The sequence below is a fragment of the Mixophyes fleayi genome, chromosome 6 (genome assembly GCF_038048845.1).
Source record: "Mixophyes fleayi isolate aMixFle1 chromosome 6, aMixFle1.hap1, whole genome shotgun sequence".
Taxonomy (NCBI): domain Eukaryota; kingdom Metazoa; phylum Chordata; class Amphibia; order Anura; family Limnodynastidae; genus Mixophyes; species Mixophyes fleayi.
Window position 1 is genome coordinate 28,729,098 of NC_134407.1, and position 70,211 is coordinate 28,799,308.

At 41.3% G+C, this 70,211-nt stretch overlaps 1 protein-coding gene and 1 long non-coding RNA gene across 2 annotated transcripts; both read right to left on the reverse strand.

The window, feature by feature from the left end:
- Nucleotides 1-21,285: 21,285 nt before the first annotated feature.
- On the reverse strand, nt 21,286-45,599 carry LOC142160220 (uncharacterized). The gene is made up of 3 exons (XR_012693103.1): nt 45,300-45,599; nt 37,359-37,496; nt 21,286-21,650 (listed from the first exon to the last, which is right to left on the reverse strand). It is a non-coding gene; the product is annotated as an uncharacterized LOC142160220 (long non-coding RNA).
- A 4,943-nt stretch (nt 45,600-50,542) lies between these two features.
- Nucleotides 50,543-55,298, reverse strand: CYP26A1 (cytochrome P450 family 26 subfamily A member 1). The gene is made up of 7 exons (XM_075215162.1): nt 55,010-55,298; nt 54,490-54,714; nt 53,547-53,831; nt 52,966-53,112; nt 52,645-52,779; nt 52,187-52,342; nt 50,543-51,207 (listed from the first exon to the last, which is right to left on the reverse strand). The coding sequence occupies exons 1-7, from the start codon at nt 55,196-55,198 to the stop codon at nt 50,866-50,868; spliced, it is 1,479 nt and encodes a 492-aa protein (XP_075071263.1). The 5' UTR covers nt 55,199-55,298; the 3' UTR covers nt 50,543-50,865.
- Between the last annotated feature and the right edge of the window lie 14,913 nt (nt 55,299-70,211).

Here is a 70,211-nt window from a genome sequence, read left to right on the forward strand (position 1 = left end):
ACCCTCCACGTGTCAGAATTCCACCAAACAAGTATCTGGACTGCGTAGTGGGGTGGCCCCGGTACCCAATTTGATACCGGGGCCACAATAAAATAAATACACCCTCCACGTGTCAGAATTCCACCAAACAAGTATCTGGACTGCGTAGTGGGGTGGCCCCGGTACCCAACTTGATACCGGGGCCACAATACCTCCTCCAAACATGCTACAGACAATTCGTCATTGAGATCCCATCAAGTATGTTAAAGACAGACAGGGTCCAAGTGTTATTAGTTGACTTTGTAAAGAAAAAAACTGTCCCTGTTGCACATAGTCGTGCAATGAAGACTTACTTTTTCATTTAAAGGCACGATCTTTCAAGTGTAGTGTTTGTAAGTCTAAGTCATATTATACTTTTGGTAAAATTGTTTTTTTTTGTTCCTCTTTATGGTAATTAATTAGTAATAGAATTAAAGTAGGAAATAGAATTAAATAGAATTAAAGTAGGAAATAGAGTGGTATAGAGTTGTAGTGTGGTATAGATAGAGTGGTCCACACAATATAATAATAAAACCCTCAACTGGTCTGAATTCCACCAAACAAGTATCTTGACTGCGTAGTGTGGTGGCCCCGGTACACAATTTGGTACCGAGGCCACAATATAATTAAAAAACCCTCCACGTGTCGGAATTCCACCAAACAAGTATCTGGACTGCATAGTGGGGTGGCCCCGGTACCCAATTTGATACCGGGGCCACAATACCTCCTCCAAACATGCTCCAGACAATTCGTCATTGACAGACCCCAGACAGACAGGGTCGTAGTGTTATTGTTTGACTTTGTAAACCCAAAAAAATGTCCCTGTTGCACTTGCACATAGTCGTGCAATGAAGACTGACTTTTTCATTTAAAGGCACGATCTTTAAAGTGTCAGAAAGAGAGAGAAGACACAGGAGAGGAGAGTTGTAGCTGGGGACCTGGGGTGGAAGCTCCCAGGCTCCCCCAGCATTGCCTGGAAGTCTGAGCGTGGTGACTGAGCCAGGGCAAGGAATGTGTGCCCTGGATGAGGGGGAGAACTCCATGCCACTATAGTGAACCCAAGAGAGAGGGGGACACTGCACATGGAAGAGGCCCTGGAGTGAGGGCTGCTACAAGAGGCATGGTAGCTGTAGTGTCAGATCCTGAGGCTGAGAGTACACAGAGTGACGTGTCAGAGCACAGGAGACATTATCCCCGCAGAGGAGGGATGAGCTGCAGTTGAGAGGTCTGTTGTTGAAATAGGACATGCACACTTTAACAAACCAATCATTTCAGCGACAGGGCCTACCAAACAACTTTGACTGAAATGATTGGTTTGTTTGGGCCCCCACACCAAAAAAGCTATTCATCTCTCCCTGTACAGACTAAACAGGCTCTACTGAGGCAAGATGTCGTCCTCATCCTCAACCTCTGATTCCTCTCCCCCTACACTGTGTACTTCCTCCTCATCACACATTATCAATTCGTCCCCGCTGGACTCCACAACCACAGGTCCCTCTGTAGTATCTGGAGGGCAGTGCTGTACTTCATTGAGGAATTGATTATTCATTTTTATAAACATCATTTTTTCAACGTTGTGAGGAAGCAACCTCCTTCGCCGCTCACTGACCAGGTTCCCCGCTGCACTAAAAACTCTTTCCGAGTACACACTGGAGGGGGGACAACTCAGGTAAAATAGAGCCAGTTTGTACAGGGGCTTCCAAACTGCCTTTTTTTCCTGCCAGTAACAATATGGACTGTCTGACATGTCTACTTGGATGGTGTCAGCAAAGTAATCATCCACAATTTTTTCTATTGTCACAGCATCCAATGCAGCGAGAGTAGACATGTCTGCAATGGTTGGCAGGTCCTTCAGTCCGGACCAGATGTTATCAGCATCCCCGCCAGTGCCTCTTTTGGGAAAACTGAGCTTTTTCCTCGCAGCCATAGATGTGGAAGAAAATGAGGGTGGAGCTGTTGGCATGTCACGGTCCTCTTCAGAGGACAATCTCCTGACCAGCAGGTCTTTGCACCGCTGTAGATTTGTGTCCGCCGGAAACAGAGACACAACATACGCTTTAAACCGAGGATCGAGCACGGTGGCCAGAATGTATTCCTCTGACTTTAAAAGAGTGACCACCCTCGGATCCTGGCAAAGCGTACGAAGGGCTACATCCACAAGAGCTACATGCTTGCTGTAATCGCAATGGCTTACCAGCTCCTCCCTCACTTTCTCCAGCTGCTTCTGCAACAGCCTGATCAGGGGAATGACCTGACTCAAGCTGGCAGTGTCGGAACTGACTTCTCGTGTGGCAAGTTCAAATGGCTGCAGAACCTTGCACAACACGGAAATCAGTCTCCACTGCGCTTGACTCAGGCGCATCCCCACTCCTTTGCCTATGTCGTAGGTGGCTGTGTAGGCCTGAATGGCCTTTTGCTGCTCCTCCATCCTCTGCAGCATATAGAGGGTGGAGTTCCAGCGCGTCACAACCTCTTGTTTGAGGTGATGGCAGGGCAGGTTCAAGCTTTTTTGATGTGCCTCTAGTCTGCGGTAGGCACTGGCTGAATGCCGAAAGTGTCCAGCAATTTTGCGGGCCACCGCAAGCATCTCCTGCACACCCCTGTCACTCTTGAGGTAATGCTGCACCACCAAATTAATGGTGTGGGCAAAACATGGGACGTGCTGGAAATTGCCCATATTTAATGCCCGCACAATGTTACTGGCATTGTCTGACACCACAAATCCCCATGAGAGTCTAAGTGGGGTAAGCCACTGGGAGATAATTTCCCTCATTTTCTCTAATATGTTGTCAGCGTTGTGCCTCTTATTAAAGCCTGTAATGCACAATGTTGCCTGCCTTTGCATGAGCAGCCATTTTGTAGATGCTGCTACTGATGCAGCTGTTGCTGTTGCTGCGGAAGGGGATGCATCTACCCAGTGGGCTGTCACAGTCATATAGTCCTTCGTTTGCCCAGAACCACTTGTCCACATGTCCGTGGTTAAGTGGACAGTGGGTACAACCGCATTTTTAAGAGCACTGAGGACACTTGATCGTACTTCTCTGTACATTTTTGGTATCGCCTGCCTAGTGAAGTGGAATCTCGAGGGGATTTGGTACCGGGGACACAATACCTCCATCAACCCTCTAAATCCCACTCCACTGATGGCGGACACCGGGCGCACGTCTAACACCAACATTGCAGTTACAGCCGCAGTTATACGCTTTGCAATAGGGTGACTACTATCGTATTTGGTGGTCATGGCAAACGACTGTTGGACGGTCAATTGTTTGGTGAAAGACTTAGCGGTCTTACGACTTCCCCTCTGGGAAGATGACCGACTAACAGCAGCAACAGCAGCAGTGGCAGTAGTAGGCGTACCGCTGCAGGATTCCTCGGATGAATCCCGTATTGAGGAGGACTCAGTCTGGCTGGTGACTTGGGCTGCAGGACTGAATCTGATGGAGATTGTGGAGGAAGTTGACGAGGAGGGTGTTGCTGGTGTGTATCCAACTGGACCACGGGATTTAGGTGTCCCTGTACCGATGAGGGTCCTAGCCCCAGTTCCTGAACTAACCACTGAACTATGAAGGTTATTCAGGTGACGTATAAGGGAGGATGTTCCTAGGTGGGCAAGATCCTTACCCCTACTTATTTGAGCTTTACATAAGCTACATATTGCCATACATTGGTTGTCTGGATTTGGATAAAAATAACTCCAGACCGAAGAGGTGCATTTTTTGGTCTTCTGACCAGGCATGACGATGGGCTTTTTCATCCCATGGACATCAGCTGTTTCCCCCCCTGGTGCCTCATTTACAATAACCACATCACCATCCTCATCATCAAGTTCCTCCACAGCGCCAGCTACATCATCAATAGCCTCCTCCCGAGCCACCTCTTCCCGTACAGTGATGGGAAGGTCAGGCTTGACAACCACCAACACCCTTGGACTCGCCTTGGGGATTTGTGATAATTTCTCTTTAGAAGGCAGAGTTGTTTGCTGTTTTGTTGCTGACAGCATAACTCTCTTCAATTTTTTGTAGGGGGGGGGAGGAGGAGGAGGGCTAAGATCCGTGGGTGAAGCTGAACCACTAGTCATGAACACGGGCCAGGGCCTAAGCCGTTCCTTGCCACTCCGTGTCGTAAATGGCATATTGGCAACTTTACGTTTCTCCTCAGATGATTTTAAGTTTCTCTTTTTGCTACTTTTTCTTAACTTGGGCTTTTTGGATTTTACATGCCCGGTACTACGAGATTGGGCATCGGGCTTGGAAGACGACGTTGATGGCATTTCATCGTCTATGTCATGACTAGTGGCAGCAGCTTCAGCATTAGGAGGAAGTGGGTCTTGATCTTTCCCTACTTTATCCTCCAAATTTTTGGTCTCCATTATATGTAGCACAAGATACTGCAGAATGTGTGAACTTGGTAATATTGCAGTACCAATGGACTTATACTGCTGGATTGGTTTTGCAAATTTGGTTATAATTATTATATATTTTTTATTTTTTTTATTTTTTATTTTTTTTTACTTTTTTTTTATTTTTAAAAAACTTGGGAATAGTGGGGAAATAACTATGCCCTTAGAAGCACAGAGCACAGGACACAGCACCACTGGACTGAACAGGACACGGCACAGGACCCAGCAGCACTACGGAACTCAGCAGGACAGAGCACAGGACACAGCACCACTGGACTGATACTGCAGAATGTGTGAACTTGGTAATATTGCAGTACCAATGGACTTATAATGCTGGATTGGTTTTGCAAATTTGGTTATAATTATTATATATTTTTTTTTTTTTTAATTTTTTATTATTTTTTACTTTTTTTTTATTTTTTAAAAACTTGGGAATAATGGGGAAATAACTATGCCCTTAGAAGCACAGAGCACAGGACACAGCACCACTGGACTGAACAGGACACGGCACAGGACCCAGCAGCACTACGGAACTCAGCAGGACAGAGCACAGGACACAGCACCACTGGACTGATACTGCAGAATGTGTAAACTTTGTAATATTGCAGTACCACTGGACTTTTACTGCTGAATGTGTGAACTTGGTAATATTGCAGTACCAATGGGCTTATACTGCAGGATTGGTTGTGAAAATTTTGTGGTAATTAAAAAATATTAAAGTAGTTTTTGGTATTTTTTAAAAAAACTTTTTTTTATTTTTTTAAACACAGGGGAATATTGGGGAAATAACTATGCCCTTAGAAGCACAGAGCACAGGACACAGCACCACTGGACTGAACAGGACACAGCACAGGACCCAGCAGCACCACTGACCTCAGAAGGACAGAGCACAGCACACAGCACCACTGGACTGATACTGCAGAACACAGCACAGCACAGCACAGCACAGCACAGCACAGCACAGCACTAAACAGCACAGCACAGCACAGAACTAAACAGCACAGAACTAAACAGCACAGAACTAAACAGCACAGAACTAAACAGCACAGAGGACCACCTAACACACCCTCCCTCTACCCTGATCAATGCCCGAGTGAAGATGGCGGCGACTAGCGGGGAATTTATAGGATCCGAGTATCGCGAGATCCGACAACGGGATTATGAGTCAGAGCCTCAGTTTCACTTTTGAATTTGGCGCCAATACCCGGATCTGTCTCGGATCCGACTCGGATCCGCAACGTTCGGGTGGGCTCGGATTTCAGAAATCCGAGCGCGCTCATCCCTACTTACAAAACAGTCTAGGTATGAAAACTTATAGATTGCATCCACTTAAGATATAATTTCCAGGAGCTGCTTAAAACAGCAGAATATTATGTTAGCTCTATAAATTATCCTTAAATGTATCTCACGCTAACATAAGGTATTGGCAGGAACAGCTCAGTCTCAGCTTCCAACATAAGTGATTGCTGGGTAAGGATATTATAATTGCTGAAGTACATTAATGAAATATATCTTAAAGGATTATAACAAACTGTGAATCTATAAAAGCAGTAAGCAGCTGGTACCAATTTGTTTAAGGGGAAGTACTGTTTCCCTCTCTATTTTTATCCATGTCTTTAATACAATTCTCCAGTAGGAGCACATAGCCTGGCACTTTTTCACTTCAACCAACAAAAAGGTAATAACGAGTTTATGGGATGCTCTTTAGGAGGACGGCCATATTGGTAGCTATACTATAAATTTTTCTAGAAGTGATTTAGTGACCATTAAGTCATCGAGGATACCAGAGATGGTCTTTATATGAAGAAAGCCAATAAATGAAGACTTCTTCAAGTAACATGTAACAGTTGTTTTATTTGTAGTAAGCCGAGGGAAGGAACATGCCTAAATTTAAACGTTTGTTTCCCTAAGCCACATTTGGGGTGTCCTTGCCTCTTTCCATATCTGTACTGCTCTATTGCCCCAATCTCCACCACAACCCAGCTACTTAAAATAGATAAATATATTCTACCATTAAATAAGAAAGAACATAAATATGTTGCATTGAAAACTGCTGGGGAAGTTAAGTGTCAGCCTTTCGCCCCTATATTTTGCTGACCTAGGCCTGAGCTAATGTCACTTTTTCACAAATCCGATCCTGGAAGACAACTGCTTGGAGATTTGGTCCATGGCGTAAAAACTCAAGAGTGGGGGTAGGTGATAGCAAAATCCATTTGTAGGTCTAAAGGAGACATCATATTTAAAGAAAACAGGGGCAGCGTGTTGCTAATAGGTATGGAGCCCATGGACTGCTTTAAACATAACATAGAACAAAAAGGAACCAGGAACCAAATGTAGCAGCGTCAAATGTGGACGCTGCTACATTTGACATGATAAGCTCCACGTTCAATGGAAGACCCGACAGCACAGGTTGATGATATCTTGCCATGGTAAAAGATATCATGTCATACTGTGCATGGCTAGAGCATAATAAAGACAAATCATTGAGTAACATGCAGTATACAGGGAAAATTAGCCCTTTGGGCACAAATTAGCTGAGCTGACAGTTATTATTTTTTACTATTATCCTTTATTTATAGGGCGCCACAAGTGGTCCACAGCACCTTACATGGTATTATCCCTGAGGAAGCCCCAAGGTGAAACGCGTTGGATTGAAGCCACATAACCACTCAGCTGTGCAGCTCTCTGCAGTTACTGCTGAGAACAAGCACATTCAACCACCGCTACGAGCGGCGGTATTACAGTCGCATGCGCATGCGCAAGAACATTTACTCTGAGACGGACACTTCCGCCAGGCAACAGGACATGAGTAACATCACCACGGCAACGGGCCCAACACACAAAGGAGCGTTTTCAGGTTAGGACTATCCACAATTCTGTGAATCACAATCTGCATCACTAAGGGTAAGTCCTCTAAACCAGTCTCCATAATTGGGCTCACCCGATGGACCTATCTGGCTTATAATAATACGCATATACCAGGATTTGTTTTTCGGAACTGAACTATCCCTATCTGGGGAACATTCACCGTTTTGCATCACCTTCACTTGTAACATATCCCCGCTCAGGAGGGATGAACTTATGGAAGTTACAATTGGACATTGTTTGTGACTAATATGAGACATTGTTTTGGACTTTAATTCAGTGTTTTTGGACTACAATATAGTGTTGTTGTTCCAACGGTCAGCTCATTTGGCTACCAGCTGTTTTATAACCATCATATATGTATTTGGTCCATTATTGGCCCTCTATAGTTGTTACCTATGGTTGATACAAGGGGCTTACGGTGATATACCACTTAAAAGTCATTTTTACTACTGTTATTTATGTGGTTATGTACAGCATTGTATGAATATATTATCAATGATTTATTAAATTGTTTACAAAAGGTACATTGTCTATGCGCCCAGGGACCAACTACTACTATCAAAACTGTGTACAAGGGTTGAGCTACCCTTTATCCTTTCCCTCCCCCATCCCTTTTTCCCCTCCGGTCCCCGTGTGGCTGCAGTATACACAGATCCTATATATAGGGAGCGCTGAATCAACATCTTTTCTATATGGTATTACAATACAATACAGTAAACAAATAAAACTGCAACTCACAACACAGCTAATGATAGCCTAGATGAGTAATGGGGCTCAAGGGGTATATTGAGCGCAAGCTGAAATCTGTGCCAATAAGCGTAGGCGCAACTAACAGGATCATAGCCATTGAAAGAGGTGTGAACACAAAGGAGGAGACGAGTCAAGTTGCAAAGAGCCCAATCAGGAGGCGCGCAGTGTAAAAGTTACAGGTAATGAGAACAGAAGGGAAGAGGGCCCTGCTCACTAGAGCTTACAATCTAAAGGGAAAGGGGTAGACAAATGCTTGACATCTAGGGATGAGTCAGTGTATGTGGATCTGAGGGCAAGAAGCAAGAGTGGGTGAGATGGAGGATGAAAGAGGTTGAGGTATACTGCATAGTGGGATGATTAAGCGGTGGAATGGTAAGCTTGGTAAGCTTTCATGTACAGGTGGACTTTCAATGACTGTTTAAAGCTTTGCAGGTTAGAGGATAGACTGAGGGAGATTGTTCCAATGGTGGGGGCAGCACAAGAGAATCCTTGGATTCGGGTGTGTACTTAATGTGGCAAAAAGGGCGGCAGGGATTGGAAGATTGTGAAGAGATGAAAGACTTAAAGAAGGTTTGTTTGGCAAGGGAGAGGGTGGAGCTGTAGGAACAGTGGCGTTTAGGCAGTATATGTGTGTGTTTTTGAAGAAACTGGGTAAATTTGGAGTGCCAAGGTTGGGATTTAAAACGGCAAAGGTGAACAGAAGAGGTAAAAGCAACAGTCAAGAGCGGTCGTTAAGTTGTGGTCAGTGGCGGATCCAGGGGGGGGGGCCTAGCAGGGGCTTGCTGCCGGCTGCTGCACACTATGTGCAGGTCCATTCGGCAGTGACAGGCAGGGACAGTGTGCTGCCCGGCTGCTCTCAACACAATCAGAGAGGCACACTCAAAAAGGGGGCGCCCCCCCGTCCCTAAATCCCCCCCCCCGTCCCTAAATCGCCCCGGTAGAACCATTTTCTAGATCCGCCCCTGGTTGTGGTTGTAGAGGGAGTCCCTTTGGTTGGGGCAGGCCAGTGTGGATTCAGTGGAGATGAGAGTTTCAAGGGAGGAGGGAGAGTTGGAGAAGTCAGAATGAGCACATTGATGGGAGAAGTCAGGGTCAGTGGGTGTAGGAAGAGAGACATAGATAGCAACTATATTTACATGAAAGCTTGAGCAAGAAGCAGCCTTGGGTCTCATGGGTTCCAAATTCTTATTTTAGTATTCATTTAATTTAATTCACACATCACCAATTCATTAAATGAATAGGAAGATTGCAGAGTTTACTATAAATATATTTTCTATTGCATTCACTATGGTGTTAGTGCTTAAAGAAGGCTGCTGCACCTTTGTACAACTTCTGAAAATGTCCGTTTACACAGTGTCGCTTTAGGTGCTTACACATGCTGCTGCGATTTTCATGATATTACCTAAAAGTAAACAGCCAAGGTCACTGTGCTTAAAGAGTGCCTGTTGTCTACACAAAGTGTCACAACATATCCAAATCCCACTGTGCACTAGCAATTGGTGGAGTGTAACAAGAACCCTGCCAGAGATCAGTGGACAAGTCTCACTAGGTGGCTGCTGACAGACAGTGACTAGTAGATATAGGCCGAGGTCAAGGCTGGAAGCTTAGGAGCAATGTCAAATACAGTCCAATTTTAAGGATAGAGAGCACAGGTTCAAAAACAGATAAAGCCAAGGGTCAGGGTCACAAGCAAATTAACATTGCTAACAAACAAACTGGGCCAGTGCACAGAATAAAGAAATAGCAGAAGCTCAGACAACAATGGCTATAGAGCCTGTTTCCCTGTCACTAGTTAAAAGGGCAGAGCGGTGTTAACGGAGGCGGTATTGAGGTCATTGGCATGTGTCTGAAAGAATGCACCCACTACCTGCAATACACATTATTGGGTGCAACGATAAAACAAGCACCCATAGCTGTGATCATGACTGAGCAAATGCAATAAGTCAGCTAAGTGCCCAAAGTGGAGCAATCTCATAGAAAAATAAGTGAAAGTTTGAGTCCCTCTTACAGGTAGCCACCTGGGATCCCTTGTTAGACTCATTGGGGTGTTTGAAGTGAAATTAAAAAAAAGGGAATAAACTTCAGATTATTTTACAAAAAAACATTATCTTAGGCCATATCGCTTCCAATCCACTAAATATTGGCCGCAAGAAACTTTGGAGAAAAGAATGTGACTTTAGCAGTTTTGTTGTCTGCCCACCAACAATGATTTTGGTGGATTAATACATACAAATAATTATCAGATGTTTTAGGTTTTAGTAGGAAAACATGGAAGATGTTGAGTATCAGCAAGGATGGAAGTAGGAAATTAATGGGATTGCTTTGCTTATTTCTTTCACAAGGGCCAATGGAGCAAACGTCATAGAGAGTCAATTTTATATTATGCTTTTAGTAGAAACCCAGACATGTTTTACTTTGGGAGCAGGTCTATATGCCATTCTTTTAAGACTAGAGGTAGCTTTGCCTATGGGTCTCCAGACTTCTCGCCAAATGTTGAGAAAATTAGTTATGGTAGAGTCAGCAGCAGTAACTCCAATATGTTTCAGATGAGTACCATAAATAAAAAGTGTAGTCGTGAATGTCAATGGAGTGTAAATTCAGAAATCAAGGCTCTCCAGTCGTACTGATGAACTGAAATATAAGACCTCAAATATTGTTCCAAGATTTGATGACCATGTAATTGAGAGATTTCCTAATTAAGAGGCCTGCCATGAAAATAACTTATAATGCAGTGATGGACCAGTTGATATATTTCAAGGGCCACATGGGCATCTCTACAACCTTCAAAACGGCTGTACTTTACCCTACATTCCACCACAAGCTACTCAGACCACCCAGTTGATCTAAAATTCCCACATGCCCTCAGAACCCCACTTACCATAAATTACTCCCATAAGCACAGCAGATCAACATTATTGCATCAGATGATCAGACAAAACAAGAGTTGTTGCAAGGCCATGAGATGCCAACTCTGCATTGATACATTGAGTAACCCCCTACCAGAAGGCAGCGACCAAAGTCTCATTGTTCCACCCCAATTCCAAGCCTAGCGTTCTAAATTGTACAGCGTACTGAAAACAGTCATGGTGCCCTGCTTAGGAAACTGAAATATGTATGAGGCATCTAACCTGGTCTGTCGAAGACCTTATGGAATGTCAAAATATAAACAGAACTATTGTACAGAATAGAAACCTTATTTTCCCACAAAGGAGAAGCCCAGACTAGGCCCTGACCAGTTAACAATGAAGCAATGAAAGCTACTTTACTAACCCCCAACAGGCCTGTGGATCTCTATTATAGTGATGTGATTGTGGAATAAATAAGTTAGATATAGACTGCGCTAGAATAGGAATCATGGATACAAAAACTGGAATGGCACTATATACTGAAACACCAGTAGAATGGGCCAAAGAACCTGCAGTGCATTCATGCAGCTAGAGAGACCTTGTAGGAAGTGAATAACCTGTTTATTATCCTGCTTCTTCTTGTAGAAACCACTAATGGAACATCAGCAGGGTCTATGGCCTGAGCAAATTGTCACAATATATCCAGATGTAGACCTACTATGCTACTAGCAATTAAAACTAATTAAACCCAGGCCACAGAGCCTAATAAGAACCACACTCTTCACCAGAGATCTCCATTAAAGAGTGATATACTTCAATGTGTATCTGCCTATCCCATGTTTAGAAGACATTTCTTTCTTTCACATCCACAAAGAGCTACAGAAGTTTAGTTTGCCATAGGAAATCACTGTTTCAACTGACTGTTTTCGCTGTTTGTCCTTGGCAAACTGCACAAAGCAAACTTCGACTTTTATGGAAATGTTAGGTATGCAGTTACTAATAAACACAGAACATATAACAACCATTTTTCTCATTAACTTAGAGGGCAAACTTTCTGTTGTACCCAAAGCCTTTAAAACACGTCCTCTTTAAATTACAATTACTTCCTGAGAACATGCTTTCAGTGATAGACCTGAGATTTAGATTTGACTATCAACAGATGATACTCAAATCTGCTTGTCTACACATTAACCTGCATAACCTTGCCACATTTGTTTCTCCTAGAAGGTTATCTCAATGTTAAACTGGGGAGCACAGAGGTCCAATATCCAGTGTTACAATAACAGCTGATGGAAAGGTGAGATGGATGGTATATGGAATCCGTAATAAGACAATGCCTCCCACATACGTGACCAGGTCTTTGGCAAACAACTGTGTAAGATCCTTAAAAACCTCCGCTAGGTCCACTTTTCCTCCAGTGTCTATTACAAGAAACCTTTGAACACTGTATAACTGAAAAAGTTCCTTTCTTATCATTTCAAATATCCTGACTCTCCTGTCTTTTCCGTGCCAATACTGTGCTTATCTATCCATCATGCATGCTTCGGGGATAACCGTTGCTTTCTTCAGGTTCATTTCTTTGCAATATCTGTGGCATTAATTACAATGTTTTATATTTTCACACTTATACATCATATTATTCTTCTTCTTTTTAGTATTCATATGTGCTCTTATGTTTGAAATAGGAGATTTCTTAACAGTGCCATAAAGTCCCTTCTATTTGTGTCTGTGTGACTTGAATGGTCATTTAGATTGTAAGCACTTGATGACAGGCAGCTCTTTGATCATTTGCCATTGAAGTTTTTTTACATTTTATTTGTGCACTCATCTTCTTTTGTGAGATACAGATAAAATAAAATAATTTATATAACTACAAATATTTTCATTTTATATTTTTAATTGGGTTTCAAGTACTTAAATATGGAATAAAAACACACAAGAGAAAAAGTGGTGGGAAGGTATCTGTACAATCTTGAATAGATCTTACATCAAGAATGACATAAAAAGCTAGATGAAATGCAATATGAAAAACAATCGAAAAAGTAAAACACAGAACAAATGCCAAAAGCACCATTGCATTTCAATGAGGTTTTGGGGAAAGCGAGAACGTGGGGATGTTAATATAGGAAAGTATAGGAAGAGAGAGGGAGGGGAATGTGGAAAGGGAACGTGACCGGGTACTGTATCAACACTTAAGTTTAAATAAAGAGAAAATAGTCTTTTATGATTAAGAAGTGGAACCAGGCTCATAGTCCAGAGCCCATACATTCCGAAGGAGGATCTGGCTTCTTCCAATTAAACATCTAGATGCAGTGAGAATATAACCTACAGGTTTCAAGATATGCTTTAGAACATCTTGAATTAGGAATATGAGTAATTAATACAAGAGATTAGGTGAAAGCTGAACCTGTGTAAATGCATTAATTTGGTAACGGACTTCTTGCAACAAGCCCTCTATCCTGGGGCGGTGTCACCAAATGTCGGACAAGGTACCATCCGTTCCGCAATCTCACCGGCAGAGGATTTAATAGGTCGGCTAAACGGCTAGATGGAACCAAGTACCACCAAAATAGGAGTTTATAAGTATTTTCTTTTAACCACGTACAAATCGAGCAACCTCTTTCCTGATTCGGGACCAATTAAGGTATCTCCGCATGTCTTCTTCCCAGTGGACTTCATGTGATTGTTTGGTTGATCACATTTAAGTAAAATGGAATAAAAAGTGGAGATCAAGTCCCTGGAGGAAGACCTGCACAGATGGAGAGCCTCAAGCGTGGATGGCCATAATGGCACTATTCTGTTGGGATGATCTATGTTTATGTACATGCATAAAAGTTCCAGATTGAGTGTAAGAAGTGCAGGGCAGGAGATAGGTGTGTCATCGGTGATCTATTTTACGTCCAACCAGAATTAGGTGAAAGAAGAGAACATGTCCAGGTGGTCTGCTATGACGTTTTCCCAATTATAGTGTGGGTGTTACCATGAGCCGGTACCACTCGGTGTTAACCGAGAAGCCAAATAGTATAATTGTAAGAAAGGGAGGCCAAGGCCTATAAAGTAACTTTCTGTAGAACCCTGGGTCTTCTGCTTGACCGTATATAAAACGAGAGATGCATTTCTGCAAGTCTCTGAGGGTACTGGTTGGGACTGTCAGCTTTTGAATTAGGTAGAGCAACCTTGGCAAAATATTCTTCTTCACCATGTCAACTTTACCTAAAACTACAACTGCAGCAGACAGTGTTGACATCTCAACCCAAAAAAAATCAGGATAATGATTCTATTTTAACCAACAATCAAAAAAAAAATCTTAAACTCAAAACAAGCAAAGCAAATCAACCTACTGACAAAGTAAAACAAGTGTATGTTTTACAACACAGGCGATATGCCTGCAACCTACTACAACTGGATTGTAATTTTCCACACGTAAAACAAAACAAAACAGTGCAACGATGGGATTTGTGCACTTATTGCATTAGCCGCATGAGCATAAAAAAACAGCAGATGTTTGTTTTCATTCCTGCAAATTTGGGGATCAGAACACGCTTGTATAACCTGGCCAAGAGTCTGTATCACAAGATGACAAGCATTCTACCTAAGCAAATACATAAAGTCATGACCCATTTGTTTTCATATTGTGCTTGTTCCAGACAGGGAGAAAAGCCCCTACAGAAACCATAAGGCATACAAGACTTCACAATTTATTAAGAAGATTAGTTTAGTTTAGTTTGCGCACTAATGATTAGTTGCTGAATATGTGTTTGTGTGAACGCCAGAGTCGGGGGAATAGGGAATATTTAGATTAATTCTGTCATTTGGCTGTGCAACCATCAAACCTCACGTTTCAGCTTTCAGCCTGATCTGGTGTTTAGTGACAGGTTTTAGATACATGAAATGCATTAAGAAAAATTGGCAATATTATGCTTCCCCCCCCCCCCCCTTTTTGCTTGCTTTAATCTTATATTTGTTCAGATGCCTGCTGTGAGATGACAAAGTTCATGGTTCAAGTGAACTTTTGAACCCAGGGGAGTATTTGACACAGCAAAACAATCTAAATGGACAGAAGCACAAAGTTTTCATAGTTTAGAGCTAGCTTTTGGGCTTTTGTCTATGCCAATTGGTAGAAAAGTTCTTTATTGATGTTGTAAAACCTACCGGTTTAATAACAGGCTGATGGGAGTGGAGGGGTGAACGGGGCTAAAAACACCTTAGCATTTTTCAAATAGTGTTGATGTGCTAGTTCATTGAACTCTCCCTGACCCCATGATGGAGGCTTCCCCAGGACAAGTTCTTACAGCATCTGTGACAAGACTGAAGCTTCCTATCTCCTTTCAAATGCTCAAGGGCTGGGAGGTCACAGATACAGATTATTTCTTTGCCCCCACACTTGTTGCACACTTGTTAACACAGTTGTCTATCCTTTATATTACCTTTTAATGTTAGAATGTTATTTCATATTGTTATTTAGGATGATCCCATTTTTTTCTGGGTTCATTTTTATCAGAAACTTTTTTTGTATAATTGCAAAACAATGAAGGTAACGTGTACTAATGTTTGTCTGTTTTGTTTTACCCAGTTTGTTTATTAGTTTACTATGTTTGTTCCCAATTGTAAAGCACTACGGAATATGTTGGTGCTATATAAATAGATGATGATGATGATGATGATGATGAATTATGTGTAAGTACAGCAGTTACCGGTAGAAAGTATTTGAGGAGCTGTCCAATGCTTTTGTGGACTTTCTTATTTTCAATATAGTTTAGCTCAGACCTCAGGAAAAAAAAGACGCCCTACAATAAAGACCTACCGGGCTGTTTAGGGGAGACGAAACTGTCTCTTTAGACAGCCATAAACTCTTTTAATATTATAAGTGAGAAACTGTGAAACACTTCTTTGTTATGCAACTTATAAATGTAACATAGATTGTGGAGAAGATATTTGAGGGGTTAAAGAGAAAATTTGTTAATTATTTGCAGTCTTCTTCCAACACTGTTTTTCAGTGGTACGCTGATAAAGATGTGATCAGTTTTTATAATATTATCATTGAACATTGCTTTGGGACCACAAACAACGATGTCAGGGCAATTGGACAACAAGGTTGGCGGTTATGCATTTAGGGACTAAAACTACACATTCAGCTTACATTCTACACTATTAGGCGAATCAAAGATGGAGATAGAGCTACCTGTACTTGTAGGTTATAGACTTGGCAACAGCACACATTGTCAATATGCGGCATGTGGGAACCAGCCGATATTGTCTTAAAAAAGGGTATAGACCCAAGATTGAAAGGTATAATTATGTCCCATTATAAAGCACTGGTGAAGCATCCTCTTAATCATTTGTGAGCATCAAAACACAAAATAAATGTCCTGTAAGTGAATGCACAGAACATAAACTAAATTAATAGGGATATAAGATCTAGTTATGTGAAAATACTGTGCAGGTTGGATTTACTTCTATTAGATAAGAGACCGTTAAGGGGGATATGATCACTGTGTAATAATAAATACATTCATGGGCCACACAGAAAAGGATCTAACACAAGTTCACCCCTTGCATTAGGGTGTGACACATCTTAGCATTGGGGAACTTCCTCATAGTCGAATGCTTAGAGCAGCCATTGCATTTTACAAGCAACATTTTGAGCAATTGATTGAGAATTAAAATTTGATTGCAGTAGATAATAGTTGAAACCTATTCTTTTAGGCTTTTCTGTAATGAAACAATTGGAAATTATAGTGATGTAAATGATTAAATAATTAACTGTTGGAAATTAAGGCAATATAGTAAAATAATTATGTTTCCTTTAAATTCAGCTCTGCTATTTGATACTCCTAAATGTCTATATGTTTGTAAATACTTATACGTTGTTGGTTTGATACAAGTTCTCGAGTGGTTCCGGAGTCTGGATTATGTTCAATGCCTGAGGAAGTAGTCAGAATAGGTACAAGATAAAGGAATTCACTGTAAAAGAAGTAAAATTAATTGAAAATCGTTCTTGTTGTATATGTCTTTCAGGACTTATTCTCATTCTTTACTGTCAGTTCTGAAATAGAATCCCCCCTCCCCCCTCTGGAATTTATAAAGTCAATGCCGCTGTCATAGCTGTAAATGATTTCTCCTTGTGTCATATGTGTATGATATTCGATATGATGAGATACCTTCGCCTTTAAATCATTGGCCCAACAGGCATCATCAATAATAATAATTGAAATGTTAAACACCGACTACGAAACCTAGTTCAAAGTCACATTACATGTCGGAGTGGTATGTTGTACACTTGGGGGTGAAAAGGATCAATTAAAACATTTTCCTCTTATCATCATAATTATCTATGAAGTCTGTGAGAGAAGAAGACATGAGCTAGGCACCATATGTGATAACAGCAGCAGTGGAATGAGCTATGATAGTATGACCAGTCTATATCATGAACCCAAAGGTCGGTTGTTTTGTTACTACATGAAATTGTAAATGTTTCAATTATTACACAAAATGTTTGGCTTCCACTGGTGAGGTTCCTGGGAGCTAATGGTCTTTTGCTTGTCTGTGTTTTCTCAGAGTGAAAAAAACCAAAAACAAACCAAAGCCCAAAGCTGTCACTAAAAACGCCTCCTAAACCGCTGAGTGCCAACAGAGAAAGTCTCGCTCCTGTCTTCTTACTACACCTCTCTATAACATCTAACCAACTTACTTTATGACCCTTATATACACCCAGCCAGGCAACTACAGTCTTCCCTCGCTGCTCATTATTTCACCATCTACTTCAAAGGAAAAATCAACACCATCTATCAAGAAATAATCTCTGAGATCCAGCACCCCAAACCCATCTTCTCCTCCACTCACCTGCCCAACTTCATTTCTTTCTCCTATATGCTGAGGAGTTTTCACACTCATCTCTTCCTCTTTCCCATTAACCTGTCCCCTCACATATTTTCAGCTCCCTCCTACCAATACCTGCCTGTGCCTAGCTCACCTTTCCTTTTCATCTTCTCTCCTATCCTCCAAAACTATCTCTCAGCCATACCACTCTCTCCAACTACAGTCCAATTTCTCTCCTCCTGTTTTGCTGGAGCAGCTATTGTGCAACTACCTAATCCACTCTCTCTACAATCACCCTTCTTGACCCTCTGCAATTGGGCTAATGCCTACACTGCACTCTCTATCATGAGCAACAATCTATCAGTGGCTCTTCTTTTCTTCGATATGTCTTCTATTCATGAACTAATATGTTTGTTCGGCCTCCACTACCACCTCTTTGCAAATGCACCCAAACATACCTCTCCTCCCCTGATCAGAGGTGGAACTAGCGAGTTGTGGCCCCCTGGGTGCAGGGAAGCGGGGAGGACAGAAGCGGAGCCCCGTGCAGCGGACCCCATTATCTCCATGGGCCCCTGCTGCACCAATGGTAGTACCGCCACTGCCCCTGACCTCTCTCCTTTTTTCCAGTGTGCCTAACTGGCTCTCTGCACATTCTTCACTTGGATGTTACCTACCTAAGGCTCAATAGGACCAAAACGGAGATCATCATCTTCCTTCCTCCCGGTGTCACTACCCCCAACGCTCTAGTCTCCATCATAGCTGACAACATCACACTTTCCACAGCTTCCTAGGCATGCTGTCTTGGTGTCATCATAGACACTGCAAACTTTATTGCACACATCCAGTCCCTCACACAGTCATATATACTTCTATTTCAAAACAATGCCAGGATTTGCTTTCTCACTAGTAAGCAAAAATCTTATTCGTTCTCTCATTATCACAATCTTAACTGCAACTTCCTGCTATCAGACCTCACCCCTTGTACATATTTCCCTCTACAAACAGCCCCAAGATCTATGGTATGACTGATCTTCCTCTCTCGATCATCCATATCCGCTGCACCACTCTGCAAATCCCTACACTGGCCCCTCACTACCTCCAGAATTTAATTCAAGCTACTCACGCTCATCTGCAAATTCCTCACCAACTCTTCCCCTTAAAACATTTCTGACCTTCACACAATATACCTTGCCTCTCTGATCCGTCTCTGACCTAATTACCACCTCTCCCTCCTATCTCCAAGACTTCTCCCATGTTGCTCAACATTTCTGGAACATTGCCTGAGCAGACCCCTTCCACACCTCCCAACCTTCAGTCTTCGAATCACTCTCTTAAAACCCACTATAGACTAAAGCAGAAATATTAGTTAAGGTGACTGGTAGACAATAATAGTTGACTTCAATCTTCAACCTTGTTTCTATAACCAAATTTGTCCATAGCTCTTTTCTGAAACAATTCTCTACACTGGTCATAGAAGGTTCCTATTATACCATCTTTATTTCTCTTCATTTCTCCTTTAACAGATCTCACTGCTACACTATTTTGGCACCTACAATGTGTAAATCAGCCTCACACCAATCTCTTCCCAATGGTCACCATAAACCAAAGACCTGTAGCTATTCATGATTAAATTTACGGTCTAATATGTGCTTAAGTCTTTGGTGATGAGTGGAAGAACCTAGAATAGCCAATAAAACTGTGTCTTGTAGATCCTCTAGTCACACCTGCCAACTATTCCCATGTGAGCACCATAAATCTACCCTCCATTATGTCATGCTATGTTATGCACAGTTGCTAAAACATTGGCCGGTATGTCACCACCAGGTCATTGCCGTATTGTTGACATTGCTGGTAATCAAGAAGACCAATTTAAAAGAAACAAGAACTTGCACCAAGCTTCGTCTTTTTAATGTTATGGCTTTTTACCACACAAATACATTGAACACTTGTGTGCAAAATCAAACGATGTATTTTATAAAAATTATATCAGAATTTGGTGAACATTACATAACATAAAACGGAATGCTAAACAAAAAAACAAACAAAACAAGTAAACAAAAGACAAAGGTGAAGGTGTTTCATAGAGACAATTGCCCCAGGGCACCTGTCAGACATGAAATTCAGTGGAGAGTTTCAGCATGTCTTCAGTTTAACCGAGCTAAAGAATGCTGTAAAAACAGGTGTTGTATGACACAAACAATAATTATTTTTCACCTTGATGGATGTTAGTTTAAGCGGCTTCTTACATGGTATCTAAACTAATGCCAAAAGCAGTATGCTAGACACATAGCACGGTGTTTATGTGACATAAATCACTATTTAATTTGTTCTCCTGTTGACTTCTGATATATGAAGTTGCTGAGTGACCTTAGGTCCAGTGAACTCAAAGGTTCCGGTGAAAACTTTAAGCTGCTCCAAGTACTACACATAAAAACACAACTTTTAAATATATTGTAATAACAATGAACAGGACCTCCCACCATTTGTTTGTCTAGCTAAATATTCTAATTGTTTTATATTCTTGAAAACTGGATACAGATATATATAATCCAGAAATTTAGCAAACGCACCGACAGTAAATGAAATGACAAGGTTTTGGCAGCAAAATAAAGGTGAGAAGTAGTTCAGTTGTTTTTAGTCACTTTGATAAAAGAAAAATGTTTGAACAAGGTGTTTCCTCTCCTTCCTCATAGAGGTGATGAGTGTTTTTTTGTAATGGGGAATAGTACTAAACATTAGAATTCAAGTGTCCATTTTATGCTGTAGAACAGTGATGGGCAACCTGACACACTCCGGGGGCCGCCTGGTGTGGCCCTCTAATCTTCAAAAGGGACGCACCTCACTTTTAATCTCAGTAATAAATAAAACAATCCATGTAATCAAAGAAAGAGATGTCTTTTTAAACAAGTGTTACAAGCTATACCTAAGAAATCTGACAATAAAGCAGGAAGGAGCTGGGGGCAGCAGGTGAAGGGGGGGGGCTGCCATCATTTCCTCTTATTCAGAAATCTGCAGCTCACGCCGGTGTATAGAGTACAGGTCGGACACACTATCCTTCACAAGAGAATCTCGCCTGCCCAGACTATATCGCAGCATTATAAAATTTGCGCTGACAGGCAGGTGGATGCTGACCATGTGCTCGCTACTGCGGGTGCTCTGTTCTATTGCAAATGCCTGATTTACAATTGGATGTATTATGTACGTATAAGTGGACATACACAAAAAGAAAACGCCACACTTACCCAGGGCCGGATTAACCTGAGGTCTAACTGGGCTACAGCCCAGGGGCCTCGGGCATCCAGGGGGCCCTTGACAGTGCTCAGCGGCGTTATTGATCAATGCTGCTGAGCCTGTCACTGATGTCCTTCCGCGGCCCTCAGTAATCTCCTTACTGAGGAGATCTCGTGAGTCTCACTCTCACGAGATCTCCTCAGTAAGGAGCTAACAGCGCGCCGCGGAAGGACAACACTGACAGGACAACAGAAAGAGGAAAGTGGCGCGCTTGTGGTGCGGGGAGGCAGGCGGCTCACAGGGGGGGGCGGCTCACTTGGGAATGGAGGCCCCCTTAGACCAGGGGCCTCCATTCCTTTAATCGGCACTGCACTTACCTGTGTATGTTGAGTGGGACGTAGATCTCAAAATAGGTACAACTAAAAGTATTATTTACAAGTAGTATTTGCTCCAGGCACACATCAGCTGTATAAGTGTGTATACTTATGCCCAACGATAGGGGACAGATGTGGACTGGAAGTGTTCATTGTAAATACAAAACTTGCAATGCCATATTTGTACACAATACAATAATATAACAGATGTGTCATATACACAATTGAGAGTAGTGTCTTGAGTTACTAATAAAGATGCATTCACCATATAAAACAAATTTATTACAAACACCTTCACATCCATTGTTTTCACTGGTAAATATCCAAATGGAATCTTCTTTCCTGCAGTAGTTCAAATAGAAAGAACAAATAAGTAATGTGAAAATGAAACAACTTAGTACTTAACGCCAGGGCAATAATATGTTATCAGCTGGTTAGGTAAATAAACAAGCAGCCAGTAAAACGCAGCTAGAAAGTGCTGATGTTGGTCGTCAGCATCATGTATCATCACACCAGCCCTCTGGTAGCCGCGAGAAATACTCCTTCTAAGATGGGCATATGGGAATGGGTCCAGGTCTCTGCATGTCACACTTACATGAACATACCCTTACTGTGCTCAGCTTAGGCTGGATACACACTACAGAAATGTGTTATCTGTATTGATTTTATCAACGACTGATAGATAACAAAAAAAGTTGATTTATGTACACACTATACACGTTTTACAAGATTTACCCTCAGATCTGTGCTCTTCACCTGTCATAACCATCTGCTGACGAGATCATGACCCTGTAAACTCTATGGAGACCCTGATAGTGAGTGCATACACACTGCAGGATTGGAATGACATGTTTCAGCGATGAACGAGAGTTTTAGTCTGGTATAAAAATCTCTTTCAAAGACACTATGTGGTTAGGAACAATAATTGCTCATCGTTGCAGCCCACACACTAATGCGATATTGGGCCAATTGGTCGTTTATCGTCTGATTGCCCTGATAAACGGCTGCAAACACTGTAGTGTGCCCAGACTTACACTTACAAAACACTTACTACTATTGGTGCTCTTTACCAAGTGTGTAACTGGGCTCTCTATTAGGTACATAATTGTACTCACTATTAGGTACATTACTCGGCTCACTATTAGGTACATAACTGGACTCACTATTCAGTAGATAACTGGACTCACTATTTGGCAGATAAATGTGCTCACAATTCGGTACATAACTGCAGTTGTGGAACTACCATTGGTGTAGCAAGTACAGTGCACCAGGCCCATGGAGATAATGGGGCCCACTGCATGGCAGATGCAGAAGGTCAGGGGCCCAGATTCTCTCCTCCCCGCCTCCCTGCACCAGGACCTACAGCTCGCTTGTTCCGCCTCTGTATAACTGTGCTCACAATTTGGTAGATAACTGTACTCAAAAATCTCGATACAGACACATTTTTTGAGCAGTGCAGAAATCTGTTTCTTATGCCACAAATACAGGCATATGCCCAACCACAAATGAGGCCTTAAGTGTTCAAAAAGTGTACTATTGGTGATCTTTGCCAAGTGTGTAACTGGGCTCACTATTAGGTACATAACTGGGCTCACTATTAGGTACATAACTGGGCTCACTATTAGGTACATAATTGGGCTCACTATTAGGTACATAACTGGGCTCACTATAAGGTAGATAAATGTGTTCATTATAATGTAGATAACTGCTCACTATTAGGTAGATAACTGTGCTCACTAATATAGTTCTTAGCTCTTCATGTGTAAACCTCCTCCAGTGGTGCCCTCACCCAAACTGTTTACAATTAAAGGTGAACGCTTCTTAAATGCGTGACAAAAGAGTGATAAATAGATCACTGTAACAATTGCTGTTTCTATATTCTTAGTAACATTCCCCAAGCAGACCGTGATTGCAGAGTCTTGCAGTCATGGCCCATTTGGTGCTAATGATTGTGTACTATATTCACTTTTACTTCTATACATGTATTTTCATGTTTCAACTCAAGTGAAGGGAAACAGTCTGATCTATGCACTCTGCATGAAAAGGTTGTGTGTCATTGCTGTGCTTGGTGGGGGGGGGGGGGGGGGGGATAATAAAAAAGGGAGATTTCTTACCTATACTAGCACACTTTCCAACATAGCTTTCACTTAAAGTAAGTTCAAGCAGTTTAAGTATATATGTGTGTACTTAGTTGCGGTAAATGCCCAGCAGGAATTTGGTAAAATATATTGCTTATATTGTGGGAATACTGATCCCATTTGTTGTCAAGAAGAACCAAGAAAAATAATTGTAATATATAGAGATTCCCCAAAATAATCGATAAGCCCCCGGTTTTATCCACCACTTTAAAATAGCTGCAGAACAGGGGTGTGATTGTCTTATAATTAGACCTTCTGCTCACATCCCCCTCCAAAGCGTCACACAGCCAGGGCTGTCACACAAACCATGGAGCCAGGGGGGAAACATTTGCACGGAGCATCCCTCTGAGGTCTGAAGAGGCGATGGAGCTATAATGCTCTGCGTCATACCTAGGGGGTAATGCAGCTTTAGGTGGGTGTGGGCTGCACATTTTGAAAACATTGTAAATTTAGCTAAAATATGAAAGAAATAAAACGTTTTTCATTCAACCTGTTGTGAATTGCTCTACAGCATACAGCAATTATGTGAGAATAATTTTAAACATCAATCTTTAGATTAAGTAATGCAAATACAACTAGAGATATGACCTGTAAGCTAGCAGCACTATGATGCAATGGTACACACCATTGGTCAGATTAATTAAACTTTCTAAAAAGGAAAAGTGACGTCCCATAGCAACCAATCAGATTCCAGCTATCCTTTTTAAGCACCTGAGAAAATAATAGCTAAAATATGATTGGTTGCTACTGGCAACTCTTCCAATTTTCCATTCTAGAAGGTTTGATAAATCGACCAACTTTATTATACGAAAGTCTACTGGACTCATATGCTGCTTCACCAGTCCAATACAATGGGCCCAAGATTTGCCCCTAGAATTTGCTGTCTCTGAAAATATTCAGACTTTTCAACATTGCAAAGTACAATTCCTCTAATTCTGTACAATAAATGTACTTCTCCTTATTCCTGGGACTCTGCCATCCTTAAATGCACCTGCTTGAGAGCAAAACGTGCCTTTATCCATTCGGATTGTAAGCTTTACCTTCTGCTCTAATACCACTGCGCACAATGTATTTGCCCTGGACGTACAGCACACCATATTACGTTGTTGCTTTCGAAATAAAATATAACAATAATAATATACACAGAGCACATTTATAATGATATACAGCAAAAACTATATACGATACAAAACTGGCCATCGAATGCAAAAGGCACTAACATCCAAGTGTAACCCTCTTCTAAAGCAACATCCACCATAATCCAAACATCAAACTATATTTTCCTTAAGAAGTGTAATTACTGTGATCTTTATTTAGATTAAATGTATCAGCAGGAACACAGCAAAAAACATTGTACACCCACCCAAGATGGAAACTGCTGAGGCACTATGAGTTTTAGGATATGGATGGAAAACTAGACTTCGACGTTTTGGTGGTGGATCAAATAGTTTTAACTTGATCTCTGAATGTTGCCTGAGCCAACGGTTTGTTTGTCTTTCCCCAGTTAAAGCTGAATGATTTTATGAAGGAAATCACACTCTGCCACTGGACTGGTTCCTTTTTTTCCTTGAATGCAAAAAGTTGACTTAAAATCCTTTTCAAAAAAGGTGCAAGGGTCTAACAAAGAAAAACGGGAGTGTGTGAATTCTGTCCCCTCCGCTCTATTCATCTGGGTCATTTTCACATCCTTATATAAGAAAAAAAAAGGAGTATGAACCTGCCCCTTTCAAGGAAATTGCCTCTGATGGCAAGAAGTCAGGGGAGGTTTAATGAGTGTCTGAAGCAGCCAACACTTGTTAATAGGGTTAGTACTGGTCAGGATGGCATCATCTCACTTCATCCTCTGAAGTTGAAGAGTTGACCTTTTCCCCTGATCTTTATGGCAAGGTTATAATTAACCCCTTCAAAACGGAAGCAGTCCCAGATTTCTCAATACAGCCTTGCAAATGTAACTCATCAAGTTTTGGACATAAGACGAGAAACACACTTACTTTATCTCAAATTATCATTTATTTGCACAATAATATCAGATTTGTTTCCTGTGCGATAATTAGTTTGCACAAATAAAGTGACATGAGAAGTTAATTCCATAATCTACCAAGAAAAAGGCACCCCCCAACATATGAAACAGCCAAATACTATAACGTCATTTTATTAGGAAGAAAAGCCTTATAGCTTCTCGTTTAATTATATACGTATCATTGCCAATATTTAAACATAAACATTATTTCTCATAGAAACATGCAAACACAAAAATATTATTCCCTTATTGCCAGCTAGGAAAAATCATGCGTAACAAAAAAATATATAATTCATTGCTTGCATGGAGTCAAACACATCTCAAAATGCCTCTAGTTCATAGACCTTAGCATCATGCCTGGCATAAGTCAGGTGTAACAGGTGTGTGAGCTTTCACCCCACCATAGTGTAGACATGCGGCTTGACAGTGTTAGTAGTAAATGCTAAAGTCGCATTATCCTATTTGTACACAATATAATAATGTAATGAATCGTCATATATACAAGAGAGAAAGGCTTTGAAAGTTATTGATACATGCAAAAGTCCAGTTCAAATATATAATGAAATACAAAATACTTATTAAATTCAAATATACGTTGACTTCCTCTTTACTAATAAGCTGGGAGTCTTCTTTCCTGCAGTTATCCAAATGTAAATATCAATTAAGTGATGTGACTAGACAGCCGAGACTTCATATAATAAAGCCAGGGCACTAATTAAGTACACAATCCGAGGAGGCTATCTAGTGCTGCTCATCATCATTGCGTATAGTTGTATCAACCCTTTAGCACCCTCCATCTGCACATACATCCACATCTAATGATGTTGCATCTACATGGACACACCATTACTGTACTTAGTCTATACTTGCCCACCTCGCTTCTCCAGGTGTATAGAAACGTAAGTCAATACACAAATGTTACACACAGGCCTCCGGTGCGCACAGAGGTTCCTGGACAGAGGAGTTGGTTAATTACAGCCTTATAGAACTCATTGATGGTTTAGCATCCAGTTGTGGTACATTGGCCTATCATGTTCTCGTGTACACAACACTGCATTACAGGAGGATGATAAACCAGACATATGTAATACATGGTGCCCGTAAGATAGTCATGAATGGTGTCATTCAGTTTCTGGTCACCCAATCACGCTGTACAGTATACACACTAAGAATATATGCCCAGGTGGACATATTTTGAATCTGGTAAACACAGGGATGGGGCTAGAAAGGGCCATTTGCATAGGTTGTAAAGTGTAAGTATTCCGCAAGAGCTTTGTGACATGAAAGTACGGAACTCTCCATTGATGACTTTGGAAAAAGTACAGACCAAGTGTATGGGTAGCATGGTGGCACAGTGGTTAGCATTGCTACCGCACAGCATTGGGGTCATGAGTTTGATTCTCACCAGGGCTTTTATTTGTGTGCCTTTCATATGTTCTACCCATGTTTGTATGGGCTTCTTCCCATCCCAAAACTTACTGGCTTCTGACAAAATGGACGCATGTGTGTGTGTAAGGGATTTTAGATTGTAAGCTCATATAAAGCGGTTTAAGATAAACTCTATGATCTTAGCGCTGCGTGACATTCCTGTCATGGAATTAAATTATAACTCTCATTTAAAATAAGTAGAGGTATGGCAAATGGAATAAAATAAAGCATATTGTGCAGCTTTTATCAGCAAAACTTTGCCTCTCCTTGGAGGATTAGCTTTCAAGTGTACAGAGCTCCGTTGGTAGAGTCACCGACTGATCTTCTCTTTTAAAATGTAATTATCTATGTCATCTCTGTTACAATACCACACCACATATCAAGACACAGTGAGGTCCCAGACACCATACTTTATCCAAAGGGGGTCACTTCATAAGTTCACCTTTTCCAAAGATTCCGCTATAAAGACGACCTTTTCTCCCATTGTCTTGTGTCTATTACATGCTCCTTTAAGAAGAAAGCCAATGTTTATGTTTGTACACAGCTTGTGTAGCGGCTAGGTTGGTTTCAAAAGACGAGATCTTCAATCTGGAGGGCACTTGATTTCCTGTCATTGACAGAAATTAGGGGTATACCTATTCCTTAACAGCCATGCAGTATAACACTTGCTGTGAGCAATTGACACTTATTCATCCCTTTGTAGAGCGCAAGTCTGAGGAAACCATTATAAGCCTGTCTGGAAACAGGGTCATTTGCACTGAGTCTCCATTTGACCTTTAGGACACAGCCTGAAAGCCTCTTCTTTAATAAAGATCAAGCTTCCTTCCTCTATAACACAGCCATTTACATAGTACAGGACAGGTACAGGGTGCAAAGCAAGGTGTTAATTCCGAAATACCGACCTCACCAATCACATGGGTAGCTTAGTAATAGATAACAGCAATGGTGGAAAGTTTTATTGACATCAAATGCAAATCTTTGCAAAGCCAATACGACTTTGTTCATTTGTTTAATAGACCATAGGATAAATAACATTTACGAGGCCAGTAATGTACCATTCTATCTAAAGAGCTACTAAACACTAAAGAGTCATTATTTTGCTACACCTATTACTGCCCCTATTCTCAGCCTCCTGGCTCCATCCAGGTCTGTATCAGAAACCCTGCAGGGGGAAAGAGTTCCAAAGGAAAATACCATGCTGCTTCTCAGGCAGGGATCTAGACAAATATCGGTATCGGGTCATGTTTAACGTACATCTGCATAACAAAATTATACTGTGTGAACGAGACTTTAAATATATTAAAAAAAATAAACAACCAAAAGTGTACAGAACCAGGTATGGCTTTGGAGATCCAATAAGAGGGGTAAACAACAGCCTACAAAGTTCAGAGCAGAAAGATCTTTAAAAACAAAATTCAGGGCCAAACAATCTACCAGTTTGCACCACGTGTGACCATCCAAATGTACCCTGTTAGTAACTGAGGAAGATTTTTACAACATTTTTGTTGACCCTTTGTCGTACTATGTGGCATGCTCCTTCATTGTAAGGGTATCGGAGTACAGTATTCCATGGTGTCCCCAAAAAAATCTGTGTTCTGCAACATTTTGGTTTGTATAACAATATATCACAAACACAAACTTATCTTCCAACACAAACTTCTGTCCTAAGAAACCTATGTTTGGTTTAATCCTGTATTCAAGAAATACTGCAAGGAGACATTTGATACAAGGGATACTCTTCCTCCCTGTGTTACCCGGATGGCCAGGCAGTTCTGTGTAATTGTCCCTGTCTTTGTGATTCTTACCTAGGCCAATCCGTGATAGGTTTATAGCCACTGACCGTTTAAAACCAAGGTCATAAGTGAACACAGTATATTAATATACTCCTGTAATTATAAACCTGCATAAGTAATAAGCAATGAGGTCATTAGATTAATATTCATTAAGGACACCTGTGTATTATAAGGAATAACATCATCTACATATCATATCACTGCCCGTCGGCATTTTCTGTCCTATACTCCATCGGCCTCAGCCTTTAGGCTCTGCTTCGTGTCCTGGTGAACCTCACTTGTGGCCCCAGTCCTTACCAATTACAGCTGGGGCCACAGTGAAACTCTGTGGGTCATAAGACTGGACTTAATTTATCCTTTGCCCGGTGCAGCTGGACCTTTGCACTGGACCTTGATGACCTACAGTCCCTGACGTGACAAGTTTATTGAAATTATTTATAATGTCATTTTATTGCATTTTAAATGCTCTACTTCATTTTATATTAACTTATAAAACCCAGTATAGGAATGGCGACTGGCGAGTGGCGTTACATCTAGTATACAGATAAGATACATTCTACTGTGCAGCTATGTCATGGCCAGCATCTATCATGGTTTACTATGGTGGTCAGTATACAGCAGTGAGGTCAGACAGATAATGCAGTATTAGGGTTCAGGAGTAGACAGAGGATTGCATATGCCACTCCCCCCCCCCCTCCCTTAAATATCAAGACTCTACTATGACATAGAATATGGTCTATTTTGTATATTTAACCCCATCTCCCCACAAAAGTCCACAAAGAGTCCATCTATTCAATATACAGGGTGATAAATGTTAAATTAAAAAAAAATGTAAAAATAGAGAATTGTAGAAAAAATAATATTGTTGGTTTATGAAAAAACAAAAGGTAGGAGATGAATGCACCTGAATTACTGGCACAATATGGATAATACATATCACACACTGTCACGGGCACTAGGAGTCTTTACCCAGGGATCACCAGGTGATAGGCTTACCAGAGCAGTATAGGTGGTAATATGGTACTCTGGTAGCAGGGTGATCACGGAACAGGAAATAGCAGATGATGAGATGCTCAGGAAAGTCTATGACTAGCAGCACTGGCAATATGGAGGTAGTAATACACGAGGAACTGTATGGACAAAGGACACGTGAAGGTAGTCAGTGGTCTGCGGTAGCAAGTTGTACCACTGCTATAGTGAGGAGGAATGTCCAACAGAAACGAGGAGGTGATGAGAGTCAGCGGTCTGCGGATAGCAAGTTGTACCGCTGTCTGAGTGAAGGAATGGAATCCAAGTGGAGGTATCCGGGGAGTCAGTGGTCTGCGTTAGCAAGTTGTACCACTGCTATGTGAGAGGATACTGGAACAGGTGAAACTGTAAACAGGAGTCAGTGGTCTGCCACTAGCAAGTTGTACCACTGAATATATATGTGAGGAGGTGCACGGGGAGAGACTGCAACACAATATATACACGGGCACCTTGACTTTGATCCACAGTAATATGCACAATATAAATGTATAAATGACTGAACAACACTGCCAATATAGAAAGTCTCTTGAAGTAATCCGGCATGAGATAACACAGTCAATGATGGCAATAGAGTCAGCAGATAGTACACTCCAGAGGAGAACCAACACAGTCAATGATGGCAATAGACTCAGCGGATAGTACACTCCAGAGGAGAACCAACACAGTCCAGCAAGGTATGCAATACACAGCACAGTCAATGGGAAGTATGCATACCGTGGTTCAGGAGAAGGCAGTCAGACAGGAGTGCAGAGATACCTGAAGGGCAGGAGGCCAGCAGGATACAAAGTCCCTGGATGGTTGAAGCCGTGGTCTAGCAGGTGCAGCGCACAGGTAGGTAGACCAGCAGGGAACACAGGAAGGCGTGGAGAGCGGATCAGCAGTAGATGGATGAGTAGCGCTGAGAAGTAACAGCAGCGGGTCTCTGCGGGAACACGGAGGTAGCCAATAGCAACCAGCAGGTGCAGTAACGATGGGACACCGGAGCAGAGTTGAACTGGAACAGTTGATCACGGAGAGTAGCGGGTAGCAATAGTGGCAGCAGACTCAAGGAAACACGGGAGAGTTGACAAGGGCTGAAGACTGAAGCGCACAGAGGCAGCGGATAGGAATCAGCTAAACAGTCACGATGAAACACAGACGGGTTGCAGGTTGAAGACTGTAGTGCACGGAGGCAGCGGATAGGAATCAGCTAGCAGTCACGATGATGAAACACAGACGAGTTGCAGGTTGAAGCCTGTAGTGCACGGAGGCAGCGGATAGGAATCAGCTGGCAGTCACAATCATGAACAGGTGAGTGGATGTGAATGAAAGACTGTAGTGCACGGAGGCAGCGGATAGGCATCAGCTAACAGTCCCAATGATACATGGTAGAGTTGAAGTGATTAGAAGACTGTAGTGCACGGAGGCAGCGGATAGGAATCAGCTAACAGTCCCAATGATACATGGTAGAGTTGAAGTGATTAGAAGACTGTAGTGCACGGAGGCAGCGGATAGGAATCAGCTCACAGTCACGATGATACAGTAGATGGTAGAAGTGGTATGGGAACCACAGTAGTAGAAGTGGTTTGGAAACCACAGAGGTAGAAGTGGTTTGGAAACCACAGGAATCAGCTGGGCTGAATAAACGAGGAAACACAGGAACACCTTCAGAGACTCATGAGGAATGAGACTCCAAGATCAGGCAACGTGGTGTTGACCACAGGTGCTTAATATAGGGAGGTTGCCTGATCTGCCAATTTAGTTAAAGGAACATACACTGGAGGTATGGAAAGGGCTGCACATGCGCAGTCCCTCAGGATGGAGGACGGCCACGGTTCCTAAATGTCCGGGAAGAAGCACTCACAGTCCGGTGAGTGACACACACACGTATACATATCACACATATACATATCACACACATATAACATATCACACATATGCATATCACACATATACATATCACACAAACATGTACATATCACACAAACACATATCACACATATATATATATATATATATATATATATATATATATATATATATATATATATCACACACATATACATATCACACACATATACATATCACACACATATACATATCACACATATACATATCACACATATACATATCACACATATACATATCACACATATACATATCACACATATACATTTGTGTAGGTTTCTAGACACCTTTTTTTATCCCGTTAGACATGTTGATAGACAGTTCTATATCTCATGTGGTGACGTCATAGTCAAGATCAAGATGAATGGCCAGGAAATGCTGCAGCATTTAGCGGAAATCTCTGTAGGACTTTATTGTGCCAAAATGCTGGATCTGCTCACCAGCCAAACCCAAGATCTCACCCAATGAAATACCTGTGGTGTTATGATGCATCTTAAAAAGTTAAGCTAGCCGAATGGCTCATTATCACCATGTGTGACCACAAGAGTGATCTTCACATCTCCAAACTCATTTCCCCCCAAATTCCTCCTGCCTCTTCCGCTCTGCCAATGACCACCGCCTCACCTCCCTACTGATTACCTCTTCACAGTCCTGCCTCCAAGAATTCTCACCACCTCTGGAACGCTCTCCCACGCTCAATTAGATTATACACTAGTTTCCAAGGCTTCAAATATACCCTGGAGACTCATCTTTACATCATAGCCTACCAGCCCTCCTCCTATCTCATCCTCCTTGTCAAGCAGGGGCTGGCTGGCTGGCTGGCTGGGGGCGCATCTACCTTCCGGCCGGTCATTAGTAGGCTACCTTAGGCTGGGTCACTTGGCCACCTGCATTTTTTTTTCCTTCAAAATAGGCTGTTGAGTCAAGTCTTGCTCCCCAGGCTAAAATTTGCCAGCCCTCCCCTATTGTCAAGCCCCCACACCTACTCCTCCACTCAGTGATACCCTCTTTGTGATATTGATCTTCCCTCTAGATTGTAAGCTCTTATGAGCAGGGCCTTCTTTCCTCGTGCTTTCCTGCCTACACTATCCTATCCGCCCCCGTACCTTTGACATACACTCTCAGTCCCTAGTGTATAGTGCTGTTTCTCACATCCACACTCCTGGGTACAGGCTTGCTTCACGCTGGCACAATCCCTGTTTTCTCCCTGTGTTTTCTCTGTTCTCCCCCTCTATGCACTTTACAACACATTAGTGTGTGCTCATTGTGTAATCTGTTGTTCTTCCCTAGGGTTACTCCTGACTCTGTGCTCTGACCCCCTATGTATAGGGCAACGGACCCTTTGTGGTGCCTTATAAATAAATTCAATTATTATTAATAATAATAAAATGTGATCAAAATGAATGGGATCTTTTATGAGCATGTTAGTAAATTGGGTCTGAAGACGATCTCTTTTGGCCAGTTCGTTGTCATGTTCTGCTGACAGACTCACATTCTCTCCTCTGAGCTTCAATTGTGGCCATAGAAGATCCACTACCACCTGGGTCAGCGTTACCTTGGGGAATTCTTGGATTCTATAAATAGACTCTTATATTTATTTGACAAGTATTTTGATCATAGATTTTCTTATAAGCAAATGGGTCACATAACATGAAAATAAAAGTTAACAGTCACAGCAGATGACAAGAAAAATACAATCCTTCACTGAATTATCTTGTAATCAAACAGTTTCAGGTCAATTAGTCAACTCCCAAGTAGTGACTGGCATGTTTGTAGAGGTAAATGCATCTTTTGTACAGACAAATCATCCCAGCTTGTCCGATTATCACTGTATTGATGCTCACATGATAAGAACTCTCCCTGACATTGTGGTTTATGCCCTAGTGAAAGATATGCAGATAGCGCCCCACCAGACACTGACAGAAACATAGAGAGACAAGCATTTTCCCTTTCATCAGCTGAATTACATAACAAAGGGAAAGAGAACGCAAGACAAAAAAAACAACTTTACGAGACATCTACATTAAATGAGACGCTGTAAAACATTAGTCTTTGTGTATAGAGAAGCACCAGATCACATTACACTGTAAGAATAAAACAGCACTTTTCCCCGAAATGGGGGTGTATCATTTACATATGCCAATTTAGTCACTAAAACTTACTTAACTTATCAAATTAACAGCTATAAAATACAATGTTCTGTAGACATCAGTATTAGGCTGAGATTATACTACAGGGGTTCCAGCTGATTATTGAGCCAATCACCCGATAAATGACTGTTCTGTCCAATATTGCATTAGTGTGTACACTTCAACGATGAGTGATTATCGTTCCATCGCTCATCATATCATTTCATTTAATCTTTAAACTGAACTAAAAATCTCATTCAACGATGGAACGATGTCCTTCCAATCCTGCACTGTGTATGCACTCAGGATCAGGATCTCCATAGGAGTTTACAGAGTCATGGGGGTATATTTACTAAACTGGGGGTTTAAAAAAGTGGAGATGTTGCCTATAGCAACCACTCAGATTCTAGCTATCATTTTGTTGAATGTACTAAATAAATGATAACTAGAATCTGGTTGCTATAGGCAACACCTCCACTTCTTCAAACCTGCAGTTTAGTAAATATACCCCATGATCTTTTCAGCCGATGGTTATGACAGATGAAGAGCACAGATCTAATGGTAAATCTTGTAAAACGTGTATAGTATGTACACATGAATCGGCTGCTGATCGGGACTTCTTTTTTTATCAGTCTTTGATAAAATCATTATAGATAACACATCAGGAGAATCTTCAATTGATTGTTTTTCTGAGGTGAACAGAGAAGAAAATAATTGATTTGAGCCTACAGCCTTCCCATGCTGCCTGCCTGTATAGGAGTTTAATTGGTCAACATCATCATTCTTCATTTTGCACACTGATGTCTTTAAAAAATAAAGAAACATTATTCAGTTAGGATTACTTTTTTTCTAAATTTGTTTTAGTCTCTCTTATTAATGATACCATTATACCAGTTAAATAATTACTTTTAGTCTTAAATTAAAAGCTTTCTTCTGCTTATTACTTTTCTTACCTCCCTGTTCAGCCACATGTAATTATATTTATTTACAAAAGTCTCTTATGATGCACAAGCTTTGCTAACAGCAGTTAAAAACAACACTAAAATAATCATTTGAAAGGGTCCCGTACACATTTAAATATTCTATACTCTGAAGGTGTACAAGGACAGTACCACTACATCTATTTAGCTGCAGCTCTCCCTCACAGTGCGGTGGACGGAGCGCTAAGGAAGGCTGTAAGCAGGGTCACTGTTAGTTGGTTGACATGAAGGTCTCAATGAATTACAGACCAAAAACAGAACATGCAACTTGCTCTATCATCCATTTAGGAGAATCAGTGAGTCTGACCGTTTCAACAGTTATTACTATTTACTAGAAGGATCCTTTCAGCCAATTTGGTACATTATGGCCAAACTGGTTCAACATCACTTAGGGTCAGTTGAGCTTTGAGATCTGGCCATCCAATTATGACAATCTTCCTGTATTTGTGTGCCCATTGGCCGACTACACTGCTTGGGTTCCAGTTATTTGGATTGATCACCATAAAAGGATCTTCGCTTTCTGGCCATCCACATGCGTTGCCAAATTGGATACACATTTTCTATTCAGATCAAACAACAAGATCTGCCAGTGTGGGCAGCATCAACTGAAGATGGCAAGGAGGCACTATGTACATCAAATGGACGATTACACATACTGGGCAGGATAGACCGTTGCATGCGTAGCCTAAAACCATGGACTCATCTGGGATTTCAACCACATTTGTCAAATTACGTAGCACGCAACTTGTGTCTGTAATTAGATTTGCAGGTATCTTGCAGCTTGAGAAGGTGGATAATTTGCACTACGCACAGGTGCAGTATACGAAGGGCATGTAGATGCTGGTTAAGGACGTCCCTTTCAGAAGCCTCATATTTGGGTTGGATATCTTTAAGTAACTTTATTGTGAGATGATTGAACATTAACTAGGTTCAACTTTTGGGGTTACTGAGGATTGATGCACCTTTTCTCTGGACGCATTTAATGCTAGATTTATTGTTTTTTGTTGTGTGTACCTTAATATGCGTGCAACTCAAAATGCAGATGTGGAAACGCAGTGTGCAGCTGCTTCTTAATGCTCTAAATCAGGCCTGCTGTATATAAAATGCTGAATATTACAAGAATACCTTTCCCATAATACAGGTCTGGCCAACCTGTGTCTCTCCAGGTGTTGTGAAACTACAAGCCCCAGCCTGCTGTGCCAGTAGATAGCCGGCTGAGTGCTGGCAGGGCATGCTGGGACTTGTAGTTTCACAACACCTGGAGAGCCGCAGGCTGGCCAGGCCAGCCATAATGGATTAACTTGACATTTAGGTTTAGTAGTTTAATTAGCCTGATGAATATTATTCAATGGTAAAGTGCTATAACAATAAATGTTAATGGTTACGGGGTTACTAGATGTAAGCAGCAGAGAATAAAATGAGTGGGGTGAGAACAGTCTATATAGGTCAATTGCTGGTTATTAAAAGTGTTGACCATATTACAGGACGGCTGTTGATGTTAAGGTTTAACAGGTTTCAGGGAGAGGGCAGAAAGAGTGCAGCAGACGGCACTGAAAGCCAAGATGCCATGAAAGCCGTGTTATGGTTCTGCACATCTAGACTGTGCTTGTTGCTGTAAACTCCTTTCCAGTAACATGCAGACTCTGGGTTAGATTTAGTTTCTCCATACAAAGCACAATTTAATCTTTCTTCAATAGCTGTTTAACTCCACCATTTCCTAGCGCTGCCTGTAGCATTAAACTGTCGTACTGTGCATTTGGTACCATTCATGATTATGCCGGCTGTGAGACTATAATTAATGGAGTAAAATGTGCAATTGTGATGGACATTTAATATGTTTGGGAGATGGTGACTGCGGATATGATTGTAACTGTTATTACCAATATTATAATTATCCTGTATACATATTACTAGGGGATCATGATACAAATAATTAACATGATGTAATAGCATGAATTAGAGGTGAAGTTGACCCTGCCCAAATGAGCTTTCAATCCTAGTGGTGCAGGGAACATGTCATACCTAAGGTAGCGGAATAACTATTGCAGCTATTGCGGCACGGTAGCTTAGTGGTTAGCACTTCTGCCTCATACATTGGGGTCATGAGTTCGATTCCCGCCCACGGCCTTATCTGTGTGGAGTTTGTATGTTCTCCCTGTTTTTTGTGGGTTTCCTCCCACACTCCAAAAACATACTGGTAGGTTAATTGGCTGCTATCAAATTGACCCTAGTCTGTCTGTGTGGGTGTATTTTAAGGAATTTAGAATGTAAGCCCAAGTGGGGCAGGGACTGATGTGAGTGAGTTCTCTGTACAGCGCTGCGGAATTAGTGGCGCTATATAAATAGCTGATGATGATGATGGGAAAGTGTGTCTGGCTATTATAATGCAGAAGCACGGTCAGCCACCACATTTGAAACAGCCACAGAATCACCATCATTTATTTCTAAAACGCCACCAGTTCTGCAGCGCTGTATTATTATTCATTTTTATTTATAAGGCGCCACAAAATATCCACAGTGCCGCACAGGATACAAACAGTAGGACAGTACAGGGTAGAACAGTACGATACAATAAACAAGTCACACTATAACAAAGGTATAATAAAGAAATATAATATAGCTGTACAGATAATATTTGTCACTTACATCAGTCCCTGCCTCTTTGGAGACAGGGCCATCTTTTCCATTGGGCACGATGGGCAGCTGCCCGGGGGCCCCACGGGCAAGGGGGCCCCATATGCAGGGCACTTAATGAGAATAAATAATCCTGCAAAAGAAAAAAACCTGCAAAAAAAACCTACAAGGGTCACTGAGCAAGTACATCTATCTATCTCTATCTCTATATATCTATATCTTATCTGTATCTGTATACATCTATATATCTATATCTAGGGGCCCCGGTGCACTGCTTTGCCCGGGGGCCCATAATGTTGTTAAGATGGCCCTGATTGGAGACACAGACACACACACACACACACACACACACACTTAAATTTGCAAGCAGACAACTAAGCTACTAGTATATTTTTGGAGTGATAGAGGAAACCCACGCAAACACAGGGGAAACATACAAACTCCACACAGATAAGGCCCTGACTAAGACTCAAACTCATGACCCCATCCATCTGCTACCAGAATGATTTCACTTTATGCTGCATGGTTACTCTTGTGGCTATCCGCCAGCTCGGAGTATTGGTGTGCCTGGTATTTTACTTTGTATTAGTCCAACTGCTGGACATTTGTTCCCCATGGCGTGTTCGCATAAGTTGTTTGTGCAAAGATGATTATGTGGGTGGTAGGGACATAGAGCCCCTTTACTGCATTCTCCCTCTCCTGCACTGCAGATGGGATTTGGACGTCAGGCAAGAAGACAGCAATCCAACTACCCAACACTCTTGCTGGAGAGAATGGTTAGAAGGACCACTCTACATACAGAGCAGTTACAGACAGACAACTCATTTTAGTATATTTTTTAGTAGAATTTTCTTTACATTTTAGGGATTTATGATTTGGTAAAGTTGGTTAGTTGGTGAAATAGGAAGTACATTTATCGTTAGGCGTTATGGAAACAACTTAATATACTGCACAATATTGAATCATATTCAGTATTTGCATTTTGTTGTGATTCGTGAATCACTAGATTTACAGGACAATGGAACGAACATTCTAGCAAGAGATACATATCTACCTCAAAATGTTATAAAGGGTAATTTAGTGTATATGAACATACATAAAACAACCAGAAAAACAAAATATTATGAACATACATGAGTCCAATTACTTGTCAGTTACTGACTGGTTTATAACAAACACTAATCCTACCAGCGATGGACATTATTATGGTTCTTATCACATGTGATAGTCTGTTTAATTTTTTTATAATATTGCTTGGAGTATGCCTAGAAAAGTGCTCCCCAAAAGTGTAAAAGAAAGGTGCAAAGTGCGTATAAAGATGAGGCTATGTACAACAGCTAAAAGATGGAATAATGTTATACTACAGCTCTGATGTATCAGATGAAGTAATGTGGGTATAAGTAGTTGCTATTTTATTATTATTATTATTATTATTATTATTATCATCATTTGCTTGTAGGGCACCACAAAATTTGGCAGTAGTACAAACAAGGTAGACGTATTTCACATAAACATGCAACATGACTGGTAAACGCGGCATACAAGGTAAGTATGCTTTTTATTTATTTATCCACCAAGCGAAAATTTTATTCAACTTAAATGAAATTACCCTGGATCCAATCAGTGTCGGAACCTAATCACATTTGACACGTCATATTGTCTGCCTGGTCCAGGGTCTTACAAACTAGATTGTGAGTTTGTCTATCATCTATGAAGGTAGGCACTCTTTTTTCAAAAAAACAAACAAAACATATTTTATTTTGAATTTTACAGCATTTTTACAGTATAACATCAATATCAAAATGACAATAAAAGCGATACAAGCCAGGTAAAAAAACATAAGAAGAGAAAAGAGGGGGGATGTAGAGGGAGGGGGGTTAGTTTGGGATACTTAGGGGAGGGAATGTCTGATCCAGCACTGAGCAATATGCAATATAGCAAATAGCAAATGGTCGGTCAATTCAGGACATAAAAGTCGTCAACACTGTGGTAATAGACTCGGCTAGAAAGCAGTCCCATGGTGGGAAGCCAAGGGCTTCAAATGGCACGAAATCAGTTAGGGCGGTCATTGATAATACTCATGATATATTCACATTGGTATCACCGCTGGGAGAGCAGTGGGTTCTGGTTGTTTTCAGGTCTCTGCAGTTGCACATTTAGCAGCATTAAGTATATGGCCCATCAGTGCCATTGTGTATCTGTCAACGTCTGTCATGGTGGTAACTTTATGAATCAGCTTATGAACACTTCGCCAGAATCTCATGATCTTGGGGCAAGACCACCAAATATGGTGAAACGAACGTCATGTCCACAGAGTCTCCAGGATGACTTTAATGAAGCAGGATACATAGCGTGCAGGTGGGTGGGGGACCATGTACCAACTATAAAGTACTTTGTACAAATTCTCTTTAGTACACACACATATAGAGTTCTTAGCAACCATAACCCTGATCTGAGTATTTATTTATATTAAGTTCCTCCCCCCATTTCTGCTCATAGCAGATGGTAGGCACCCTTTATAGATATGGTATCACAGTTTAAAAATGCTGATTGATGAGTAACAATGGCTTTTCTTCATCTGTACAGTATATGAATGTGGAATTCGTATACGCCCAATCAGTAGTCATTTTTTTTATTCCTCCACTGTAATTTAACTGCTGTAAATAAACGGACACTATACAATATAAAACCTCCCTGTAACAATGTAAGCCCAATAGTCATTACGTTGATCTACTGCGGACAGTGTTCAGTTCAGCGAGTAGGACAGAGAGACAAAAGTTTCAAACTTCTTTCACCCTGTAGTAATAAATTCACTATATTGCTTCCAAATAAGAAAAACATAGCTGGATACAGAAGTAAAGAAGGATACATTCTTGTTTTGTTTCCACATATGCTACAAAACAATAGGTTATGACTCAGCAGAAGATGATCGGAGGAAAAGGTCATTGGCATTGATTAACCTGAGGTTACACGGTCTACTGAGATGGGGATTAGTGGGGAAACAAGGGTCCAGTTTTAGCACATACTGTAGATCACATGTAATGTATCAGCATTGTGCCGTCAGTCTCAACAACTTTATTCTATTCCATTATCTTCGGTTGTAGCCAGATCCCATGTGTTTAAAAACCATGGTTGTGAAACTTGTGTTCTCATTCATTTGTTGAATAAACTTTGGAGGGGCACAAACCATAGTCACTGGATGAATTTCAACAAAATCCCAAATATGTTTTTTAAAGGTATATCTGATGAGGATGAGGACATGGTATTATTGCTGACCTCTAAGTGCTCAGTTTTTTGTATTCAAGTAAATAGCCTTTGTGTTCACAGCTCCTAGCAAGAGCTTGCGGACACCGAATCTCATATAAACAGGAATAAAGGGAAACATTGCCTCTGACACTAGGAATACCAAAATAGGGTTTACAGGATTAGGGAAACAGGGCTACCGACTGTTACCTAGCATCCGTCACTTACCCAGCTCCCACCCATTATTCCCCGGCTAATGTAGATAATGTGAGATTGAGAACATTGCACAGCTAAGGTTAGGTACACACTATAGGAAGAATAAACGATTAGCGATTTACAAAAGACAGGGGAAAAAAAAATCCTGTTAAGCATCGAGATTCACACAGCAGGGATCCGCCCTCATGCTCTCAGCCTGCATTCCAAGGTATGTGTGCCTGCCTCCCCCCCTCATCTGTCGTTCCCCCCTCATCTGCCGCGTTGCAACAATGTCGTTCCATTGCTGAACGAGATTTTCAAGTCAGTTTGAAAATCTCGTTCAACGAGATGACTTTGGAACGACCATCGGTCTGTCAGGCACCGTCCCCGCTTGTCCCCTTCAGCCAGGGACGGACGTCATTCCGTTATTATTGTGCTTCCGCTCTGGCCTGCTGGGACCGGCACTAGAGGCGCATGTGCGTCCGTTGCTACGGCAACGAGACGCTTCTTTCCGCTTCCTAGCTGACCGCCAAAATCACTGTCCACCAATCACAGTTGTGTTCTCTATTTTAGGGAGGCTCTAGCACCATTAGGGTGCCAGAGTATCTAGGTCTCCCTATGTTCCAGCACTCCTGTACTTGTTAAAAACCTCTGCCTGATTTCCTGTGTACTGACCCGGCTTCCCCTGACTCTGCTTTGGATAATCCTTTGGCGTTTTCTCAGCTATCTGGTTTTGACTTCTGGCCTTCTGACCTCGCCTGCTCCTCTGTACTTCGCCTGCCTGCACAGTTTGACCACTGCCTGTACGACTACGTTTGTTCACCCTTCACCTCGCCGGTAGCTATCTGGGAGGGCCGCGACCTGCACGTCTCTTGCAGCGAACCCCAAACTCTCTTGCGGGGGTCCCTGGTGAAGACCAGAGGCGTGTTAGACTCTGTGCCTCCTTGTTTAGCAGCACAAATACCTGCAGGTGACCTTCAGCCTGAGATACTCTGTGACGCGGTCATCGTTTCACTGTACACACTAAGGTGATACCGGGCCGAATGGTCGTTTATCGTCCCATTGGCGCAATCATCGGCTGAAAACCAACTCCAAACTTCACCAAGTAGGTCACATAGTGATGTGCAGTGTATATGGTGGTATGCAGTATTTATGGTGATATGTGGTGTATTGGCGGCATACTTTGTGAAGTTTGGATTTTGGTGCGTTTCAAAACCTCTAGGTTACTTCTTCATCTGTTATCAGGAGGTATTTGCTTCACACCACTGGATCTATTGTGGGACTGATCTCTACATCTTTTCTCAATATCGCTGGCTGAAGAAACAGATGAGTATTATCTTTATCACTTCCAATATCTACTCTATGTGCACTTTGTTATGTTTTCAATCATTGGAATGTTTATTCACACACAGCTGGTGTGGAGCAGCCTAGGAGCACTTTATATATTGTACCCTAAACCAGTGGTGATCATATATTATTATCATTCTCTGGACAGTAGCGTTTTGAAGTTTTGTGACCATCATATGCAAAATCTGGACCGTGTTAGATACAGTGTCTGAGATATTTATAATATATATTGCTGCACCTGATGTTTACATTGATCCAACTCCACGAGTAATGCCATTGATGTTTCATGTTTTTATCAATATTAATATAATGTATTAAATATTTATATTTTATCTAAGCTTAGCGCTCTCCTGCTTTTTTTGCTATTGTAGGTTAATTGGCTGCTATCAAATTGACCCTAGTCTCTCTCTCTGTCTGTGTGTGTATGTTTGGGAATTTAGACTGTAAGCTCCAATGGAGCAGGGACTGATATGAGTGTGTTCTCTGTACAGCACTGCGGAATTGATGATGAAGAAATGCACAGTGGCTTTGTGGTTAGCACTTCTGTCTCACAGCGCTGGGGTCATGAGTTCAATTCCCGACCATGGCCTTATCTGTGTGGAGTTTGTATGTTCCGGTTTCTTCCCACACTCCAAAAAAATGCTAGTAGGTTAATTGGCTGCTATCCCCAAAAAAATCTATCTCTCTCTCTGTGAATGAGTTCTCTGTACAGTGCTGCAGAATCAGTGGCGCTATATAAATAAATGGTGATGATGATGAATATTTCAATGGATAGGAAAATCTAAGCTTGTTGTTTTGATTATATTTCTTAACTGCAATATTGGGTTATTTTGCTAATATGTGACAGAAGTGAATAATCACCCATTTGCTTTAATTAGTTTAACTATTACTAGAAAGCTGTTTGTTAGTACATTCTACAAAATGACAGCTAGATTGGTTGCTATGGGAAACATCTCCACTTTTTGGAGGCAAAGGATTTCAACCCCAGCTGCCATCTTTGCGGAGTCTGTATGTTCTACCTGCGTTCGATTTAGTTTCTTTTTTGTTTTGTGATTTTCTCAATGTTCCAAAGGCATAATGGTAGGATAATTGTCTTCTGGCTAAATTGGACCCTCCAACACGCTCATGCACACAGCCAAGCTTGTGCAGCTAAATGTTTACTTGAAGCCAGGGGTGTAGGAATGAAAATTTTCATGGAGGGGCAAAAGGCCAAGGACTACTATACAGCTTGGAGCCCCTTTTCCTTGCACTTGGTATCTCGATTTACGACAATTATAACAGTGACTGTAGATATACGTAGACTTCCAATCCTATGTTAATTTTTGTTAGTGTTTCAGGAGTTTATTTTACTAAAAACAATATTTATACATTATTAAATAAATATTATTATTAATATTAACTACCAATCAGTACAATAGCTGTTAGAAAGATAACGATAAATTCAATTGTCCATTTTAAAAATTTACACTTTCCATAGTCATTAATCTAGTTTTTATTCAGATTTCTTTGATAGCCTAATATTATTTGATTTGGAGTATTTTTAAATCTATAGTCACTGCCTCACTAGTTATAGTTTGTGCTATAAATTTAAATTGCTATATCTCATGTTTGTTACTGGACGCACCGCACGAAATTCAGGGTAAAAGTAAAGTGAATAGTTGTTCATCATCAATACAGGTTATTTATTAAATGTTTATGAACGGAACACTCAGTTTTATAAATAAACAAATGAATCTGTATTAAATCCATACTAAAGTAATTTATATTAAAGACAGACAGTCTGCAGGAGGAGGTTTGCATGCACCTCTGAAGAAGGACATTTTGCAATTTTTTTGCCAAAAGTCAGCCATTTTGGAGGGAATCAAGTTCAGATCCTGGGACCCACGCTGGTGCAGATAAGTAAAAAAAGATGGTGTTAAACTTAAGTTGTGGAACTACAAGTCCCAGGATTAAGCAAGGATACAAGCAGGGGATTTTACAGTTGTTGCTACAGTAAGGTTTGCATACTGTGACTGTTGGTTGTACTTTGATACAAGTGATTGAAAGCATACTGGCCTACTTTCGGCAAGTTCTGTCCAGGAGAGGGGCGTGAGTCGAGGGCAGGAGGGGGGGTGCGGCCAAATGCATCCTTTTGGCGTGGGGAGTGGGGCCAAAAATTACGCAATTCACGGCGAAACGCAACATTTTGGGAAGGCAGTTGTGGGATGAGGGAGACTTGCCTGCTCTCCCGGGAGTCTTTGAGACCGACCCGAATTTTGGGAGTCTCCCGGACATTCCGGGAGAGTTGGCAAGAATGATTGAAAAACCCCTAAAAGCTGCAAACTGGACACATGCTGCATCCATGCCATGCTGGCATCCATACAGAAGGGCCCCAACTTGCAGTGCACTGCTCCATCTGTGTGTTGTGTTTGAGTGCTGCCAGTGTGTGTGTTTGGCAGTATATTGTATAGATATAAGTAAATATATATATACATTCACCCCTTGAGATAATTTCCAGTACCAGGAGCCAGTAAGGGAATATACTGATATATTATTCCAGTGTATAAGGTTGTGACAATTAAATTTTATGTCTTATGCTGTTGATATTATTGATTTGTTGAGAGTTATTGTGTTAACCTGGTATTCTACTTTCATCCACACTGTCTTATCATTGTTTATGATCACACTATTATTTCAAACTATACCAAAGTCTAGTTTTCTATAAAATCACAAAAGCTGCATTTAGTGGTTCCAGTTCAATAAATGTGGCTGGTTGGCTTCTGCAGCACAGTGTGTCAGAGAGTGTTAGTATTGGGCAGGGGGTTTACCGAATCTTCCCCTGGTGAATTTCAAGAACACCCCCCCAGAAGAGAAAGCGGCGAGTCAGGTAGAGGCACTGAAAACCAAGCAAAGAGGTGAGAAGCACCTACATCATTCAATGTATATACATCATCACAACACATAATACAGAAGGGGGTGTTACATATATATTTGATTCCAGTCAGTCATGATGTTACTATAGGTATAGATAAAGCACAGCAGCAATGTAATCTATAAATTGCAAATAACCTATTACTACTTAAATAAATACAATTCAATTATAATAAAATGCATTTTTTAACTGATTCTCGGCTGCTGAGTACATATAACTTTCCATGTTGAACAGACCTAATTTTACCAATATCTCACCTTCATCTGGTGTTTCCACTACATGGAGATCATCGTCAGGGTGAGGGTCTGACTCCGAGCTTTCCTGTCTTGAATTAATGGAACTGATCCGTGGTCGCTTTGTCAGTGACTCAGTACTTCGACCGCCAAAAAAAAAAACTGTAATGCTTTTCTGTACCATGACTGAGTCATGGGTGTCTGGGACTCTGAGGAGCAGGGGAGGAGGAGAGGACCTGAGAAGGGCTGGCCACTATACTGCCTGCATGTTCCATGTCACTGACAGTGGCTGCAGTGCAGTGAGGTATTGAGGGGAGAGGGGAGGTTTGGAGGCTCATCAGAAGAACCTTCCTGGCTGTCAGTTATCTGCATTCAGTGACATGGAACATGCAGGCAGTGTATTGGCCACCCTCACTTCTCCTCAGGTCCTCTCCTCGGTGTCCCAGCCTGTCAATCACATAAGCCCCGCCCTCAGACTGCATAATCATGTTACTGTACATGTATCATGTCTGCACGTGTGTGTGTGTGTGTGTATATATATATATATATATATATATATATATATATATATATATATATATACATGAGGATGCACTCAATTCACAATAAATCAAAACTTAAAAAGCTGTGCATAGCCCATACTTCGAATAACAGGATCCATAGTTGTTCAACAAATGAACAGACCAGCACCAGCGGTAAGAAAAATACAAAATCTAATAGAAGAAAAATCAAAAAATATATCACACACTATTGTGATATTCTATTTTTCTATTTTTCTCTATTACAATGTGTACTTTCCTGGCTGCTGGGGTGCTGGTCTGCTGGTCTGTTCATTTGTTGAACAACTATGAAATATATATATATATATATAATGTCTGTGTGTGTATACAGTATGTGTGTGTGGGTGTATGGGGAATGAGTGTTGACAGGGTGAGTGAATGTGTTAATGGGTGCTGGTAAGGTGAAATGATTGGGTTAATCAGTGCAGGGTGGGAGGGTTATTAGGTGCTGAGTGGGGGTGTTACTGGGTCAGTAGGGTGGTGGGTGCTGTGTGGGAAGATCTTCAATTATGGGAGCTGACAGAGTGGATGAAAATGTTATTTGGTACTGGGAGGGTGAAATGATGATAGAATGTAGAGGAGAAGGTTAATGGGGGATTGATGGATTTTGGAGGGAACGGTTTCATAGGGCGTTCAGTGATTTGTGATCATGTGTGTATTGGGGGGAAGGGCTTATGGTGACAATGAGACAGCTGCTAATGTTGTAAACCGTCCGCAATCATTTGCTCTCTCTGGACCAATGTCGTACAACTTACAAGAATAATCAATGGGAAGTGCAGCTTCCCGAGCTCGTGTGTCTGCTAATGCTTACTGCAAATTGTGATAGCAAAATGAGAGGGGCTTCTAGGAAAGAAAAAAAAAAGCGTTTGCAAGAAGTAAATGTACGCAGAACAAACATGAACTTCATTTTTTGGTAAACTGAAAGGACAACAGTTGGCGAATTCAAATAAAGCTGTGATCGCTTCATCCCCATTTTCATTCCATTCATCCCCATTCACTTTTGTGTAGAAGTTTATGGGGGGGAACAAAACACAAGCTTTGCCCCCCCAACAGAAATCCTGGGGGGAGGGGGGGCAATTGTCCCTTCTGCACCCCGGTTCCTACACCCCTGCTTGCAGCCATCAACAGCTAGGCCTCCCTCATTAGCGGCTCTTAATGGCAAAGTATGGCAGGTACCCCACTTGGAATACATTACTATCATAATACATGACCCAATAAATTCTGCAGCACATGGTATTTTTGGAATGCCCACTATGAACATTCTTCCTAAGATCTATATCTACAGTCAAGAGAATCCTAGTCTCTTGGGTCCCCCCCCCTACCTTGCTTTCCTAGTACTAACATACCTAACACCCCACCCTCCTGATACCCCAACGCCCCTCCTTCGCCACTTCGCCTCAACTATGAGTCAGGCGCCTAATGAGCAATGCTATATAAGTAATTTAGGATATGCAGCAGCAATGCCTATGACAATGGTTTTGACTTTTCTGTGAATACAAGAAATAGTGGTCTATCAATTACAGAACTTAGTGTCCTTAGCACACATGGGTGGATCCCATACGGGCCAGATGCTTTATCTGTCTTAATCTTGTTTAAGATTAATTGCAATTCCGCTCGTGTTATACAAGGCACATTTAATGGCGTGCACATGTATTGCTACACAACCTATTTCCAGGTAAGGAAAACTCTGGCTATATTTTTACTTTTCCTTTAAATAGATAAATATCCCATTCAGGGGTAAATGTACAGCACTTTCAGACATTGCATTTTTACTAGCTAGTGGTTTTTTTTTGGGGGGGGGGGATCAGAAAAAAGCAAAAATGAGAAAAAAATATTCTAATATTGTGCGAGACAGCATTAAAATACAGAATACAGATGTGTGAATAGTGGTAAATGTTAATTTTCTTTTGTATGGAATTAAACATGTGATTCCAGACAGTGAATTGATTCATTATTTTTTGAGCATTTCTACACTTATTAACCACGTCTCTAGAACGCACAAAGAGACAGAGGACAGGGACATGATGCTTTGAAGTGGGAGATATCGCATGTAACCAAGAAGACCTTAATTCATGAATCACATTCTGTGGTTTCCTCAAGATTTGACGGATCACTTTTACACAGAGGGTAGTCTCACGTGTCCAGCTGAACTGACAGATCACTGGCTCGAGAGCATCACTTTCAAATTAATAATGTCAGTCAGCACCTCCTCTGTGAACTCGGGGCTTCATTTGTAAACTGGTGTGATGAAAAGGAGAATTAATTACAAACAGAAGATCTGTTTTCACAAAAAAATCCAACCGCCCTAAAATTGCCACATATGTGACAGGAATTTATGAAAAATGGCTCAGCGGACAAAACTGACGTGTCTCATAGCAACCACATTGTCATTTTTCTAGCTCAAGTTAGAACATGAAAGCGAAAGTTCTGATTGGCTGATAGATTACAGAATACTTTTACTATGCACTAGTTTTCATGAATATCATAGTATCAATATATACAGAGATACAGTATTATATAACACGCATTTTCGAGTTTAAAAACTTGTTCACTCCGTCTTGTTTAAGCAACTTCTCTGGTGACTTTATAGGATCAGGAAAGTAAACAGCTGCACTGACTACCAGTGTTTTAGTAAACAATTAGTAATCGTTGCCTACAGTGAACACAGCCATTTTGACCGTTGGTTGAGGGTACAATACACAGCAGCTTATAAATATATTAAGAACCAGTTACATTACAGAAGTACTTTCTGCAGGCAGCCATTTTGTGGGTTTGACTAAACAGAACCATCCAACATCGCCTCGCACCCATGACATCACTGGAGGTGCTTCGTACAGGCAGCCATTTTTCCAGGGATATTGCTCCAAGCTACAAAAAAATTACCCCCAAAAAACTTCTATGCCTCAATGAGGTTACTAGCTTATAGTGGATAGAGCTCATGAATATTGGTTAACCAACAAAATGGCCGCTTATACAATATGTAATACCACTTTCATACTGCCGCCCCGGCAATATACCAGGTTGTTAACATGGGATATTGCCGGGGCACAGGGCAGTATAGATAACAAGATTCCCGGGTCGGGCAGGTTCATACTGCACCTGCCCGACCCGGGTTTTAGAAAAAAAAAAAAAGTGTTAAAAAAAGATTTTAATTAAAAAAAAATACATAAGAAATGTTTATTTAACTTATTTTCAGCCAGCGGTGTCTCCGGTGCGTTGTCGGCTGTCAGGGGGACCTCTGGGTACTAAAATTACGTCATTTCTAGTCCATTAGAAATGACGTCAAAATAAGTTAAGTAAACATTTCTTATGTATTTTTTTTTAAATTAAAATCTTTTTTTTTTTACGTCACAATTTTTATTTTTGTACAGTATGAATGGTGAGACCCTGGGTCTAAGTCCCGGGATTTTAGACCTGGGATTTTGTGGTTGGACTATTCATACTGCACCAAGACCCGGGATTTTCAGCGTGCCTCTGCAAAAACCCGGGTTTTTGGTTCAGTATGAATGGGGTAGAAGTTAGAAAAAAAAAAAAAAAAATCATAAGTCTCATATGTACCAAGCCATTAGTACAAGCAAAAAGTTGTGAGTCTTCACACAAGTGTGGCACAAGCACGTTTAACTAGTGAGATTAAATGTCTAGTCTTCACTGCAAGACAGGAGTGACAGGACTAAGCTTTCACGAAGGTTAACAAAGGTTCAACAGGTCAGTAGAAGGCCATTTTATCAGTCATGTCAAGCTTAGGCCCTGTTGTTACCGATAAATCTCCATTTTCCTCCTTCATACATTTTTTATTTTTAAACTATTATTTTAGGATTATATTAGAGCATTGCCCAGGTAAAATGGTTTTCATCAAAGAGTACATTCATAGACCACTTGGGAGGATCTAAAATTATCAGCTTCAGAAAACGCGCTCATTACTGGTATACTAATATACACTTCTTATTACGGACTAGTGCATAAGATCATTATTCTGCTCCATTAACGATCCAAGCTGCATTGTATATTGACGTAGGTCTGTGAAGGTATGACCTGTTCAAGTAAGTTACTTGAAAATATGAAAGAAAGCTGTACCAACCTGCGTCCATATGCAAAATGATTAAGCAAGCTACAATAGACACTGGCAAGGCTATAACTGGCAGGATTATAATGGGTTAAGTGGTTACAAAGCTAGTTTGTAGTAGAGCCCAAAACCTACGTTTCCCCAGTATTCACGCTCTGCCCTGTGCCACTCAGGTTACACATGTAGGGCCTGATTCATTAAGGATCTTAACTTGAGAAACTTCTTATTTCAGTCTCCTAGACAAAACCATGTTACAATGCAAGGGGTGCAAATTAGTATTCTGTTTTGCACATAAGTTAAATACTGACTGTTTTTTCATGTAGCACACAAATAGTTGATAGCTTTATTTGTACACTGAAATTTAAAGTTGATATTTGTGTGCTACATGAAAAAACAGGCAGTATTTAACTTATGTGCAAAACAGAATACTAATTTGCACCCCTTGCATTGTAACATGGTTTTGTTTAGGAGACTGAAATAAGAAGTTTCTCAAGTTAAGATCCTTAATGAATCAGGCCCGTACTTAAAATACACAGCCTGTATTTTGCTGACAGACATGTTACTATGGGTTTCCATAGTAAGGGTAACATACTCAAATTTAACCAGAGCTGTACAAAATGTGTAACAAATCACAGATTGCCATGTAGATCTTGTAATACTTTATTGCAATACATGGAATTCATAATATACAAAACACATTTACAGAGGTACTAACTTACCCACTAATACAAACACTAAGGGCATTTAATACCATTATATATCTACAGAAACAATAATGGGTTCAGACCCACTTCTGAGTGCTCATACGTTCATTAAGTTATATTTTACTGCTATTGAATGTATAAATAAACTAGCGTACTGTACAAATTAAATTAAAAAAAGAAGAAGTTTATAAAAGCCACTATATACAATTTAAGATGCTATACATATATACTTTTGAGGAGGGGTCAACATAAATTGGGGGATTTTAAGCCGTGCTATTGAAGGGTATGAATTTTGTTGGAAGATTGTCCGCAGGGTAGACAATTGGGCCAGTTTTCATGGTCGGCGGTCCATTTAACAGCTCCCAGTCACAATTTCGGCACAGATGAACAATAAAAATCTTTAGGAGGATTTTGGCAAACTCTTTGCCCACACAGCTACGCACGCCCCCGCCAAATGGAATGAAGCCGAATCTGGAGGAGTCTTCAGGGAGAGGAGTTAAAAAGCGATCGGGGTCAAACTCATCTTTGTTGGTAAAGATTTCTGCTACATCATGAGTATCGGCAATACTATATATAACGTTCCAGCCCTTCGGGATCTGATAGCCCTTGAAAGAGAGAAGACATGGATAAACAACAAGCCAATGTAACACAGATAATAACACTATGTAGAGGTGACCGTTACAGGATGCTGTAAAACTGTAAAAACGGTCTCCAATTAGGGTCACCAGGAGCCAATTGACAAGTATGAAATTGCCTGCAAGCCGTCAGATGTTCTGATCACGGCTGTAAAAGGTCTTGTGAACTCACCACTTAGATCAAAGAGTGATGTACTGTACATTAGGGAGAGCGCACAATAAACACAAGGTAACAGCCATCTCATACAATAGCAGTAGTAATTGTTCAATAATTAAATAAATCCATTTATAGGCTTATTTAGAATGTGAGATGATTGATTAATTTTGTTACAGGTCTTTCTGTGACACAGAAAGTCCCCTAGGTGAACCCAGCAATATAAAAGCGAGGCATAGAGAGGCACTTATTCTTAGGTCACCTCTGTTCAGAAGGCAGCAGAGGAAAGGTTTCCATACATTTTACCCAAGTATGCAGCTAGCAATTTCTAGCCAATTAATTTAGGGCACATGGAGTTAGTTTTGTATATAGCACAAATAATTTTAGTGGCTGAAGGAAAGCCTGCACATTGATATACAACAAGTCACCATATGGGGAACTAATGTAATGCAGCAGCCAATTAAGATGTTAATCAAGAAATGTAATTGTGTTCTTGTGTTTGAGCCCCATGTCGTTACTGGATCAGGATCTTGCAGGGATGTTAAGGGGTAGATTCAATGAGATGTGAGGAGTCTACTGCGCACCTTTTTCGGTAATACAGTACAGAAATCTCTGCTCACTTTCCCTTGTGGGTCTATGGGACTCAAGGGAAGATGAGAGGAGGTTTTAGTAAAAACTCTGATGTGTTGTGTCCCGGACTGTTCTAGAGATTCGACACCTTGTGTTAAACTGAATCTGCCACTAACAGTGCTTAATGAAGACATATTGTCACAAAGACATCATCCATATACTTACATTTAATACAAATGTTTTTAGTGCAACTCGAAATCCTCCTGGGACCGGTGGACTGAGTCGAAGAGTTTCCTTTAAGACGCATCCAGTGTATGTAAGTTGTTGTAACAGGTCTATTGTCAAATCCTTCCTTTCTTCAGGGTTATTGGATAAGAGACCCTACAAAAATAGATTATCTATTAGCAGCTGCTTTTTTTTTTTTGCTTTTTAAATAAAGAGATCTACATTTTAGAATACTATTAAAGCCTAATATTGTAGGACAGGCAGTCTTAATACACTGTAATCATTCTATGCCAATCAATATTTATGGTACAAAATAACCATTACCCCAGTGGTTTGTAAACTCTGGGGAATAAGCCAGTGAAATTGGTTTCTAGCACAATATGAAACACTAGTTCTCTAAACGAACGTTGCTGCACCACAAGTAGCAGCAACTGCAAGAAGCCTGGAGTGAACGTTACCTTAGAGTCAAGCTCTTGTCGAACTTTCTGGACAATGCCCTTGTGAAGCCCAAGGAATGTGATTAAGGATGTAGCGGCGCTGGCTGTGGTCCCATGCCCCCCAAATAAGAGTTCGGTAGCCGATTCTTTAAGTGACTAAAAAGAAGAAGAAAACAAAATGATACATTAGTATACGAACACTAGAAGGAGCTTTAATATCAAGACCCAAGGGTGCATATGGGAACGACAATTGCAAAGAGAACACACCAGCAACAACAATATTCAGTGCAGCAGAATGTATTGAACATAAGACAACAGTGTATGTACATGCCACTTATGTACCTGCAAGTTCACCGGCTCCCCACTCAGTCGGCTATGGTCAATCAGCAGCTGTAAAGCATCTTTGCATGAACCATCTGGTTCCCTCTGCAACTTTTCCTTGATATTTTCTTCAATTTTGGCATGAATAATATTTCTAGCCCGCAGACCCTAAAGCAAACGGCAATAAAATACAATTAAGACACATAACACCCAGCATCTTATAGAGAAAATGCAAATTCTGAGTCTCTGGAATTGTTACAAATGTCCCCATGGGTTGGCAAATGCTAAGAGGACTAGTACTTGAGGTTCCACAATCAGGGCCATCTTAACATTATGGGCCCCCGGGCAAAGCAGTGCACCGGGGCCCCTAGATATAGATATATAGAGATAGATAGATGTACTTGCTCAGTGACCCTTGAAGTTTTTTTTTGCAGGTTTCTTTTGCATGATTATTTATTCTCATGTAGAGCTGTGCCTATGGGGCCCCCCTGGCCCGTGGGGACCCCGGGCAGCTGCCCATCGTGTCCAATGGAAAAGATGGCCCTGTCCACAATAGTTTGAGAGCTACAGTTTGTCTACCTCTATGTAGTTCTCACACTCACCCTGTAGAGGCCGCTAAATGGGACATCAATGGGAAGAGAGAACAGATTCCGGATCATTTCCTCGAAGGCTTCTACCAGCGGCTGCTCGAGTGCCGGGTCCATTTGTTCGAGCTCAAAACCGAGAAGGATTCTCATGGCTATGCGGAACATGAGGCGCTTGACCGCCGGGTAGACCAGCAGGCAGGATCCGCTCTGCAGCCACAAGTTCATGGCCCTCTGCATCTCCTCTTCCATGATTGGCACGTAGTTCTCCAGCGCTTCCCGGGAGAAGGCTTGCATGATAACCTGGGATAGGAAGAGCACCTCCAATTAGTATCAGCTCTCAGCCTTACCGGTCATCCAAGGGTTAATATGGCAACATCGCGCTATGTTAATGGGACCTCATTAATAAAGAGGTTAAAAGGTAGCCCGCGTATCTAGGTAATCCTTTTTTTAAATAGGTGCTGGTAAATTAGTTACCCCCCCTTGAAGATGCGCAACAGGGAAGGGATTAACGTCCTCCTCCCTCTATCACAAACAATCTAATGCAGTTAATGGATTTATCAGAACCTCCCAGAGAGTTACTCTTAAGACACTTAATTAATATCAATTACATACTATTGAAACTGTCTTCTGTACATAATTTACCCGCTGACTAGGGTCAGACCACAAATCACTGAAAGTCAGCCTTGAAGGAGCAGGTTAATTGGTTTGGCTGAAAACAACCAGATAAACTGGACGAGGGATGGCGCTGCTAACTCATTTTGGTAACCGACAAATCGGAAACTGAAGCGGGTCATTTAACTTCATCCTTGCAACAAAATTAAAAAGATGTTCTGATCACCCATTTAATAATAAAGAATCCCAACATACAGCTGTATTCAATTAGCAGGTTTGCGCTATTACGCACATGGATAAAGCAAACACAGTAATTGGCTCACATTACCCTGGATTGCCTACTTACTTTCTTCATGTTCTTGTGCTGGGAGTTATGGAGATTAGAGAGGCATCCAGAGCCCAGGATTGTACGGACAGATGCCGGCCAGTGCACAGATACCAGTTTGTGCTCTCCAAGCAAGATCTGGCGCACGTTGTCAGTGCCCATGATGCGCACTGTGGGCGTTCCAAACAGATGAGTCTTGTAGATGTACCCGTACTTTCTGCGTTTATACTGGAGGAATTTACGTCTCTAAAAGAAATAGCACAAGTTTGAACCTAAGAAGTCATAACACGGGTACTCTATTCGTTAGCATTTGGAAAATACAGTCTTAACAAGGCTGATTCTCCTTTTGCTAAATAGTTGTGTCTATCCAAAAATACTTCTAAACATTAACTTTCATGCAGCTCCTTTCCAATCTGATGCTTTGCCTAATAAAGGTGCCACCCAACCAAATAACCTAAAGTTGTATTAGCGCAACTGGTAGCATGCACCAAGATCCTTTAAATGCAGACTTAGAAAATGTCAGAGAAATAAGTGTACTTACTTGTAAGACCATCTGCAGAGTTTCTCCAAAGAAGGGTAACCCCATAGTGCCCGGTGGCAGCGGCCAATTACAGCTACTGTCTCGGCGACTCAAACAGTAAACTTCCCACAACTTGACTGCGGTGCATAAAAGCAGAAGTGGCAGCACCAATGTGCACAGAGCGCTGGTAACCAGCGTGTAAAGATCCATGTCAGGGGCTAAGGAAACACACCTACAGCTTTTACCTGCTCGGGACTGTTACCCTACTTACTACAAACAGCCCTATTTCCCGGCTTTATATACTTTCCCCAGGTCTGCCCCCTTTTTTTCTAACTTTGGTCAGATAAATTAGTTCACACAAAGTTCATCTTTAATTGCGGATTGTAGCATCGCTGCAGGACTCCTCCCACCGGGACAAGGCTGCCCAAAATCTTTAACCATTTGGATTCTTTTACCACCTCCAGCGAGCTTCAGACAATCGGCAGATTTTCCTTTGAAAAGGTGTTAATTTTCCAAGTACAATGCGGCGCGTTCAGGCGCTTTGTAACCCCTGTCCCTTTAGCTATGCAAGTCAATGGTCCATTTAATAGAAGGGTGTGTGCTATTTACTTTTCTATTGCATCCTGTACTGTGGCTTAATCCCGCAAGAGAACTCTGTATCCCTGCACAAAAAAACTCACTGCACAGATTACTATCCCCCCAACCCCCCTTCCCCCCATAGCCAAAGTTCTATTGTGCTATTCCACCTATATATGTTTGAACAACTAATAGTCATAAAACTTTTAAAGACATTTCTGTTGACTAATCAATAAACTTATGTCATACACATGGATGACTCCCAAGTCAGTGTACTATTATGTTAATAAATATACACTACTGGTACTGGACAGCCCAGTGCTCCAAATATTGGATGACACTTCAAATAGCGCCACAGTGGTAAATATTGATACTAGTGGCACTAGTATCAATATTTACTTTAGTAAGTGTATTTAATAACTGCTTGGGCTGCAAACAAGTCCGCACACATATTACTATTGGCCTAAAGAATATTATTATAATGAGTAAAAAGTAACATGTGCATGGTTATAACGTATTCTAAAAAAAAAATTGACAGACAAACTAAGTGCCTGGGACATCCTAACGTGGTTGATAGTTGTTCCTACAAGTTTACTTCTGAACCTAGTGGTATCTGCAAACCAGCGTCTGACTGCAGTGTACTTATTGCAGAAAAATAACCTGCATTTTTTTTAACAGTATGAAGTGTAATGAGGTGCTTAGATGTGGAACATCAAACACTTTCTACAAGAGATATTCCTATCTTATAAAATTAGTGCCTGGCCTGCAGTTCACCCCTGGTCTTAGATTGTATTTACGGTCAGGATCCTGGGAGGAATAAGCAAGGAACAGTAAGTAAGTTCTTAAACTTATGATGCAGGGCTAATCGCTGGTTCAAACTCAGGTCAGCGAGGGAAAGCAAGGTTATATTAAAAGGTAAACACTCCGGCTATTGCCTCCCACTGCTCTTTATAGACTATTCAAAAAATAATCACATCAATACTGCAATTCCACTTCCTTTGGGACCATCAAATGATACGAGTATGGAATGGCGCATTTTGCCAATAAAAATTCATTCAGCAATAAATAACTTGTCACTCTATGAAATCATCGCCAACAATCCAGAAATTGCATCACACAGAGCTACTCAGAGCAAGGATGTCCATCAAAGTCATTGCAGGTCGTATTTACAACCCAGGATTAATATTTGAAAGGACAACAAAGTTAAATCACAGGTGGGAGACTTGTAGCTCGCTAGATCTGCTGTGGAACTGCATGCTGCGTCTTGTAGTTCTACAACAAGTCTCACACCTGTGGTTTTTTTCACTGCTGAGACACGCGAGGAATGTCACAACTTTACTGCATATATTATTTCACCCCAAACGTGCTGTCAATGCTCCAGATCTACACACATACAATCTTTCTATTTCGAAAACACCAACAAGCCTGTATTGGATTAATCACTGTAATTTGGGGTGCTCAGTTTAGCTTGCTGTAGAGGAATTTAATGCCCTGTCATTAAACTGCTATATGCGACCATCTCTCTTCTCCTTGATTTATGTAGGAGGTGCTAGCTTTCTCCCCATCTGAGCAGGAGATAAATTAATCAGTGATCAAAGTTCTGTCTGGATCTATCCAATGCAGTTATAGGTGCTGGTGATTTGCAATCTATTATAGTTAACCCGTTACTGACCACAGCGTTTTTCCGCTCCACATAATCAAATCCATGTTTATATTTACGCCAGGCGCAAAAAAAAAAATGGCATGTTATCCATTCTTTTTATTGATGGGGATTTGATTACCCTAAAATGACCCCTGTGATTAGATTAGGGTTAAGAATCCAGCTTCGTGCTGCTTTCGCTACAGGGTGTAAGAATAAGCCACATGTATCTCAGTGGCAGCAATTTGGAAGGCGGACCCCTGCTGCGATTTGATGAATGAAACTATTTTATACCGACCGGAGTCCCCGTTGGTCTGCTCATTGCAGCCATACCTGGGAATACAATGCATTGTAGTGCAGCCCTCATACCTGGCTCCAGGTAGGCTTATTGTTATTTTCATATATCGAGGCGAAAATAAAGCGAACAATGTATCCAGATCGTCCTTTAGAAATGTGCAATTACAATTCAGCAGTTGGATAAGGCTGCTCCGCAGTGCGCACGGCATTAACCGCAGAGGTCATGTTTTTAGCAAAACAAACCTTTCTACTATTTCCATACAAATCAAGGTGTTGTTACCTTTTCCTATTCATTGGTTTCACTAATAACCAGGTTGGATTGTGGTTTCCTGGGAAGACGCTGAATATAGATTATCTGGTGTATTTTTATGGGAAACAAATGTATCCATTACAGGTTAAGATGACAATATGGCTAGGGACAGGAGAATAATGACATGAGTAAAATTAATTAAGTAAAAATACTTGATTTTATATTTCAAGCTGTCTTTTTCTATATGATAAATGGAAATATATTCTAATTTATATTATTGTCAGGCTGGAGAGGCATTAGAGTTAATAGTTTAGAGATTTGCTTTTAGGGCCTCAATTAGGACGCGAAGTCCGATTTAAGCGCATCTAACCAAAAAACACCACCACGCATGTGCAGAAAGTTCCAAATCCGCCTGCATCTTGAATAACTTGCGACAGCTTGTGGCTCACCACGAAAGAATGGGAGTAACGCGGAATTGTGAAGGCGTGACCATGTAAATACATCCAAGTCGCAGTGAGGCGCGGACGCAACACACGTCAAAACAGGGCTAAAGCTGTGCGGCAGGAATTAGGTGGCGCAAGCGGTTAGCTAGCTGCAGGAACTGCTGGCAGCTCGGTAGGGTATTAAGAGTGGGACGCAACTGGGGTTGCTTGCCGCTCGTAATACCCTACCAAGCTGCGGCACACTCCCACTCCTACACTTCTTACACAGACTTTGTGTCCGACTCTAAATGAAGCCCTTAGTGTCACAGCACACAGGGTGTTTTTCACTCTAATGTTTTTCCAGTTTACAAAGTGCTCATGGCTATTTTTATAGTGTTTTACCACAGTTGTAAAATCCATCATGTTATGATGATGAGCCATAGTTGCATACTCTTCTGGAAAGTCCAGTAAACCGCCAAAATTCTGGGGAGTATTCCTGGAAGAGTAGATGACCCTCCCGGATCCAGCATCACTTCTTTGTAAAGTGAGGGGGGTGATGCAGTTAGTGTTTTCAGGCCCCACGATCGCTGTGCATTAATGCGTTTCGTGTCGTTGCACAGAGACGGACAGGGTTTGATGAACCTCTCCACCACATACCCCGTACTTAGATCTTGACTCTCTCCTCTGGAATCTGAAAAGAGTGCTTAAAACGCTCTGTGTGGCAGGGTCTGCTCAAATGCAAGGAGATCGTTGATATTGAGCGTTTGAACACTTGTGCTGCTGTCAGCGATTTCAAAAATGCTGAAGCAAATGCTGAAGTATTTGTGTGACGTACTCTCACTTGTATTCCTAGACATTAATTATTTTAATTTGGAGTGATTGCACACCGCACTTTAAACGTGAAGTGAAATGTGCCGGTGCTACCTACACCACCCTTAGGGGCCTATTTATCAAACACATTCCCACTTAAATCCCCGAAAACCCTCTGTTTTCGGTGATTAACTGCAAAATTCAGATTTGTTATCTGCTGCTTTGCATCTCTCTTCGTTTTACTAAGCATTCTCCATAACAGTGTGTGGGGAGTGCTCAGTAACGCTATTTAGCAATCAACGAAATTAAGTGTTTAATTATGTCAATGTACGCCAGCTTCACCTAAATGAAAACTTTCACTGCTGTCAGCTCTGGTGGAAGAGCCGAGCTGCACAGCGCATGAGTGGAAGGATCATGTGATCCCTCCCTGTCACATGATTCGCCTTCTTGCAGTCCATGATCTCTGTGCTCATGCCCGAGATTTTTAGTCGGCGCATGCGCACAGGGATTGAATGGAGAAAACATCATCGCAGACGGCATCGCATGGGAAGAGAAGTGGCAGTGAAAGGTGAGTTTTGCACTTAACAAGAACAGCAGTTTTTTTCGGAACTGCTGTTCGTGTGAAGTTTTTTAATAAATGTGAATGTTCAATCCTTAGCAATGCGAAGAGGATTGAAAACTAACTTCCATATTTTGCGATGCGTCTTAAATATGCCCCTTAATCTCATGAGGTAAATTGCATTATCTATAACCAATGGGTTCATATGGCACTAGTCTAAATCTAGCTACACATGGGCGATCCTCCCACTCTGCTCAAGAGCACGGATAATTGTCCAGTGTTGCCACCCACATAGGTGACCAAATCATTTGGGTTCAAGTCACTTCACTTCGAGCCTGTTTAATCATGCAGATAACATAACTATAAAATTGCTTGTGTGGCCCTATCCCATGTCTCTCCTGATTGCATTGTTTATTTTTAATTGGCATTGCTGCAACATTGCTGTAAATATTTAAAACAAATAATATTCTATGATAATGGAAATGTTCTGCTGTGAATGACTGGTGAAGTATCATAACAACATCTTCTGCAGAATACATTACTAGCAGATTATTTACTAAACCAAGTCAAAGATGAACTTTCACAGACAGATGGCAGATGCAGTGAGCAAACGCTAAATGATTTTCCAAATAAAGATGACTTTTCTGACATGATATGTAAGGAAAGTAATACCATACAAATTACACTGCTCTACAATAAAAAAATTTTTTTATTTATTTTAGTTACCCTTTAAAGAAATATTGAATTTGATGGTAGATAAGAACCGCTTGGCCCATCTAGTCTGCCCATTTATTAACCTATGGTAACCTCAAACCCTATTTGATCCTTTATTCTTTGTAAGGATATCCTTATGTCTATCCCAATCATGTTTAACTTGCTCTACTGTATTAGCCTCTACCACCTCTTATGGGAGGCTATTCCACTTATCCCCTAGCCTTTTTGTGATGTAATTTTTCCACAAATTTCCTCTGAACCTACCTCCCTCCAGTCTCAGTGCATGTCCTCGTGTTCTAATACTTCTCTACCTTTGAAGAATATTTCCCTCCTGCACCTTGTTAAAATCCTTGATATTTTCCATAGTTGCCTACTCTTCCGGAATGTCCGGGAGTTTTCCCGAGAGAACAGGGCAACCTCCCGCATCCTATCACTTCCTTAGTGACTTGAGCAGGGGCGGGATTAGTGACATGCTTCTCTGTGAATCGCATCAGCATGGCCCCAGCCCCTACTACAATAGGCTGAAAATTGTGTCATTTTGCAGAGGGGGCGGGACCTAATGACGTGATTCCAGTGGCCAAGTGCCCATGTTACGTCACTGAGATCTCCCCTCCCGGAGGTAAGGGGTGGGGAAGGGGGGGGCTCAAAAGTAGGCAAGTATGATATATTCCTTTAAATATAGTCAACACTAACACTGACAAACTATTTTTAAATTTTGCAGGTTATTTGAAATAGTTAATTGGCAACAAACATAAAAAGGTCCCCAGTGTGCATGTGTGTTTGTGCAAAGATAATTTAGACTGTAAACTCCATTCTGGCAGAGCCAATGTGTGGGTTGTGCCTTCCCTTCATCCTCCCAACCTTTGGTGTCAGTCCAACTGCCTCCCCCCTGGCACCACCCCATCCTCCCATCTCTTACCTAGTGTGGAGTGCTGGTGGCACCTTCTAATCTTGGGAGTGTGGCGCTGGCTGTGACATCATAGCTAAGCCACACCCCCAGGCATTACATACATGGAAGGAGGAGCCTGCATCTTCACAGACCTCCTTTAATGTTTTATCCTCAGTACTGATGGTTATTTTTTTGATGGACCCAAGATCCAGCAATCATGCATTTTAAATAAATGACACACACTTCCAGTAATCACAATTTTCTGATTGTGTTCACCACATGATGAATGCAGTACAGGGTTACGGTACCCAAGGTAAGTATGAACATGTGTTCGCAACTTTGCAAGTATTTTTTTTAAATATTGTTTTTCATTGTAGCCTTGGGTGCCATTCAATTGAACGAATGAATAAAAAAATTGCATTAATCGATGAAAATTCAGAGCTGGATTCAAAAGCACAACACAATTATACAACTATACTATAACAGAATGCTATCATAGCAAAATATATTCCTCTGCAAATAATATACATCTTGTAAGACCAGGACAGAGGTGCTTCATTATTGCAGAAAAGTATCCTACACAAATATTGCTGGGCAGTGACCTAAAAATAATTCTGTAGTTTTTCATGATAATTCGACCAGGTATCACTATTAATGGAAAAGAAGGGTCCCGTTCTTATTAATCAGTGCTTATATGGAGAGAAATAAGGTATTAGGATAATATTTGTCTGTATATTTTATTTATCATATATAAAATATTGTAAATAGACAGTAGTTATAAATGGGTCATATTATCCATTTGAATCTTCTTGTTTCTCCTCTACTGACAACTAATCTGATTTTCGAATTATACTAAGGGGTATATTTACGAAACTGCAGGTTTGGAAATGTGAAGATGTTGCCTATAGCAACCAATCAGATTCTAGTTGTCATTTTGTCGCGTGCACTAAATAAATTAATCTGATTGGTTGCTATAGGCAACATCTCCACTTTTTGAAACCTGCAGTTTAGTAAATATACCCCTATGTGTGAAATAAATCTAGCTGATTTACTGTTAAAACAATTGATACATATTTGCAAATGTACCCTATGCAATTAAGTATATGGATTTACGAAAATATCAACAATCTTACAAGTGGACAGAGATACCCTTAAAATAAATGTTGAAGATATATGATTGTACATATCTTGACTAAGAATTGTACAGATTCTTCAGAACAGCTTACAGAAAATCATGGTCAACGTCTGTTCATTGATGTATTAAAGTTTCATGAAGATGCGTTAATGACAGATTTAGCACCGTCCGTCATTATAGAAAAGTATGACGAACAGGATCGCTCGGTTTTGTTGTCACATATTTTACCAAAGTTATCCTGGCCTGTTGCTGAACCCACAGATATGTTATGCAGCGTTACTAGATCTATGTAATAGCTAAAATTAGGCAAGTAGGAAGCCACAACTTTCAGGCAGAATTGGTATTGGCAGTGGCACACGCAGGGGGGGTTTCTGAGTCTCTAGAAACCCCCCCCTGCGCTAACTAAGTGGCCACTGTCCTATACAGCAGCCGCGGCGCTGTCAAAGAAGCGTCCGCGGCGGTGCTGTATTGTATACAGCACCGCCGCAGACGCTTCTTAGACAGCGCCGCGGCTGCTGTATAGGACAGCGCTGGCGAAACGGAGCTGCTGCGCATGCGCAGCAGCTCTCTCTCTGTTTTTTTTTTTCTTGGGTCGGCGGGGGGAAAGTTGTAATCAAACCATCTTACAGACCAAAAAAAAACTGATCACAAGGAGCAATTTAAGTCTCCATCCAGATAGAATGTTTCAATTTGTTAAAAATCCTATAAAGTATTGTTTTTTCTTCTTTTCTGATGCCATGTGCAGGACTGTGGAAAATAATAAAAACAATTAAAAATAATAACCAAATATCACATTTTTAATTGTGTTTATTATTTTATATGAATTGGACTAAATGTGTTGCCACGACACAGCGCTCTTTATTTGTACATAGTTGTTTCAAATCCAGATATCTGTTTTTGAGAGCTGCAGATCGGGCACATATGCTGTTTATGATTCCTAACGCTTGATCTATTTTGTTTTCTCTACTGTGGAAAATAAGGCAGCTTTCATTTTCTATGCCCGAACATGGCATCTTCTGCAGATAGAAAGGTTCAAGTATGCGGAGGGGCATTTAGGAGAGTATCTACTGCCTCAAAAGCGTTTTATGTCTGGTAGTAGTCCAAGCGGTTGTGGAACTACCAGTATCAGCATGCCTAGGTAATAATAGTTCCGCAATGTTTCTTTCAAACTGATAACATGTTTCAGTTAATGCCTAGTACATACTGACAAGAAAATGGATATAAGGGAGACATAGGACCTCATTAAGAGTCGGACGCAAAGTCCGTTTAAGAAGTGTAGGAGTGGGAGTGTGCCGCAGCTTGGTAGGGTATTACGAGTAGCAAGCAACCCCATTTGCGTCCCACTCTTAATACTCTATCGAGCTGCGAGCAGTTCCTGCAGCTAGCTAAAGCTTGCGCCACCTAATTCCTACCGCACAGCTTTAGCCCTGTTTTGACGTGTGTTGTGTCTGCGCCTCACTGCGACTAGGATGTATTTACATGGTCACGCCTACACAATTCCGCATTCCTCCCATTCTCTAGTAGTGAGTTGCAAGCTGTCGCAAGTGTTAATTGTGTCCAAGATGCAGGCGGATTTGGGGCTTTCTGCACACGCGTGATAGTGTTTTTTGGTTAGATGCACCCAAAACTGACTTTGCGTCCGACTTTAAATGAGGTCCATAGTCTCATAATTTAATTCTACTGTTCAGGCCAGCCTCTGGTACCACATTTTTGGAAGACTGAAAATATTTTTTTTGTAATAATAAACTCATTGTATATGAGTGTGACGATCACTTTGTAGAAAGATGAGGCGAATATAGAGTGATTGCAATTTTATTATGCCTATGTACTAAATTACTGTCATACACTATAGGCAGGGAGACAATAAGCAGCAATATGTAGGAAACATGCATCTGTACATTGTGCCATCCATTAATTACCTATAATATAGGATGCCGAGCTGCAGAATTCCTCCTCTTCCCATGTGGCAGTGTCTGCTGATTGGGAAATCCCCGCACATACATGATGTAAATGTGTTATATGTGCAGCACATACTTAGATTAGCTCAGCCACAGACCACGTGGTGCCGACACACCCCCCTCCACGTCACCGTGAGATCTGGGTGAACGTTCTATGGGCAGAGCAGGGTGATCGCTCTGTGCTGTCTGCGTGTTGTCAGTGACACCATGACCCCGGGCAGCTCTCCCATTCCCAGGAGCTGACCTGCTTGTGACCTACAACACGGACCGTGACATCTGCATGAACCCAGGCAGCCAGCTCGCCAAGTTCACTGCTCATCAAATAACGAGATACGGTGGTCTGAGCACCAATAATTACCGCAGGGATCCCTTATTATCCCCACAGCCAGCTATTTTACAGGCAGAAAAATATCACATGCGAACCAGTCAAAGGGATAATTAAAGGCATCTTGGAAAAGGGTAAAAAAAATTAACGCCCTTTTCATAGCTCGATATGAAAAAGAAAATTAATTGCTGGTCACATTGTTTCCACTTGGCTGGCACATGCAAATGCGAGCTGGAGAGCGGCCATCTGAAGCCCCTTTTTTTTGGATTGTAAAAGAAAAAGCAATTAGTTCACCCTTTACACCCCCTCCCAGATCTGTTCTGTATGAGTCTGGCATCATTTAGAGCCAATTGTAGGTTTTGATATAAGAAAAGGGTAAATGCAACAAGTGACCTCGTACTAGATAAGGGTAATTCATCTGCCATGCTTTGTTGGACCCTCATGACAGCGCAGGGTTAATGTAGTTTTTAGGGGAGGGGGGGGCACAATGGAGACAGGAGCCTTCAGTAGCTGGACTAATTAAAGTTAGTCATTGACGCCTGCACCCACCGCCTACTGCTTTTCTCTTGGATGAGCACAAAGATTCACCTTAAAGACAAGGTCAGCAGGGCAGAGGCTCCTGGTTCACATAAGGGTCAACCTGCCAACAACTGTTAACCTAGTTCGTGTACAACCTATTCCAGATCCCCTGTCACAGGCTGGGGCTGGGCATCAATGGGCGCTTTCAGGACGACCACAGATCCTGAGGCAGAAATTTTAACCTGTAATATGAAATTTTAGAAGGGGAGGGGGTCGGTGACGTCATAAAAATGCATTCACTTTATTACTGCTACCTGCCCATACCCGTTTCAGTGCATGTGGAAACAGACCAGATGGTAAAAGACTTTATGGATGAGATCTCTGCATAAACTGTGCAGCTAACAGAAGTTGTTTTTTTTAGATTAGGCAAATGGAGAAGATTATCAGTAATATGATATGATCTATGCTGACCCTTACAGACTATGTACTTGGGCAGCACATGATATATAAATAAGAAGAACTATTACTTATTTGGCATGAAGAGAATAACTGATCACCTTCTCTTTTCTGGCTCAATGGCTTCTGATTGGCAGCCATAACACAGCATGCCTCTGCACAGGACCTTAGTCCTTATGTGCAAGTTTTGGGAGAATGACATAATCGTTGGATCCATATGGTAAGGGTTATTTCTAAAGTGCAGGAGTGCACAATTACTGTACATTTGCTATTTTATGAGGTCATGACTCCTGTATTTGTTATTTGGGGGGGGGGGGGGGGGGGTGCATGACTTAGTAAGTTTAAGCGGTGACGACTGCAGGGGTGTAAGAGCCGACCAGCGCAATGTATTTTGTTGGGCAGAATGGGAACATTCACTGCAGAGTACAGATGTGCACCAACATGCAAAAATAAGATTTTGTTTTGCGGGATGTAGTTTTTTAAATGAGATAAAGGGATGGAGGTCACTTTTGCAGTGGCAGCCTGTGATTTGTGGTAGAGCGCTCAACAGGATTTGACTCCTCTGGCACCTGTTTGGCCTATGTTCTATATTTTGAAAGGCACGCATTTTGCACCTTCAGTTGCCTTTTACAGTGAAAGCTAATTTCTTTACCACTTTGAGAAATACATACACAAGTGACACATGTGATAAATACATAACGATACCCCCTCACTCTCATTAATGTAAATCATAAAAATAACAAAACCAAGCTGTTATTTTAGGAGAACATTGGTTTTCCTGGAGGTGATACCACAGACTGTGAAGTGGCCGTGTACCTTGAAATGCGCACTTGCTCACAAACAAGCATTATAGTTGTTAGCATTTTGCAGTTCATAAAGAACTGTTGGTTTTTCACTGTGAATTTCTGCACAGTGTATGGGTTTTATGTTAAAATTATCCTGTATTTGGAACACAGGCAAAAGTGAATCTACTTAACTATAATAATAATCTTGTTTGTTCCATTGTCTACACTGAAATGTTGGGAGGCACAGAGTCACAGAATTATGTATATATTTGTTATTTTCTTTTGAAGGGGAATAAACATATCTATCTGGCATTGTGATTTTAATATTTTATTTATTAAACATTTTTATTGAAGAATTTCAGACATGTATAGTATGCAAAGCATTTGTAGCACTGAAAGTAAACAATGCTAACATTCAAAGCTAACAGTATCAGGGATAATTCAAATCAATTCCACACTACATCCATTTATTAGACTTGTCAGATACATCAATGACCCTAAACAGCAGTGAGGGTTCTGGGAGACCAGAGGTTTGGTGGTAATTAGTCGCTGAGAGAGATAGGTGGGTCCTGCAGAAAGTCGAAAACATTCTCGTAACTGTTCTCCGAAGGGGACTGGTACAGTGTGTATTAAACCTTCAATATTTTTTTTAAATTCAGAATAAGTAAACCTATTTATCTATTAAGTTATGAGGCAGAGAAAAAATGTAAAGGTACATGTTATATTTTTGCACCAATGAGGCTGCTGTGCACATACACAGGTGTCATATCACTGTTCCACTGTTGTAAACACACGTGTGCAGATGCTCTGCACAACAGTTTATGGGAATGTGATCCGTCAAAGCAGCAAAAGTAAGAATGTCACTTCAAAATCCTCCATTGTATCACACTTGGACAACCCTCTTAGTTACAGCATTTCCATTACTTTCCTTAAAAGTGCACATTTTGTGATCTAGCTGATGTTTTTTTAGTAAACGATTGTTATGGTTTAAAAATATGCTTTGGTGCAGAATATTTTATAGGTGACTATCTGTATGTAATGTGTACTTACATATCCTTTGTTACAATTGGTTATAATTAGCATAATTAGCTTATAGAGGTAGCTATAAGCTAATTATGTGCGATGACACTACAGTGCGAAATTACTTTGCAAAAACAAAACACTTGTAGACTTTTTTCTTAATGAATTTGGTATTCTGTTGTCTGAATCTTTCTCCAGGAGTGACCTGGGTAAAATAGCAGTTTACGGGTAGTGGTTACAGCACATTTGTGTTATTTACACTATATTATAAAGAGTCACTTTAAATAACCCCCCCCCCCCCCTTTCAGAAATCAGTATGTTACTAATGCCGCTTTCATACTGCCACCCTGGAAATATCCCAGGTATATCCCAATATCCCAGACAATATCCCAGGTATATGAACCCGGGATATTCGGGGCGGCAGAGGCTCCTACAGAGAGGAATTCCCAGGTAGACCCTGTTCATACTGAACAAGGGTCTGCCTGGGTCTCCATGGCAACATCACAAGAGGAGCTCTGATTGGCTCCGCTTGTGATGTGTTTTGTTTTTGTTTTTTCAAATTTATAATTGTGTTTGGTGAGACCCAGGTTGAAAAACCCGGGTTTCACCATTCATAGTGCAGGTGACCTGGGTCGGACCCGGAAATTAAGCCACCAAAAGTCCCGGTCTAGTAGACCTCATACCATTCATACTGCGCCTCTAACTGGGTCGTCTGGGCTTGCCCCGACAAAACTCGGGTTTTTGGCGCAGTATGAATGGGGTATAAGACTCCTGGTCCCTGGTGCTGCCGCTTTCTGGATAAACCCCACCCCCAGGCTGCGCATGCCACTTAGGAAGGGTGTGAGTCTACGGACCAATAGGAAGCGTTTTGTTCATGCTGTCACTTTGTTCATCCTTCAATGTGGCTCGTTTGGGGCCTCAGCCTCATCCACCCCCCACCATGTTATGTGACTGCCGGGCCCCAACCCCCTCTCAGTGGTCCCGAACACTCATGTATTAAGCTGTTCCAGCACTGACCACAGTGTCAGCCTACCCAGGTGACAGCTCCATCACTCACACTAACATGCAATACATAGGGAGCAGTGGGAATGCCGGCCCACCCTCCCGAGGCCCCGCCCTTCTCTCCTGAGCATGTGCAAAGTGAAGTCCCTGCAAATGCTATACTTTGAGGCTGCACAGGGCTCATTAAAGTAGAGCTGGGGCCTCGGGAGGGTGGACGAGTATAACTTTATAGAGAATCCCCTATCAGTACTCAACAAGGAGCGGACGTGAAGATACGTGTGGTAATGAATACAGGTCTAGGTCCCCTCTGCTCTAATAGACAAGACACTGCAGGATACGTCCAATACATATGTGGAATATAATGCCACAAAACACCACAGATAAAAAGTTTCAATCAATGTCACCTGTTAATAATATAGTCAATGACAAAGCATTAAACATTTTTTAAAAAGTGTTTTTTTTATATAGTTTTTTCTAACATGAAAAACATTTATCATGATGTTATTAATGTCAACTGTACATAAAATACATTTTTACAGTTACTCCTGATTGTAAACACAAGTTCTAGCTGTATACACAGTCGTCATCACTAGTAATCAGCACTTATACCAGATCTGTAGCTGTTGCAAGAGATACGACAAAAAAATCACGTACATTAGAGATGCCCAAAGCTTGAATCGGACGCTGCTGGGTGCGCTCGAGCTTGGCCCGCCCTTACTGTACACTGACTATGTGCATAGGCCCAGTCCCCTCCCCGTTCCGCCCCTGTCATTGTAGGCTGTATTAAGGGTCTTTTGCGCTTGAAGATTATTTGAATGTTGCGGTGTCTATGGTGTATGGTCCGGTTATGGCCGTGCACAAAGTAGTTGTGCGCATTATACACAACGTATCGCCAGTTACGCTCCTTAATGAATAAGGCCCTCACTGACTAGATAACTATCATTAATAATTATATGTTAGTCAAAGACTTCTAAAGGGGGAAAGGCTTTCATGTGACAACTACAAGCCAGTAGAGGAAAAGATTGGTAGAGAATATACTGTACTTAGTAGTAGTATTTGTATTTACTCTATTTTCTTTCTGTTTTGCACACTGAACCTAATCTCTGCATATTTACATGTAATTATATGAATGATCATTGCTTGCTGCTTTCTTGACTAATGTAAAGTAAAAACTGATCTGTAGACTCTATTGGAACAGCACCCCTAGTGGAGAAGTTATGAATAAAATACCCCCACTGCATCACTATATTTATCCCGAATTACAAGGTAATTTGGCAGCAGCAGGGTGTATTCGGTCCATCATCTGATGCTGACAAACCTGGGACACCCTCTTGTGTGAGGTGTTCCCTCTGCTGCTGAGCCCCCTGCTAACTGCAATGAATATTACCATATCTGGGGAGAGGGGGGGGGGGGGGGTTCTATCTCCTTTAACTTTTAAATAAAACATCTCTCAGACAAAGCAACATCTTAGTTTTACAAATCAAGACAGGAATTCTGGACTATAAAATAGAACTATTTTATAACATGTACTAGTTCTTTGTGGTGTTCATTGGAAAGTAAACTATTGTGAGCTATGACATTATGAAACATCACTACAGTGGGGATAAAATTAACTGCCAGCAAATCGCGACTCTTTATCAGCTTACTAGTATAATCTAATTGTGAAAGATGAAGCCAGTAATCTACTACTAGTAGTAATTTATAACATTGTGATACATGAATACAGTATATGAGATTGGATTTCAGCTCGTCCTTTACAGCTTGGTTACTTTTCTCTGCATTTATTTGCCCAGGTTATGTGAATGGGTAATTAGATGTAAGGTAATTAGTATCATAGTACATCGTTTCAAACGGCAACTTCTAAATC

What these genes read in the sequence shown, in the direction of transcription:
- CYP26A1 (XM_075215162.1), bottom strand. Translation starts at nt 55,198, where the DNA reads ATGGATCTTTACACGCTGGTTACCAGCGCTCTGTGCACATTGGTGCTG. An exon ending in CTCTGCAGATGGTCTTACAA is followed by an intron (nt 54,715 to 55,009) that starts GTAAGTACACTT and finishes TATTTCTTTTAG; the next exon opens with AGACGTAAATTCCTCCAGTA. An exon ending in TAAAAACATTTGTATTAAAT is followed by an intron (nt 51,208 to 52,186) that starts GTAAGTATATGG and finishes CTCTCTTTCAAG; the next exon opens with GGCTATCAGATCCCGAAGGG.